The 72,089-nt window shown below is 45.6% G+C and overlaps 1 protein-coding gene across 1 annotated transcript; it reads left to right on the top strand.

Moving 5' to 3' along the window:
* Positions 1–32,082: 32,082 nt before the first annotated feature.
* On the top strand, positions 32,083–63,583 carry LOC144681146 (uncharacterized). Its single transcript, XM_078542872.1, has 4 exons — positions 32,083–32,205; positions 46,742–46,871; positions 54,264–54,438; positions 63,394–63,583. The coding sequence occupies exons 1-4, from the start codon at positions 32,083–32,085 to the stop codon at positions 63,581–63,583; spliced, it is 618 nt and encodes a 205-aa protein (XP_078398998.1).
* The last annotated feature ends 8,506 nt before the right edge of the window (positions 63,584–72,089 follow it).

Raw genomic sequence — 72,089 nt, 5'->3', positions numbered from 1 at the left:
GCAGCAGTGTGTACCATCTACAAGATGCATTGCAGGAACTTACCAAGGCTCCTTAGACAGCATCTTTAAAACACACAACTGATACCATCTAGAAGGACAAGGGCAGCAGACACATGGGAGCACCTTCACCTGGAAGTTCCCCTCCAAGCCACTCACCATCCTGACTTAGAAATGTATCACCATTCCTTCACTGTCGCTGGGTCAAAATCCTGGAACACACTCCAAACTGCATTGTAGGTGTATCTACACCACATGGACTACAATGGTTCAAGAAGGCAGCTCACCACCAATTTCTCAAGGGCATTTAGCAATGGGCAACAAATGCTGGCCTGACCAGTGACGCACACACTCCATGAATGAACGAAAAACAAAGTGAGGTGATACATTTTGCAGAAGGTATAGGGAGAGGCAACAGAGACATCATGACACAATTCTAAAGAGTGTCCAGGGACAGAGGGACTTTGGGGTGCATGGATCTTTGAAGGTGAGAGCACATATTGAGAAAATGGTCAGCAAAGTATATGGGAACTTGAGTTTCATAAGTAGAGGTATTGATTATAAAAGCAGTGAAGTGATGCTGAACCTTTATAAAGATCTTGAGAGGCCACAACTAGAGTATTGAGTTCAGTGATGGTCACCACACTTTAGGAGGGATGTGAGGATCTTGAGGGGGTGCAGAGGAGACTTACTCGAATGGTTCCCTAGGTTGGGGAATTTAGTGACAGGGTTGGGAGAAGCTGGGGTTGTTCTCCTTGGCATAAAGGAGGTTGAGGGGTGATTGGATAGAGCTGTACAGATTCTGACAGGGTTCGATAAGGTGGAAAAGGAAAAGCGATTCTCATTAGCTGATGGTACAAGAACTAGGGGAGACAGATAGAAGCCTTTGGGCAAGAGATTCAGGGGCACCTGAGGAAAAACCTTTTTATGCAGCGAGTGGTAATGATCTGGAACTCACTGTTTATTAAGGCGGTGGAAGCAGAGATGATGAATGATTTCAGAAGAAAATTGGATGGGCATTTGAGGGGAATAAACTTGCAGGGTCACTGTGTTAAAGGGAGGGTATGGGACTGAATGGATTGCTCTATATAGTCAGCATGGTCTCAATGGGCTGAATTACCTCCTTCTGTGCAGCCATTCTTCTACATGCCAAATTTATTGTGCTCCCTTGAGGCAAGTTTGCTGGTGGAGAGGGCATTTAATTGTTTGTGTTGGTGGCGGGTGGGCACCCTGCTGCCTTACTGCCTCCACCAAGATTAAATTCAGTGCGGGGAGGTTCGTGCATGGGCAGCTCAACCCTTCCCAACCCGCCATCAATGGAGGCACTTAAATGGACAATTCACATCCACTTAGAGCCTCTTCTTGTAGCTGATGGCCTTAACCCAGAGACAGGAGGGCCTGTCACTATGCTGGTTGCTTTTGAAATTTTGGGGGGGCCATTTTGTTGTCGAGGGATTGGCATCGGGAAGGCAGACTGAGCCGTGGAGAGCCACCCTTCTGCCCTTTATTACTACACACTTCACCCCCTCTGCTTTGACCCCCTTTGCTGCGATCCTCTTCCTCCCATCACTAACCTTTTATCCTGGGGTCCAGCACCGATCCTAGGCCTCTCAGGAACAGAGCCAACAGCAGCCACTACACCTCCTTGATGCTGACAAGCGCTGAGAGCTGCTGGCCTCTGATTGGCCAGCAGCTTTTTGGAGGGCGAGGTCTCTGCCCCCTGGGGCCTTTGATTCCGGGGAAGACCTGTCATTGGCCATCTGAGTTGCACTTAATGCAGCAGGCCCTCCCTAAAGGAGGTGATGCAGGGCCCTTGTTAGCTCTTCAGCCGAGATCCCCATCGCCTCGATTAAAATACAGCCCTATGAGTCTTTGATCAACACCTCTACTCAATTGACTTACTTTAGCTCTGCACTTTAGAGTGGATAGATTTGTAGTGGGTGTAGGGGACAGTATAGTCAGGCAGATAGGCACAGTTTCCTGCAGCTGAGGGCAAGAGTGCAGAAGGCTGGGTTGCCTGCCAGGTGCCAGGGTTTGGGGCATCTGATCAGGGCTGGAGAGGAACTTGCGGTGGAAGGTGGAGGATCCAGTTGTCATAGTCCACGTGGGGACTAATAAAATATATAGGATGAGGAAAGAGGTTCTGCTTAGGGAGTATGAGCAGCTGTGGGTTAAATTAAAAAACAGAACTTCTAAGGGAATATTCCCTGGATTATTACCTGAACCACGAGCAAATTTGCATAGGATAAATCAGATTAGAGATTTAAGTGGGTGGATCAAAGTGCGGTGTGGGAGAATTGGGTTTTGATTCATGGCCACTGGCACCAGTATTGGGGAAAGTGGGAGCTGTACTGCTGGGACAGTCTGAATCTGAACTGTGCTACGACCAGTGATCTGCTGAGTCAAGTAAAGAGGTTGGCAGCTAGGAGTTTAAAATAATTAGTGGGAGCAAGGGATCAAGTATTGGAGGATGTGATGAGAGAAGACAAGTCAGGGGAGCAAGGAAGCAATAGGGAAAATGATAGAGTGTGGCAGGAAAAGACAGAGCTTACAAACTTATAAGTGTGCCAGCAGATAAGACCAGGGGTTGTGAAAATAGTAAATGATTAGAACTAAAGGCTGTGTATTTAATTGCATGGAGCATTCACAATAAAACAAATGGATTGAGAGTCCAAACATAAATAAATGTGTATGATCTGCTAGCCATTGCAAAGACATGGCTGCACGATGACAATGGCTGGGACGTGAATATTTGAGGGCATGTGACATTTCAGGAGGACAGGAGCTCGGAAAACGTGGAAGGGTAGCTCTGTTGATTAAGTTTGGCATGAGTACTTTAGAGAGAGATGGCTTTAGTTCTAAAGATCAAAATGTAGAATCAGTTTGGGTAGAGATGGAAGTCACTTATGGGAGTGGTTTATAGGCCCCATAACACTGTAGGAGCGGGTATACAGAAAGGAATAATGGGGGCTTGTGACAAAAGTACAGTGATAATCATGGGTAATTTTAATCTACATATAAATTGGATGAATCAGATTGACACGATGTGCTCAGAGAGTGTTTTTGGGACAGTATCTTAGAGCAGCACATTCTACAGCCAACCAGAGAGCAGACGATGCTACACCTGGTCATGGGCAGCAAGACAGGATTATTTAATGATACATAACAGTGAAGGTTCATCTAGGCAGCAGTGACAATAATATGATTGAATTTTGCTTTCAGTTTGAGGCAGAGAACTGGGGCCAGAACTTCCGAGAATTGACAACGACTATTGGATTGCCACTCTGCTCCTTTTTCCGACCTTACTCAGGAGCTGCACCTTCCTCTCCCGACCTTTCACCTCGGGCCAGGTGAGAAATGTGCAGTGCAGCGTGTTCCCGAGGCCCTCAGTCGAGGGCAGCAGAATCATTCGAGAGGAGGCCAGACCCCTTTTTATGGCAGCAGCTGCTATAAAGCAGGTAAGTTAAAAGTTTAATGAGCTGGAGAGGCTGGGCCACAAAGTACATTCAAGGCCGAGATAGACAGATTTTTAATCAGTAAGGGAATCAAGGGTTATGAGGAAAAGGCAGGAAAGTGGATTTGAGGATTATCAGGTCAGCAATGATCTCATTGAATAGCAGAGCATATTTATTGGGACAAGTGGCCTACTTCTGCACCTACGTCTTATGATCTTATGGACCCAGCCATTTTAAGAAGCCAGTGAGAAGGTAAGTGGTTAGGATCTGGGGAGGTCTGGTGGTCAGTGGGGGCGGTCTGGTGGTAGGATGAGCCTGGGCCTGGCAGAGGAATGGGGGAGGGTATCTTGGGAGGATGGGGGTCGACCGTGGGGTCGGGAGGGTTCTAGGAGGTGCTGGTTAATAGTCAGGGGGGGATGGGGAATAGTTGAGAGATCAGAAGAATAGTGGGGGGGGGTGGTGGGGGGTTGTTAGGGGTGTCGGAAGGGTGGCCAGGTGTGCGAGTGGGTGTTGCTAGAGGTGTACTTGGTGGGTTGGGATTGTAGTCATTGTGCTGCCGTTTTGTCGGGAGCTAGAGAGTGTAATCAGGGGAATGGGCTGTGGTCGGACGGTCAGGAGTGCAGTCGGGGGCGATGGGAGGGAACTCGGCGGGTGGTGGGTAGTCGGGTAGTGGAGGAGTAGTCGGGAGGCTGGGGACAATTAGGAGATTCAGGGGGTAGTTGGGGGATGTGGGGTGTCAAGGGCAGCCCCTGGGTGTTTCTGGTCAGGGAGGGGGAGGTCAGAATGATAGTTAGCTAGGATTTAGATGTGGTTTTAATTATTCTAACTTTCCCTGAGTAACTACCCTGCTAAGAGAGTTGGAACCATCCAAAGTCTCTGAATTAAATTGGAGCATCGGATGGTTCCCAGTGCAGGGTAATTGCCAATGGGAAGTTTGAACTTGAATACAATCCTTGCATTGGGACTTCAGTGGGATGCCCCAGTGCATCTTCTGGGCTATCTCCTGGGTTTGACGCCCCGGAGAACAGAAGTTATGGGCCAGCGGGTCTAAGACTGATGCTTCAAACTTAAATAAGGGCAATTCTGAGGGTATGACGACAGAGCTGGTTAAAGTGAACTGGGGAAATAGGTTTAGAGATAGGTCAGTGGAGATGCAGTGGCAGATATTTAAGGAGATATTTTATAACACTCAGCAAAGATACATTCCAGTTTAAAAAAAGGATACTTAGGGAGTGACATACCATCCGTGGCTAACTAAGGAAGTTAAAGTTAGCATCAAATTGAAAGAAAGAGCAGAGAATTCCATGAAGATCAGAAAATTGGACTGGATATAAAAACAACAAAGAATGACTAAAACAACAATGAGAATAATAATAAGAAAAATAAAGAGAAATTAGAACATGAGAGAAAATTTGTTAGAAATATAAAAATGAATAATAAGTGTTTCCAAAAGTATTTAAAAAGGTATAGAATAACTAAGGTAAATGTTTGTCCCCTAGGGAGTGAGTGTGGAATTAATAATAGAAAATAAGGACGTGGCAGATGAATTTAACAGATATTTTGCATCTATCTTCACTGTAGAGGAAAAAATAGTATCCCAGGGATAATTGTGAATTAAGATGTGAATTGAAGGGAGGATCTTTAAACAATTATATTCACAGGGAAAGAATACTGAGGAAATTATTGGAATGAAAAGCTGACAAGTCCCCAGGCCCTGATAAACTTCATCCTAGAGTCTTAGAAGAAGCAGCTGCTGAGATAGTAGATGCATTGGTTTTGGTTTTCCAAAATTCCCCAGATCCTGGAAGGGTCCCATCAGATTGGAAAATAGTGGATGTAATTACTCTTGCCCATTTTGGTACTTGTCCACTTTGTCAGGAAGAATAGAAAAGCAGCAGATTGTTTAAATGGAGAGAGATTGCAGAACACTGAGGTACAGAGGGATCTGGGTGTCCTGGTAGATGAAACACCAGAAGTTAGTATACAGATACAGCAAGTGATGAGGAAAGGATATGCTGTTGTTATTGCAAGGTGACTGGAATATACAAGTAGGGATCATTTGCTACAGTTCTACAGGGCATTGGTGAGGCCACACAAATTGCCTGCAGCATTTCCTGCACTTCACAACTCTACCACATACTGCCAACCCATATAAAGGATGACCTACACCCAGCTGATATCTCAAATACTCCTTCCACCCCAACTTCTGCTCTTTGAAGGGAAAACTTCAAATTTCTTTGATTGTTTATAATATGAGAACAGAATTCCTGATCGGGAATTCCTGGAGTGAATTGTTGTTCACAGGGCTCACTGGTTGGGAATTCACAGGCCCCAAGTCCCTGAATTTCTGTCAATAATTTAAATGGAGTAAAAACTAGGCTGTAAATTTCCCAAACAGCAATCTCTGCGATCACAGCTGCTCACTGTAAAAGCTCAATGTGCAAACTATACTGGTGACAAAATAGCATCACAGCTCATTACACCAGGAGGACAATGTCCAGATTGGAGAGCGTCCTGTGTCATGACCCTTACTGATAGTGTGAGTTAGTGAATGTTCAGTGAAGGAACAACTGGGCCCAGCTTGATCCTCTCTGAGATCAGCAAATCACACCGACATTCATCGTCCAGACACATATGAGGAAAATGTCCCCTCCACAGGGTACGGGAGGGGGACCAGTAACATTGGAACTGTGTAATTTATGACCAAGCACATAAAGAGTAGATAAAGGGACATTTAAACTAATTAGAATAGAACATCAGACATCTCAATGAGATGATGAAATGAAATGGTTTTGTGTGAGGCACCGATTAAGCATAGAACCATAGAAAAGCTACGGTGAAGAAACAGGCCATTCAGCCCATCATGTGTGTGCCAGCCAAAAAAGAGAAAAAAGAAACTAACCGCTCATTTTAATCCCACTTTCCAGCAATAGGTCCGTAGCCTTGCAGGTTACAGCGTTTCAGATGCAGGTCCAGGTACCATTTAAAAGAGTTGAGCTTTTCAGCCTCAACCACCAACTTAAGCAGTGAATTCCAAAGTTTTTCCACATGTCCCATCTAATACTCCTACCAATCACCTTAAACCTATGTCCTCTGCTAATTGACCCCTCAGCCAGGGGAATCAATTCTTTCCTGTTTACCCATTCTAGCCCCACATAACTTTGTACACCTCAATTAGGTCACTCCTTAGCCTCCTCTGTTCTGAGGAAAACTACCTGAACCTATCCAATCTCTCCTCATTGCTGCAATTTTGAAGCCCTGGCAACATTCTTGTAAATCTCCTCTGCACTCTCTCCTGAGCAATTATGTCCTTCCTGTAATGTGGTGACTAGAACTGTGCACAGAATTCCAGCTGTGGCCTCATCAGCATTTTATAAAGTTCCATCATTACATCCCTGCTTTTATATTAAATAGCTCACCCAATAAAGTTAACCACCTTGTCTACCTGTCCTACCACCGTCAAGGACCTGTGGACATGCAATCCAAAGTCTCTCACTTCCTCAATCCCTCTCAATAACTTCCCGTTTATTGAATATTCCCTTGCTTCTTTTGCCCTCCCCAAATGCATAACCTCACACTTTTCTGGATTGAATTCCATTTGCAATTTCTCCGCCCACTCAACGAAACCATTGACATCATTCTGTAGTCAACAGCTATCATCTGCACTATCATCCACACAGTCAATATTAGTGTCATTTGCAAAATTCCTCATCATGCCTCCCACATTAAAGTCTAAATCATTGATAAAAAATACCACAAAGAGCAAGGTCCCAACACTGAGCCTTATGGAAAACCACTGGAAACCCTTTGGGCTGAATTATCCCCCCGTCGGGGGTGAAGTTGAAGGGCGGGAGCGCACATACACGCTTCCCATCAGCACCTGCAATCGGGGGCGTGGCGCCATTTTATGTGGTTGGGCGAATTAAGGCCCAGCCAGCGTCACGTCCACACAGAAGCGTTGTGTGCACTCTGTGCGGTGGGAGGGGAATCCCAAAGTTGAGAGTGCGCTCCTTCGCGCATGTACATGAAAAGGCACACTCATCTCCCTGAGGCTAAGTGCTGTCACATGAGTTGGGACATGTCCATAATTTTCAAAAAAACTTTATTAAAATTTTTTAACACCCACATGAAACCTCATCCCGCCCGTAGATGAGGTTTCATGCTTTTTCTAGTTCACGCTAAGGCTCCTGGCCTGCCCACCGACCTTAAGGTTGGACGGGCAGGTCCTTTAATTGACTCTCTCAATGACCTCATTTGGCCGTTGACAGGTTGGCAAGTGTGCAGCTGAGTTCGCTGCGCCCCCACCTACCTGAAAATTTAAATGGGGCGTGGTGACATCGGGAGTTCCCCACGACTTCACCACACGTCGGCATGCAGGGCCTGCCCCCGCTCGCCGACGCGTAAAATCCTGCCCTTTGTTTCCTGTCACTGAGCCAACTTTGTAACCAACCTGCCACCTTCCCCTGAATCCAATGGGATCTCACATTTCTGACCAGTCTGCCATGTGGGGCCTTGTCAAATGCCTAACTAAAATCCATGTAGACAACATCCACTACACTACCCTCATCAATCCTCCTTGTTACTTCCTCAAAAATTGCAATTCAGTTAGTAAGACACAATATTCCCTAACAAAACCATGCTGACTATCCATGATCGATCTGCCCCTTTCTAAGTGACAGTTTATCTTGTCTCTCAGAATTGTCTCCAATAATTTTCCCACCACCAAAGTCAGACTGACTGGCCTATAATTTTCTGGCATATTCCTCACACTCTTTTTAAAAAATGGTATGACATTCACAAGCCAATAATCTTCTGTGAGCTCACCTGCGTCTAGTGAGAATTGGAAAGTGATCCTCAGAGCATCTGCGGTTTCTTCTCTGGCTTCAACAGCCTGGATACAATCCATCCGGCCCTGGTGATTTATCCACCTTCAAGGATACTAGTCCATCCAATACTTCCTCTCCCACTATGCTCATTTATTGTATCTAAAGATAACAAGGATATGAATTTGTTCTTCCAAAAATAAACAACGTGGTGGATGTGAGAATATCGGAAAAACTGGAGCCAACTCCATATGAACCTGACTAATGTGAATGGGGAGGTCTCGCTGTGTTCTCAGAAGAAGGAACTGCAGATTGTGAGATATGAATCATTCCATTATACAATTAATATTGACCAATGTTCCCGTGCACCCAGATGATCCCATTAATCACAGCCCGACTCTCGGTTGAGTGATGTTGACACAAGAGCTGAGTTAAAGCAATATCAAACACAATACAAATCAGTAACTAAATTCACCTGACATAGTACCAATCAGCAGGCATACTTCCTAGTTGAACTGTTTGATCTGTTGGTTCTGGTGGACTGATGACTTCACAACAGATGTCAAGAATGCCTGTCCCATTGTGCCATTTTCCATGTATCCAGAAACTACCCAAGGTGCAGAGATGGGAACAATTGTACCTGTAGTCAAAGAAACACATTGTTACAGCATTGCTAATGGTGAGTCAGGGAGACTTTGCTGAGATGTGGAAAACACTGATGTGGCTACATTGAATCATAGACACACAGGATGATACAGCCTCCAGGCAAGCTGCTCCTGTGTTGTTTGGTTGACATATCCCACTAATCACCCTGACCTCCTCTTTTCCCACAGACAGACAAAAATGTTCCCCTTTATATCAAGAATTGCCTTTTGAATTTTACTATTGAACTTGGTTCACCACCAGTTCAGGCAGTGCTCTCCATATCACAGCGACTCATTGTTTAAATAAATGTTCCACCTGATCCTTTTGCCAAACATCTTAATTTTATGCACTCTGGGTATCGGCTGCTCTGCCTATGGAAACAGTTTCTCCTTATTTACTCTGTCAAAACCCTTCCTGGCTCTGCAAACCTCTCTCAAATCTCCTGGCAACTTTCTCTGCTCTAAGGAAATGACCTCCAACCTCTCCAGTCTCTCCATGTAACTGAGACCCATCCACACTCCTATCGTTCTAGTAAATCTCTTCTGCACCCTCTCCAAGGCCTTGATCTCCTTCCTATTGTAAAGAAACAAAGTTGTGCCTGGAGGAGGTGTGATTGACAGAATCTGAACAGCTACCGCCTGAAAACAAAAAGAGCAAAACAAGAGAGAGAAAAGGAAACCAACAAAGAGAAAGGAAAGGAAATGGAGGCAGAGGTTCTGATGAGAGTCATTGGAACACGGCAGGAGACTGTGGACAGCAAGATCAGCATGGAAGCAAGGTGGAGAATTAAAATGACAGGTGACCAGAGGCTTGAAGACTGAAGGTGCATGTTTAGCAAAGCAACTGCCTTATCTTACTTTTATAAAAACATACAAATTAGGAGCAGGAGTAAATCATTTGGCTGCTCGAGCCTGCTCCACCATTCAGTAAGATCATGATTGATCTGATTGTGGCCTCAGCTCCACATTCCTGCCTACCCCCTGTACCCTTCGGCTCCCTTGTTGGTCAAGGCTTTATCTATTTCCACCTTAGAATTATTCAATGACCTGCCTCTACCGGTCTCAGGGGAAGAGCGTTCCATAGACTCATGACCCTCTGAGAGAAAAAAATTCTCTTAATCTGTCCCTTAAATGGGAGACCCATTATTTTTAAACAGTGTCCTCTAGTCTGGTGTCTCCAACAATGAGAAATATCCTCTCAACAGCCACCCTCAGGGTCTTATATGTTTCAATAAAATCACCTCAGTCTAAACTTCAATGGACACAGACCCAACCTGCCCAACCTTTCCTCATAAGATAACCCCCTCATCCCAGTAAACAGTCGTCTGAACCTTCTCTGAATTGCTTCTCAGGCAATTATGTTTCTTAAATAAGGAGACCTAAACTGTACACAGTATTCTAGATGTTGTCTCAACAATGCCATGTACAACTACATGAAAACCATCACGACTTCTATATTCAACTCCATTACTCGAGGAGAGTCTGGGCAGGAGGATTGGGATGGGCACACTAGAGTTTGAAATAAAATGTGAGAGAAAAAATAAATCAAAATGTCACATCACTTGGGAGCTTGAGTTTTCAAAGAGATAATTAAAGACAATGGAGAACAAAGGTGAAAGGCGTAAAAAAGTATTTATGCAAATGGGTTTTCAGCTGTAGCAGTTGCTGTGGGGGATGTCCCACCGAAGGCCGAAGTGTTTTGGAGTGTGCAGAAAAGCTCAGAAAACCTTTTAATTGAAGAAAGCAGCTCAGTTTTGGGCCAAGAGAATATGTGTCCTGAGAAACAGTTTGTTCGAACTCTCCCTTTGGAAGAGTCACATAAGTGTGGATTTGTTCTGGGAAGTCATGGGTTGTACTTCTGTTTAAAGTGAAAGCAATTTCTCAGCTTGGGGAATATTTCCTGGATTTTATGGTTAAGAATCTGTACCTTTGATAAAGCAGTTTGGGTATTATTTTGTATGATTTATTTCCTAACTGTATCTTTTATCTTGTTTAAGATTCATCATTTCTTTATTCTTTTAATAAACATGTTAAGTTTTCAAATTTTAAAAGTAATAACTGGAGTCCTGTACTTTTGTGTTCTGTAGCTTTCCCTCCACGATTCAACAACACAGAAAAAAAATTATGATCAGCCGAGATGGGTTTCAGTCTGAGATCTGGCTTGCTGAGCATTAACATCAGCTAGAGCTGAAACAAGACCTAAAGAATGAAAAGCCCCCAGGACCGGATGGCCTGCACCCGAGGGTCTTAAAAGAAGTGGCGGCAAAGATAACAGACGCATTGATTACAATCTTGTAAATTCTTTAGATTCTGAAAAGGATCCAGCAGACTGGAAAATAACTAAAATAACACCCTCATTCAAGAAAGGAGGGAGGCAGGAAACTATAGGCCAGTTGGCTAAACATCAGTCAGAGGGAAAGTGTTAGAATCTATTATTAAGATGGTTACAGCAGTAAACTTGATCAGGCAGAGCCAACATGGTTTTGTGAAAGTGAAATAGTTTTTAACAAATCTGTTTGAATTTTTTGACAAAGTAACACTCAAGGTGGATGAAGGGGAACCTGTGAATGTGGTGCACTTGGTTAAGGAACACCATTAAAGGTTACTACACAAGATAAGAGCACATGATTTAGTGGGTAACATATTAGCATGGATAAAAGATTGGATGGCTAACAGGAAGCAGAGGGTAGGGACAAACGGGTTTTTTTTCAAATTGGCAAGCTGTAACGAGTGGAGTGCCAAAGGGTTCAGTGCTGGGGCCTCAGCTATTTACAATCTATATTAATGACTTGCATGAAGGGATGGAATGCGAATCCAGTTATTTCATTGTTGCTGGGTCAAAATCCTGGAACTCCCTCTCTAACAGCACTGTGGGTGTATCTACACCACAGGGACTGCAGCAGTTCAAGAAGGCAGCTCACCACCACCTTCTCAAGAGCAATTGGGGATGGGCAATAAATGGTAGCCTAGTCAGCGATACCCACATCCCTTGAATGAATTTTTAAAAATGTATGGTTGCTAAATTTGTCAAGGTCACCAAGGTATATAGGAAAGTCAATTGTGAAGAGGAGGTAGTAAGTCTGCAAATATAAACAAATTAAGTGAGTGAGAAAAATTTGGCAGATTGAGTGTAACATGGGTAAATGTGAGCTTGTTCACTTTGGCAGGAAGAATAGAAAAGCAGTACAGTGTTTAAATGGAGGGATATTGCAGAACCTAGTCATACAGAGGGACCTAAGAGTCCTCATACGTGAATCACATAAGGTTAGTGTGCAGGTACAGCAAGTGATTAGGAAGGCAAATGGAATGTTGGTGTTTATTGCAAGAGGAATGGAATATAAAAGTCATGAAATTTTACTACAGCTGTACTGGGCCTTGGTGAGACCATATCTGGGCAGTATTGATCGCCTTATTTAAAATAAGGTATAATTGTTTTAGAAGCAGTTCAGAGAAGGTTCACTGGATTCATTTCTGGAATGAGGGGGTTGTCTTATGAAGACAGGTTGAACAGGTTCGTCCTATATCCAGTGGAGTTGAGAAGAATGAGAGGTGATCTTATTGAAACATACAAGATCCTGAGGGGACATGATTGGGTGGATACGCAGAGAATGTTTCCTGTTGTGGGGTAACTAAAATTAGGGAACATAGTTTAAAAAAAAAGAGGAACCCCTTTGAAGACAGAGATGAAGAGAAACTTTTTCTCCCAAAGGATTGTTGGTGCATGGAATTCTCTTCCGCAGAAAGTAGTGGAGGCTACATCTTTGAATTTATTTAAGGCAGGGTTAGAAGATTTCTGTTAGTCAAAGGAGTCAAGGGTTATGGGGAGGCAGACAGGAGAGTGGAACTGAGACCACAACCAGATCAGCCATGATCTTATTGAATGGTGGAGCAGACTCAAAGTGCCAAATGGCCTGCTCCTGCTCCTATGCTCCTACGCTTATATTGGATGTTCTGTTAGAACCTCCTTATTTTTTACTGCATTTCCCAACATTAATATCATCTGCAAATGTTGGCATTTCCAGGTCATTAATTTGTATCCAAAGTGTAATAGCCCCTGACCCCTGGAGAACACCACTGTAAACTTCCTTCCAGTCTGAAAAACAACTGTCCACCACTACTCTCTGTGTTCTGTCACTCAGCCAATTCTGTATCTACGCTGCCAACCCCCTTAATCCCATGGGCGTTAATTTTAATAACAGTCTATTATATAGTAATTTGTCAAACATCTTTTGAAAGTGTATAGACATAATATCAACTGTACCCTCATGCACCTTTAACCATTAAATATCTCAATGAAGCTAGTCAAACACGGTTTATCTTTAACAAGACAGAATTCCCTGCCACTGAGCCTCAGTCCAGACCCAGCATTCCAGCAGCATCCAGTAACCTGAGAGAGATGCAATGTATCAGCTTCCACAAGGGTACATGTCGACTCCAGTAGTGGGATTCATGCCTGGCATACGGAGCCTTTATTATACTAGGAAAATTCAGCAGCCACTGCTGGAGTAGGAACATGAGTTTGGAATCCCATCCCACCATGGGCAGGATTTTCTTCCTCACATCCCCTCTAAACCTTCTGCCCCTTACCTTAAATCTATGCCCCCTGGTTATTGAACCCTCCAAGGGGACGAGTTCCTTCCTGTCTACCTTATTCTATGCTCCTCAAAATGTTACGCACCTCAATCATGTCCCCCCTCAATCTCCTCTGCTCCAAGGAAAATAACCTCAGCCTCTCCAAACTCTCCTCATAAGTAAAACTCTCCAGCCTAGGCAACATCCGGGTAAATCTCCTCTGCACTCTCTCTTGCACCAACCCCCCTCTTGACCCGCTGCTGGAGACGGAAACCCTGATATTCTCACTACACAAGCCGGCAGTGGAGACCAATCAGCCGACAGCAGCTCATGTATAAAATGTTAATAAGACCCAAAGACTAATTTCAGTCCAGTCTCATGTTTCAGGGTTGGGGTGTGCACTGTCGGTGCACCACAGGTTATTTACCCAAAAACGGGCATAGTATAATTTCCCCTGGTACAAACATGACAGAACGCAGTAAACTCTGAACAATACTTACCTTGTCCACAATGACTTCTGCGGGCTCATTGCAGTCATTTAAATCACAGGATTTGTCCACCCCATCCTGTGTAGCAAGCTGATGCCAGAAGAGGACAGACACAGTTAGGAAAAGACTCAGCATCCTGGTGTCCGCTCAGATCACTGGTGAACGCACTGAATGACTCTCAGCACCTTCAGGTGGATCTGCAGTTTGAGCAGAGAGCTCAGGTCTTTTTATACTGTTTTATGAGGATGATTTTGAATAAAGTTAAGCTACAGGTAGCAACACCATGTGTTGAAGAAACGCACTAGCTGATTCATTATGGAAATGTTACTTGAAGTTAGAAACCATTAACTCTCTGAGTGCCAGTTCCCGGGAAGTCTGAACACTCGGGAAGCTATTTCACAATTGATTCCAGTTCACACACTCAGGATTGTCAACCCTCCCTGTTTGGGAGTCGCCTGGAATGGAAGATTGATCTGCCGGTCGCTGGTGTTAGTGACCCGGGAGAAAACAATTTCACATTCGGGTTTCATGTCTGCACAGTTTCATTTCTTGGGTTTCCTCCACCGGCTGAAAGTGGGAACCCAGTGGCCATGCTGCACTCCAACCGCTGGACACACTACCATTTCCTCACTGAGTAGGTTAAGACTGTGTGGGTCTCACTGCCCAATAACTTGAGCATTTCACACTGTTCCTGTTGGTTTCTTCCCCTCCTCTCCTGAGGTAACTGAGACTGGCTGAGGTACATAACCCTTGGTAACAACTCCCACTGAAGTCCAGTTCCTGACACTGCCTTGGGTTCGCTGATGATTACACGATGTTCAGCAACATTCGCCGCTCCTCAGATACTGAACCAGTCCATGTCCAAATGCAGCAAGACCTGGATAATGTCCAGGCTTGGGCTGACAAGTGGCAAGTAATATTTGTGCCACACAAGTGACAGGCAATGACCATCTCCAGCAAGAGATAACCGAACCATCACCCCTTGACGTTCAATGGCATTAACATCACTCAATCCCCTACTATCAAAATCCTGACCAGAAACTGAACTGGACCAGCCAAATAAATACTATGGCTGCAAGAGCAGGTCAGAGATGTGGAATCCTGTGACAAGTTACTCACCTCCTGATACTCCGAAGCCTGTACACCATCTACAAGGCACAAGTCAGGAGTGGGATGGAATATTCCCCACTTGCCTGGATGAGTGCAGTTCCCACAAGACTCAAGAAGCTTGACATTGTCCAGGACAAAGCAGCCTGGTGATTGGCACCACATCCACAAACATTCACTCCCTCCACCATTGACGCACAGTAGCAGCAGTGTGTATCATCTACAAGATGCACTGCAGGAATTCACCAAGGCTCCTTACACAGCACCTTCCAAACCCACAACCACTACCATGTAGAAGGACAAGGGCAGCAGATAGATGGGAACACCACCACCTGGAAGTTCCCCTCCAAGTCACTCACCATTCTGACTTGGAAATATATTGCCATTCCTTCACTGTCGCTGGGTCAAAATCCTGGAACTCCTTTCCTAACAGCACTGTAGGTGTACCTACACCACATGGACTGCAGTGGTTCAAGTAGGCAGATCACCACCACCTACTCAAGGGCAACTAGGGATGGGTAATAAATGCTGGCCTAGCCAGCGAAGCCCACTTCCCTTAATGAATAATTAAAAAATGCTTTCCTGGCACAGCATCTCACCGGGTTACTTTATCACTGGCACTGCCTCTCACCGGGTTACTTTATCACTGGCACTGCCTCTCACCGGGTTACTTTATCACTGGCACTGCCTCTCACCGGGTTACTTTATCCCTGGCACTGCCTCTCACCGGGTTACTTTATCCCTGGCACTGCCTCTCACCGGGTTACTTTATCACTGGCACTGCCTCTCACCGGGTTACTTTATCACTGGCACTGCCTCTCACCGGGTTACTTTATCCCTGGCACTGCCTCTCACCGGGTTACTTTATCACTGGCACTGCCTCTCACCGGGTTACTTTATCCCTGGCACTGCCTCTCACCGGGTTACTTTATCCCTGGCACTGCCTCTCAGGGGGTTACTTTATCCCTGGCGCTGCCTCTCACTGGGTTACTTTATTTCTGGCACTGCCTCTCACCGGGTTACTTTATCCCTGGCACTGCCTCTCACCGGGTTACTTTATCCCTGGCACTGCCTCTCACCGGGTTACTTTATCCCTGGCACTGCATCTCACCGGGTTACTTTATCCCTGGCACTGCCTCTCACTGGGTTTTTGTTTCCTGGCACTGACATTCACTCGGGTGCTGATCCCCTGGCATTGATTCCACTCGGTTTCTCTTTCTCTTGCACTGCCTCTCACTGTGTTACTTTTTCACTGGCACTACCTCTCACTGGGGTGCAATCCCCCTGGCACTGACTGACTGGGGTAAAAGGGAACCTGCAATGGGGGGCACAGTGTAAAAATAAGGAGAAGCCTCGGCATGTGCATCTTTTTAATGTTTTGAAGGCTGGGGAAAGAGGACAGGGATAGATAGTACAATCCCTCGAGACTGACCATCCATTCAGGCGCAACAGTCTATCTGAGTGTCACTTCAGGATCCACTCAAAACCCTTTTCCACCTCCAGTTCAGGCATCCCTTCATCTTCCCCAATTCCAATCATTTCCAGACCTTTTCCCTGACCACTTTACTAATGCCAGGGATCATTCTCTCCAGTCTCTGCGCATAGCCTTTTTTATGGTTCTGTTATTTTTAGCTCCCGGTAAGGTCAGCCAATTCTCTTCAACTTATTGCAAGCTTAAAGTCCCAGCTAGAAGAGGTTCTAAGCTTTAAAGGAACATAATCTTAGATTCGTTCCTCAAATTCAAACCTTCTGCTCCAGGAGTCTCAAAGCCCACAAAATTATCTTAGGCTGGGACATAAATTGAGGCCTATCTTAGCAGACCATCTTCTTTGAAAGTCAGCCAATATCAGCTCTTAGAAATCTTAATAAGACTTCTGGAGAAGTGTATTTATGTGGATTGCCGAGATAATAAATATTTTAGATTACACATTACATATGCTTCAAAAACATAGACATTTTATTGAAGCCCATTACAGTTTATAGCTTAAAAATTAAGTTATAAATGATAATTAAAGCTAAACATAATATGTCAATAATAGTCTTAACTATATGAAATTTATAAATCCAACTTACCTGCAAATATTGTTGGATAACTCAAACAAACAGTAACAATTAATAAAGATATTTACTCACGAATTCAATATTTGTTTATATTGAATTTTGATATATCTCTGTCTCAACCCAGGGTAAATCTCAAAAGGGAACACTGACCCTTTATGTTCCAAAGGTGACTGACTGACCTAATCCTCATGGTGTGAACTTTTAAATGCAGTGGGTGGAATCGTCTGTACCCGCTGGCGTCGAGAGTGTTTGGTGCTGTGAACCGACAATCTGGCAAAAAGGCCAAAAATTGATTCCACAGAGTTGTGAAACCAGTTTGCAATCGTCCTCTCAGTCCATCGATGGCGGGCTGCATTTCCATCCATTGGACATGGGGAACCTCAATGTCGTACACCTGCATATTATTCTAAGGTTCACCTGTCAGACTCATTCCTCCCCCGGCCGGATCGTCCACCCACGCTGATGTGTTTCACAACAGCATATAAAAGGTTCAGGCACATTTTGCAGAGGGTTTGGGGCAAAGGCTGCCCTGCAGTTGAAGGTAGCGCACAAGCCCATGTGGGGTGGTGGGTCGGGGAGTGGGTAAGGGAAGCGGCCATGCATTAGGGACACCTTGTATAAAGTGACCCTTACTCTGCAGCTGAGACAGTTCAGGAGCAGCCACATTGATATGATTGGAGTTGGGCCTCGAGCTTATCTGCCCACTCAAGCAACACAGAGGCATTAAAGAGCCACCAAGTGCTCCAGAACTTATTACAGCATGGGTTAGGAGAATGTCTGCGCCTGAGCTGAGAGCACAGCATGCAGTCCAATGGGCAAAGCTGCCGCCAATCGGCCGGGTGGAGTGGGGAGGTGGAAGGTGGGGTTTCGGGCAGCCATGCAGCGCAATAATCTCTGGCCATCCAAGTGGTGACCAGCTCCCTCCGGGATGTGTTAAGGGGAATTCAAATTTAACCAAGAGAGGTTCTTTGTACACCCATACTGACCCACGCCTCTCTCTCTTTTATCCTGCAGGAGGAGTTCATCAGGATCATGGAGCCTGGTGAACTAGCTGTATGTCTCATGGCTTACAGAGAGTGAAGACAATGGAGAAGAGAGTGACTGAGGCACTGGCTGTGCAGAGGGAGGAGTAGCACCCTCAGGAAGAAGGGGCGACTGGGACTCCCGCTCACGCCACTGAAGGGCCACAGTGAGCCATCACTGGTCGGCACCTAGCTAGACCTAGGGACTATACGAGAGCCAGGATGCAAGAGTGATTAGATTTGTCCAGGTCTCAGGTTTCCCACAGGTGCAGGGTGCCATCGACTGCACTCATGCGGCGCTCAGATCTCCGTCGCTACACACGGTCCACTATGTGAACCATAAGGGATTCCATTCGCTGAAGGTGCAGCTGATGTGCAACCACCACAAACACATCCTGCAGGTCCGTGCACCGTTTCCAGGGAGTGTTCACAACTCCTAGATTCTCAATCAGTCACAGATCACTGATGTCTGCCAGGGTCCACAGAGGCTGCAGGGATGGCTCCTCAGGGACTAGGGCTACCCACAGAGGACGTGGCTGATGACACCCGTGCGGCGGCCTCAGACTGTAGCAGAGCAACGCTAGAGTGAGGCTCATGCTGCAACCTGGTGGAGCAAACCATCGGGATGCTGAAAAGGAGGTTCCGGTGCCTGGACCAGTCTGGAGCAGCCCTGCAACACAGTCCCCAGAGGGTGTCTCCCATCATCGTCGCCTGCTGCACCCTTTACAACCTGGTGCTGCAAACAGGAGAGGAGCTGGCTGAGGAGGAGTTGGAGGAGCTGAAGGTCTCCTCCTCCTCCATCACCTCTGAGATCATCGACTGTGATGAGGGTGAGGAGGGCCTTGAAGGCAACCATGACTAGGATGAGGCCCTCACCCTGGCCAGACGAGGCAGACGTGCTCGGGTGGCCCTCATAGCCTCTAGACTTGTGGAGGATGATGACAACATGCAGTGGAGAGACACCATAAGATCCTCACATTACATCTATGAATATTTGAATCCAGTCTGGCTCATGGCAGAACACATACCCTCTGTGATACTGCTCCTGTCATGGAGATGCAGTGGAGGCCCTAATAGTCACTTGATTGCAGGAGGATGATGATGACATGCGGTGAGGACTCGCCTAATATCTTTACATAGCCTCTGAGAATGTCTGACTCCTGTCTGGCCAAGGGCAGCTCGCTTCCGCTCTGTGATCAGGGTCAAATCAAAGAGACACAGCCCTGAAACTTAAGGAGCATCTGATCCTTTGTCCACCTTCAGCACCTGAGTCCTTCAGGAGCACAGCGTCACTGGTCACAGATGCTGAGGAGATGGAGGCCAGCCTCACCTTAAAGGTGCTGAGAACACACAGAGAGAATGACGGATCTCTGGGATGCCTGGCCACAACATTCCGGCAGCACTAACAAGCACAGCCGAGGTGCAGGCATCAGGAATGTGTCCAGGGAGCGTGAGGACACACCGTTACTTTGGTCTGAAGGCTGCACAGAGCATAAGGAAGAGGCCATGGACTGAGACTCCTGCCTTTATCTAGTGCAGAAATGTTTCATATCTGAGTGACATGAACAGTGTTCGTCAGAACAAGGAGGCAGAGGATTGGCTTCCTCTGGAGGCTGAGACCTGGCAAAGGGTGGCAGTCCTCTTGTGCAGGGCATTGGAACTGACCACTCTGCCACAGTCTGCCAAGCCGGATTTCTGATGTTGCTGCCCATCCTGCGGCCAGAGCGGGGTTAGAGGACATCACGGCGACTGTCCAGTGCGTCCAAAAGGTGCTCGAGAGACATGTCATTGAACTGGGAGGGCTACAGTCTTATTTCCATACAGGGCTATGTCTTCTGTGCAGCAGCCGTGGGCTGGAAGCACTGAAATGTTTTGCCGCAGCTACACTTTAAATATGGTACCCGGTGTGAAGCGGTGAGATGATGGTGTGGAGGGCAAATGAGAGGCCGCCTGGCATGGAAACGGTGTGTTTCCTGAGAATGCATAATTAACACGGTGGGTTTGGGACAATAAACTGTTTCCAGGCTGATGGGTAAAATGTAGTTTTACCCGCCCGCTACCGCACTTAAAGCAAATCTGGGACGAATTCCCCCAGTGCCTGCAAAGACAAAACAAGCTCCTATTGTCTATTTTATTAATAAATCTTATCATTGAAGAATTAGTGAAGGCTAAATTTTTTCTTTCCAACCTGTGTAATGGGGTGTTTGAAGTGATTGGCTGGTTGGCTACATTCCAAAAATAATTTAGCTTCAGGGTTTAGCTGTACTCTGTGTTTCTTTCAATGTTGTCTCCCGCAACAGTATCCAAAACAATATATATCTGTTAGAGAGGTGGATAAACATGGGGGTCTCCTCCACTACCTGCCTTCCTCTACTCTGCCTGGTGGTGACCCATCCCCTTTCTGCTTGTTCAGTCTTTACCTGCGGTGTGACTATCTCAATGAATGTGCTGTCCACACAATATCAGCATCGTGCATGCGCCACAATGAATCCACCTGCAGCTCCAGCTCCATAATGCAGTTAGCCAGTAGATGCAGCTGGACGCACTTCCTGCACACATGGTCACCAAGGACACTGGAAGCATTCATGTCTTCCCACGTAGCGCAGGAGGAGCATATCACGGGTGTGAGCTCTGCTGCCATGACTTCCATTTCAATTAAGCTCGTTAGTTACTCCCTTTAAAGAATACTAACTATGCTAGGGACCTTATTCTACCGAAACACTCCCACTACAGTCCAAAGTCCTCACCTTATTTTGTTTAAGCTAATGGACTGCAGCAGTTTAATTAGTAGAAAATATAGAAGTAGAAGTGCTCACCTGACCCTACTTACCAATCAGCTGCCTCCGCTGTGTCATGTCACTATTTCAATCGTGACGTCACTTTGAAATCCACCGCCTGAAGGTCCTGAGGGTACAGCTCTCCTCTCCGGTCTCGGCCTCTGTTTCTCATGCCCTTTTATACCGCTGTCGCTGGCCTCTCCTCTCCTGTCTAAAACTCACCTTCCTCTAATGTTAACAGTAACTTTTAGTTAATTGTTAAATTAAAGAAAGACCAGACTTCAGATAGAATTTTAACCTTAATTTAAACGCTTATACTCCCTCAGTCACCAATCTCCAACTGAAGCTCTCTACTGCAGCCAAACACAGCACTCCAGTGCAGACAAAAGACCACTCATCACATCCTGCCAACCAGAAAAAGACCCATTTATGCAAACTCTCTGCTTCCTGTTAGCCCGCCAATCTTCTATCCATGCCAATATGTTACCCCCTACACCATGAGCTTTTATATTCTGCATTATCCTTTGATGTGACACTTCATCAAATGCCTTCTGGAAATCTAAGTATAGAACATCCACCTGTTCCCCTTTTCCACAGCACATGTGACTCCTTCAAAGAACTCCAACAAATTGGTTAAACATGATTTCCCTTTTACAAAACCAAGACTCTGTGTGTTTGCCTTGAATTTTTCTAAGTGCTCTGCTATAGCATCTTTAATAATAGCTTCTAACATTTTCCCTATGACAGAGACTAGGCTAACTCGCCTTTAGGTTCCTGTTTTCTGTCTCCCTCCATTTTGGAATAAAGGAGTTATATTTTTTATTTTCCAATCGAATGCAACTTTCCCCAAATCTAGGGAATTTTGGAAAATTAAAGCCAGCGCATCAGTTATCTCACTAGTCACTTCTGTCAAGACTTCACAGTGAATTCCATCTGTACCTGGGGATTTGTCAGCCCGCAGCCCCAACAATTTGCTCAATACCACTTTTCTGGGAATTGTAATTTTCCTGAGTTCTTCCTCCCTTCCATTTCCTGATTTACAGCTAAGCCCATGATGTTACTTGTGTCCTCTATAGTGAAGATCGAAGCAAAATATCTGTTTAATTCATTCGCCACCTCCCGACTTTCAATTATCAATTCCCCCGACGCACTCTCTAAAGGACCAATACTCACTTTGTTAACTCTTCTTATTTAAATATCCATAGAAACACTTACTACCCATCTTTATATTACGAGCTAGCTTTCTCTCATTCTCTAATTTATCCTTCCTTATTAATCTTTTTTACATCCTGTGCTGTTCCTTATATTCTTTCCAATCTCCTGACCTTCCAGATGTCTGCGTGTAATTATATGTTTTTTCATTAAGTTTGAGCTGTCTTTAACTTTTTTAGTTAACCACAGATGGTGGGCCCTCCCTTGGAATTTTTCTTTCTCATTGGAATGTATATATTCTGTATATTTTGAAATATCCCTTTAAATATCTGCTACTGAACCTCTATTGGCCTATCCCTTAGTGGGTGGAGAGTTGCCAGAGAGAATCACGAAGGTACAGAAGGCCAATCGGATGACCCGTTTTGAGGTTTTGTCTTATATGCCAAAGGGGAAGGGGCCAGAGTCAGAAAAAGTGTATAAACGTCAGAGCCCAAGAAGACATCAGCACTGCAGGCGGAGGATAGGGGCCTGGTCACTCACTGGGAGACGTGGGGAGACATCGTCCAGTGGGCCGACCACCTGAAGGGTGACCCCGTGCACGGGGAGTCACCAAGCACCCGGTACAGTGAGTATGAGCTGTCACTAGTGAATGAATAAAGGTTTCCCACCTGAAGTAGAAAATGCATCCAAGACTGGCTTTGTGTTGTTGATACCCAGAGAACAGGTCCCGAACCTTGTAGACTCCCTATTTCTAGCATCTTACACCTCCAGGACAGCCGTTGCAGTTCAGAGCTACATACTGCAGACCTGGACAACACCCTGGCTTGTCTGATGAGGGGTAAAGAAATTTCATGCCACCCAAGTGCCAGGCAGTGACCATGAACGATGGCATCACCATTGCTGAGACCCAAGCATCAACCTCCTGGGTGTCACCATTGAGCAGAAACTGAAGTGACCAACCACACAAACACTGTTTCTATCCACCCAGATTAGAGACTTCATACTGGATCACCTCCTGCACACCCAATCCTCACTGCAAGGCAGACGTCTGGTTGTAATGTTATCCTCACCACTTTCCTGGATGGGTGAAGGTCCAGCAACACTCCAGGAGGTGACACAACCGTCCACAACAAATCAATCCCTTTAACCAGCACCACATCTATTAGTTTAAATAGCCTCACCCTCCACCATCGGTATGTTGTAGCTACAGGCTGTAATCTCTTCAAGATTCACTGCAGAGTGTTACTAAAATTTTTATTTTGGTGGGTGGGCGCGAGCCCCACCCGCTCGAGCGTGAAACAACACTCATTGATTTCAGCCCAACGTGCCGACGTCAACGCACAGTTACGCGATGGTTTGGTCAGCGGGTGCACAGCGGAGTCGGCAGCACGCCCGCCGACAATGAAAAAGCTGTTAAAGAATCAATTAACTTAAATTTTTCACCGACCATCCAACCTTATGGTTGGCGGGCAGGCAGAAAGGCCAAGCGGCCTTTGCACTTTTTTGAAAACCTCATCCACGTGCGGGATGAGGTTTCCAAAAGCAAATAAAAAATAAAAATTTTAAAATTTAATCAATAACATGTCCCTGCTCATGTGACCAAGTCACAAGAGGGGACTTTTTAATTACATTTTTCAAATCTTTATTTATTTTTTAAATAACTGTTCGGGGGGAATATAGGGGTAGAGTAAGAATTTATTGAAAGGGAATGAATTACTTAAAATCTCCAAGCAGCCAGTGCTACCAAGCACATTAACAGTTAAAGGTTACCAGATGAACCTTGCACAGCCTTAGGGCCTGCAAACAACACAAAGGCATTGGGAACCAGACTGGAGTCAGAGGATGGCAATAACATAGATTAAGTGTGCTCTTCAACAGATAGGGGAAGAACATATAGTCCTAGTTTAGGTAGGAGGGACATGTATCGGTGATGTCTGTTTAATGTAAACATATCTGCTGACGAGGTTGGAATCTGGAAATATGCTGAACACTTGTAATTTAGCAGAGTGCTATCTCAAGCTGCATTGAGATGGTTCTCCCCTTGCAATTACTCGAATAAACGATCGTGACCTGTACCTGAGACTCCTGTGGTCCATTTGTCAAAGTGACCACAAGAAAATGCTTCATGTTCCTGAGGCAGCTCTGTGCCTCAGGGAGATTTTGAATCACTCACTCGTGCACATGTGCAAAGTTAGCGCTCGCCCCGCTCACCCTCCTCCCCCGCCCACAGAGGCAGCGCTGCTGCTGCCGCTCCTGTTTCACGCTGGGCCGGCCTTCATTTGCACCTCCCAATCCCACAACCTTCACCAGCCAAAAGGACAAGAGCAGCAGGTCAATGGAACACCTTCACCTCCAAGTTCCCCTCCAAGATCTCAATCTCCATTTTCTCACTGTCGCTGGATTAATCCCTGGAACTCCCAGTTTAACAATGTTGGTTTACCTGCACCACATGGAATGCAGCCGTTCAAAAAGAGGCCTCACCACCATCTTAGGGCACCAAGGGAATGGTAATAAATACCAACCTTGTCGGCAACTCTCACATCCCAAGAAGCAATAATAAATACCATGTGACCACAATGTGCAATGACTCGAACAAATATGTCCCTGGTTAAAGTTTTTTACAGCTTCATTTTACTATGGGGAGAATTTTCTCCCCTTTGGCGAGCCGGGTGGGAGCGGGCACGGGCGGGCGCACAGCCGATCACCACCCGCAATCGGCCGGCTGTCACCATTTTGCGTGAGTGGGCCCAGCGTGACACACACCCGGAAGTGCTCAGGGCTACCTGTGCGGGTGGGGGGAGGAGGGAGAGTCGGGGCCTGCACTCTTTCACACACATGGAGCTGCCTCAGGGACATTAACACATGAAATTAACAGGGAAATTGTCACATGAGGTGCAATATGTTTATAAATTCATATGAAACAATTTATTAAATTAATAAAGCCTTCATGAAATCTCATCCCGCCCGTGGATGAGCTTCCATGTAAAATGCGAAGGCCGCCTGGGCTCTTCGCCTGCCCGATAACCTTAAGGTTGGCCGGGCAGCCCTGTTAATTACTTCAATTCGTTTTTAAATGGCCTTAATAGGTCTTTGACAGCTCGACGGGCGCGCAGCTGATTCCGCTGGGCACCTGCCAAACTCAAGATCAGAATGACGTGCGGTGACATCAGGATGCACGCCCGACATCACCGCGTGTCATTTTACCCATGGGTGAGCGGTGCCCACCCCCACACACTGACCAGAAGTTTCAGGCCTTTGTGATTGAAGAGCACTTGAATAATTTAAAATATAAAAATCAGCTCCAGTTATTGCTCTGAAATGTAGGCCCTGTAAACGTCCGGAAGGACAATTGGGATTTGATTTCAGATCTGTCTTTGGAGGCAGCTTTACTTCAGTGATCATTGGGTGGTCCAGATCTTACCCACATTTACAATGACCCTGTTTTTGAGTGAGGTACTCAGCTGATTTGATTACTTTGCATTGAGAGAGCAACAAGTCATTTCTTGGCCTCTCTTCTCAGTAACATTTACAATGTGCTTTGCATGAGGCTGTAAATTAAGTTACAGATCAGGTGGCAAATCTAAGAATTGAAGCTGTTAATCCCAGGATTAGCAGCACCAGATTAGCCGCATCAGGTTAGCAACATAAAAAGGTAGAAATGACTTTAACTACTTAAGATGGTTGATAAATTGAATTCTTGCCAATGTAACTGAAGAAATAGGAACAGGAGTAGATCATTCGCCCCCTCGAGCCTGCTCCGTCATTCAATAAGGTCATGGTTGATTTTCTTGTGTTTCGAATTCCACATTCGCATCTATCCCCGAAAATCTTTGTTTCCCTTGCCTAACAAGAATCTATCTACATCTGCCTTAAAAATATTCAATGACCCCGCCTCCACCATCTTCTGAGGCAGAGAATTCCAAAGTTGCACTACTCTCTGAGAGAAAAAAATTTCTCCTCATCGTGTCCTAAAACGGCACCCCCTAATTTTAAAACAGTGCCTCCTAGTTCTTGGCTCACCCACAAGAGGAAACATCCTTTCCACACCCACCTTGTCAAGGCCATTCAGGATCTTGTCCACTTCAATCATATTAGCCCTCAATCTACTAAACTCAAGTGGAAATAAGCCCAGTCTGTCCAACCTTTCCTCATCAGACAAAGGAAGCTTCAGATGGTGAGAAATTAGGATGTAGCCAAAGTAGACATCTACGCTCAGAGTCAGTCTGAACATGAAATCACTTCAGAAAACCAAACATTTTTTAAAAGTACAGCTAAACCTTGAAGTGAAATTACTTTTGGAATTTAGCCAACCAACCAGCCATTTCAAAACACCCCATTACACAGTTTGGAAAAAAAAACATTTAGCCTTCACTAACTCTTAAATTGATAAGATTTATTAATGAAATAGACAATAGGAGCTTGTTTCGTCTCTGCAGACTGTCTATAAAAAGTACACACCATTAGCTTTCGGTCAGTCAGCCATCTTTGGAACATAAAGGGTCAGAGGGCAGTCTTTTGAGAATTCCCCTGGGTTGAGACAGAGATATATCAAAAGTCGATATGACCATAGTGAATTTCTGAGTATATATCTTTCTTAATTGTTACTGTATGCTTGAGTTATCCAACAACATTTGCTGATAAGGTAGATTTATAAATTCCATGTATTTAGGAGTACATTATTTATATGTTAGGCTCAGCTTTAGTTATCATTTATAACTTAATGTATAAGGTATAATCTACAATGGGCTTCAATAAAATGTATGTTTTTGAAGCATATAGAATGTGCAGTCTGAAATATTTATTATCTCGCCAATCCACATAAATACATTATTCTAGAAGTCTTAGTAATTTTCGAAGAGCTGATATTGGTTAACTTTCAAATAAATTGTTGAACTAAGAAATTCCTCAATAGGTATCCCGTCCTGAGATAATTTTGTGGGCTTTGAGACTCCTGGAGGAGAGGGCTTGTATTTGAGGACCCAGTCTAAGACTATCTTCCCTTAATGCTTAGAATCTCTTTTAGTTGAGTCTTTAAGCTGGCAATAAGTTGAAGGGATTGGCTTACCTTGCCAGGAGTTATAAATAGCAGAACCATTAACAGCTGGCCCCCAACGTGGGGCTGGAGATAATTTTAATGAAAACCATCTGAAACTAGAGTTATCCTCTGAAAGATAAGGGCCAGGATTTTCCAGCTTTCGAGCGGGCACGACGGGAGCGGGCGTGGGCGGGTCGGGAACACGATCACCGACTGCGTTTGGCTCTGCACCGCCATTTTACACGGGTGGGCCAATTACAGCCCGCCCAGTATAATACACGACAATGACATCAGCAAGAAGGGGCAGGCGGGGGCGGGAGCTCATTGATTAATGACATGTCCTTGTTCTTCCTTTCAGGTTCACCAGAAGCCCCTCAGGGTCAGGGGCCTGAAGGCCCACCGCTCACCCCAGAGGACACAGGCGATAGAAACGCACCAGTGTCACACCCTCTCAGCCAGGCAGGCACTAGCGCAGATAACAGCACCTTGGTGGGCATTAGATCGGCGGGTACTATCTCGGTGCACAGCGGTGAGGGCACTTCACACTCACTTGAGTTGCAGGCGGAGGCAGAGTGTGCCCAGGGTGCCTGCAGTCAGAGTACTGCTGGGGAACTGGAACATGCTCAGTCGGTAGCTGGTGATGAGCCTCTGGAGTCGTCCCTGAGGCAGCAGATGCTGTGAGTCCAGCAGGGTGTGCGGGAGGATCTGGCAGAGATACATGAGGGGATGCGTGCCATGGTCTCCATTGTGGAGGAGTCCATGCGGAACATGAGTAATGCAATGACCCTCATGGCCAAGCGCACTGCATCCTCCATGGAGAGAGTGGTGACTCTCATGAAGAGGCTGCTCCAGGGGCTCAATCAGGGCTTCCTGGGGATGCGCTCGGGCCTGCAAGCCCTCACCCGGGCAATGACCTCAATGGCCACTGTCAGTGTGGCAGATGGATTGGGCACCCAGTATCTCAGCCCATCCAGCAATGGTGATCAGGGAGGTCCGAAGTGACCTGACGCTGGTGCACGAGCTGCTTGTCATCTCTGCAGGATCCTCTCAGGGCGCTCCGGATGATGGCAGCAGCTCCTCCGCCCCTCTGCCAGTGACCGTGGCATCCGATGAGTCTGTGGGCACTGAGGAGACGCCAGCCATGGCACTGGCTGCTCCCTCCCAGGCGAGGCCAGCACAGGCTCCACAGGCCAGAGGATGCCCACCAAGGTCTTCAAGGCCAACAGGACAGCAGAGTGAGTGGGCGGTCTCCAATGCCAGTGCCAGCGAAGGGGGAGAACCTGGACATCACACCCGCAAATTAAAACTTAAAGCACAACACGGGCTTATCACTGGTGATATTTATTATTAGTAGGTGTGATGGAGAACATCTTTCCATTTAATTTGTTTTTTGTATGCCAGGCACCGCACCATTAAATGTGTTTGTGTTCAACAAGCCTCTGGGAGCTTCATTAATTCTGCAGGTGCAGGGTAACCCATGATGTTATGAGTGACTTGTTTGTCATTGAACCCTATGAAATGGCACATAGCGCATGTTGTTCACCAGGCAAATGTTCCTGTTAGGTATCGAGTATGGATTCTGCAGACCTGGCATGTGCTGGTGGTTCTTCTTTGGTAGTCTAGCTGATGGACTGTTGGATCAGAGCTTCCCGGGTGTCCCTGCCTCCCTGGAGATTACCCAGGTCAGTGTTTATCCCCACAGCGTTCTCCTGACCGTGCTCGTCCTCGGACTTACGATTTGACTCATCGTCTGCAGCCAGAGCAGCTGCGTCAACATCTTCTTCTTTCACTGCGTCCCCCCTTTCCAGCGCCAGATTGTGGAGAGCGCAGCATGCAGCCACTATCAGTTACACACAATCCAGGGGGTATTGCAGTGAGGCCCCTGAACGGTCCAGGTATCGGAATCGCATCTTGAGAAGACCGATGGTTCTATCTACCACCGCCCTTGTGGAGGCATGGCTCCTATTGTACGGCTGCTCGGCCTCTGTTCTTGGGTGACGAAGGGGCATCATGTGCCACCTTTTGAGGGGAGAGCTCTTGCCGCCCAGGTGCCATTCATCCAGCTGGGCTGGAGGACTGAAGAGCCTCGGCACCTGGGAGTGTCTCAGGAGTGAAATCCTTTCCTGCTGACGAAGGCACCCGGATGACCGGTAGAGAGAACTGTTTCTAAAGCAGACAGTATTCTAGGCTTCATTAACAAGTGCATAGAGCACAAGAGCAGGGGGCTAACGATGAACTTATATAAGGTACTGGTTAGACTCAGCTGGAGTACTGTGTACAGCTCAGGGCACCACACTATAGGAAGGATACGAACGCATTGGAAAGACTGTAGAAGAGGTTTATAAGAATGATTCCAGAGATGAGACACTTCAGTTATGAGGAAATATCGGAGAAGTTGGGACTGTTTTCCTTTGAAAGGAGAAGTCTAAGAGGAGACTTGATGAAAGTTTTCAAAATTATGAGTGGCCTGGACAGAGCAGATGGAGAGAAATTGTTCCTGCTGGTAAATAGGCTGAGAACCAGAGGGACAGTTTTAAAGTGTTTTGCAAAAGAAGCAAATGCGAGGTGAGATAAAACTTTTTCACACAGCGAGTGGTTGGGGTTTGGAATGCACTGCCTGGAAGTGTGGTGGAGGCAGATTCGATTGAGGCATTCATGAAGGTATTGGTTGATTATTTAAATAGAAACAATGTGCAGGGTTATCAGGAAAAGGCAGGAGACTGGCCCTAAGTTAAAATGCTCAGAGAGCCAGTGCAGACACAATGGGCTGAATAGTCTCCTTTTACACTGTAACAATAAATAAATTCATGCTTGAAGACTAAGAGGCATCCCTCACGAGTGCTCTGCAATGTTTCTGTGTACTCACCTCCGAGTTCCACTCAAAGTGCAGCCCGCCAAGTGCACGCCTTTTATCTGCTGTTGTGAAACACATCGGCGTGGACGGCCGGTCCAGCAGCGGGGGGAATGAGTCCGGCGGGCGAGCCTTATGATGATGTGCAGATGGACCACAATGAGGTTCCCAACGTCCGATGGAAGGAAATGCAGCCGCCATCGACGGGCTGAGCAGACAATCGCAAACTGGTTTCACAACGCCAGAGGGTACGGACGATTCCACCCACTGTCTTTTAAAGTACACGCCAATAGCATTAGGTCAGTCAGACATCATTGGAATATAAAGGGTCAGAGTTCCCTTTGGAGAATTTCCCTGGGTTGAGACAGAGATATGTCAAAATTCAATGTAACCATGTTGAATTTGTGCGTAACTAACTTTATTAATTGTTACTGTTTGTTTGAGTTATCCAGCAATATTTGCTGATAAGGTATATTTATAAATTCCATGTATTTCAGACCACATTATTTACATGTTATGTTAGCTTTAGTTATCATTTATTACTTCATGTATAAGCTACAACTTATAATGAGCTTCAGTAAAATGTATTTGCTTTTGAAGCATATAGAATGTGTCGTCTGAAATATTTATTATCTCAGCAATCCACATAAATACACCACTCCTGAAGTCTAAAGTCTATTTCCAAGATCTGACGTTGGTAAATTTTCAAATAAGTTGGTCTGCTAAGACATGCCTCAATGTATGTCCCCTCCTCTGATAATTATGTGGGCTTTGAGAGTTCTGGAGGAGAGGGCTTGTATTTGTGGACCCAATCCAAGACTTTATTCCTTTAATGCTTAGAATCTCTTTTAGTTGAGACTTTAAGCTAGCAATAAGTTGAAGGGAATTGGCTTACTTTGCCGGGAGCTAAATATGATAGAACCATAAAAAAGGCCACCACTTGAGACTGGAAAGAATTGCCTGGCATTGGGAAAGTGGTCAGGGAAAAGGTCCAGAAGTGATTAGAATTCGGGAAGGTGAAGGGATACCTTTACCAGAGGGTGGACAAAGGTTTTGAGTGGATCCTGGGGTGACACTCATATAGACCGGAGGGCCTGAATGGAGGGACAATCTTGAGGGGTTGCGCTATCTTTTCCTGCCCTATTTGCCCACTAGGGAGTCTTCAAAACATTAAAAAGATGCACATGTCAGGGCTGCTGCTTATTTTTACACTGTGCCCCCTCGTTCCAGGTTCCCTTTCACCCCTGTCAGTCCGTGTCAGGGAAATTGCACCCCAGCGAGAGTCAGTATCCAGGAAACAGAAACCCAGTGAGAATCAGTGTCCAGGAAACAGAAACCCAGTGAGATTCAGTGTCCAGGAAACAGAAACCCAGTGAGAGTCAGTATCCAGGAAACAGAAACCCAGTGAGAGTCAGTGTTCACGAAACAGACACCCAGTGAGAGTCAGTGCCAGGAAAACTGAACCCAAGTCAGAAACTGGACTTCAGTGGGAGTTGTTACCAAGGGTTATGTACCTCAACCAGTCTCAGTTACCTCAGGAGAGGAGGGGAAGAAACAAACAGGAACAGTGTGAAATGCTCAAGTCATTGGGCAGTGAGACCCACACCAGCTTCACCTACTCAGTGAGGAAATGGTTGTCTGTCCCGCGGTTGGATTGCAGCATGGCCACTGGGTTCCCACTTTCCGCCTGTGCAGGAAACCCAAGAAATGAAACTGTGCAGACATGAAATCCGAATGTGAAATTGTTTTCTCCCGGGTCACTAACACCAGCGACCGGCAGATCAATCTTCTATTCCAGGCGACTCCCAAACAGGGAGGGTTGACAATCCTGAGTGTGTGAACTGGAATCAATTGTAAAATAGCTTCCCGAGTGTTCAGACTTCCCGGGAACCGGCACTCAGAGAGTTAGTGGTTTCTAATGGAATCAGCAAGTGCATTTCTTCAACACATCATGTTCCTGCCTGCAGCTAAACATTATTCAAAATCATCTTCATAAAACAATATAAAAAGACCTGAGCTCTCTGCTCAATCTGCAGATCCACCTGAAGGTGCTGAGAGTCATTCAGGGCGTTCACCAGTGATCTGAGCAGACACCAGGATGCTGAGGCTCTTCCTAACTGTGTCTGTCCTCTTCTGGCATCAACTTGCTGCACAGGATGAGGTGGACATCTTCTGTCATGAAAATCACTGCGCTGAGGCCACAGAAGTCATTCAGCACAAGGTTAGTATTGTTCAGAACAAAAACAGAATTCTGTTGAAGGGTCATGAGGACTCGAAACGTCAACTCTTTTCTTCTCCGCCGATGCTGCCAGACCTGCTGAGTTTTTCCAGGTAATTCTGTTTTTGTTTTGGATCCCAGCATCTGCAGTAGTTTTTTGTTTTTACCATAGTATTGTTCAGAGTTTACTGCGTTCTGTAATGTTTGTACCAGGGGAAATTATACAATGCCTGTTTTGGGGGTAAAGAACCTGTGGTGGACCGACAGCGCACACCCCAACCCTGAAACATGAGACTGGGCTGAAATTGGTCCTTGGGTCTCATTAACATTTTATACATGAGCTGCTGTCGGCTGATTGGTCTCCACTGCCAGCTTGTGTAGCGAGAATATCAGGGTTTCCGTCTCCAGCAGCGGGTCTAAAGTGGGGTTGGTGTGGAAACAAAGAGGTTAGAGGGATGATGCGAAGGACTGTAGAATCGGGAACATTACTGTTACTCCTGTATTCACTGAATTTAACCCAATTCTGGAAATTTATATCAGACTTAAGATCACTATGTTACATCTGTAAGAAGCCAAGTCTTGCTTTAGGCGATACCCCCACACCACAGATACCTGGAAAGTCACATCAATACAGCAGTGTCCTTAAAGCAGGTTTGGCTGTGAGAATTACACAACATCCTTGTTAGGGTAATATAAATTGGCCCAGAACTTCTGATCGCTGGGTAGTTTTACCCAGGAGGTTCCCCTGAAGATGTGCTGGGGACACCCCCGAAGTTCCCATGCAAGGACTGCATGGGTTTTGTCCGGGAATGCTCAAACTTCTGATGGGCAATTATCCTGTACTGGGAAGTATCCGATACTCCGAGTTACATCAGTGACTTTGGATGGTTCCGACTCTCTCAGCAGAATAGTTACCCAGGAAAAGTTAGACAGATTAAAACCATTTCTAACTCCGAGCTACCCACTGTGGTACTGACCCTCCAACTCCCCACTGAAACCACTGCCACCCCCCACCCCACCCCCGCCAATACCCCCACCCCCGCCCCCTGCAACCCGACTACCAGGGAATTGGTGAGAAGACTTTGAGCCGTTTTGGTCTCCTTATTTAAGGAAAGATGTAAATGTGTTGGAGGTGGTTCAGAGCCAATTTACTAGATTGAGGCATGGAATAAATGTTTATTTTCTTCTTGGTCAACTACTTTAAATTCCACACTCTCTTTTGCCCTTTGTCTCCCCATTAGTTTATGTGGTAAGCCGTGGGTGGACTAGTATTCCTGCAGAATTTATTGTTTCTCGATGGAATGTGGTTTCACTGAGAAGTTGGAATTATTTCTCTAAATGTTTACTACTGTTTATCAACCTCCCATAGCTCTTTCTGTCCATTATCCAATCCCCTATTCATGTTCATGGCTCACAACATCTGGGGAGTGACAATCACCTTCGGATTTCCACTCTGCTCCTTTTCACTCACCCAGGTGTGGGGGAGGGTCAGGATGTCAGGAAGGGTAGGGAATAATGAGGGGAGGTGGGGGTTTTTGGCGGGGGTGGGGTGGGGTGTCATGTGGTAGTCAGGGGTACAGCTGGGGTAGATGGGCCGGTGTGGGGGTATTCTTGGGCCATGGTTGGGGGATAGTCGGGGGGTGGGGTGTACTCGGAATATTTTGGGTTAGTCAGGGTTTGAAGGAGTGCTGGGAGTGTCCAGTGGTGGAGGTTAGGCAGGGTGTGGGGGTTAGTCGGGGGAGTTGTGGGGTAATCAGGGAGTGGCAGGGTCAGGGGGGGTGGAGAGTAGCATGGGTGGGGTCAGATGGCCATGGTGACGGGAGAGGATCTTGGGTTTGGGTGGTGGGGTCGGGGTGCAGTCAGGGGTTGGGAGTGGTCGAGGTGGTGGGGTAGTTTGGGGTACAGGATAGTGAGGTGTGGGGGGTTTGGATGGTAATTGGGGTGTAGGGGGTAGATAGGGGTGGGGGGTAGATTGTGGCAGTCATTGGAGAGGTGGAGGTAGTTTGGGGTGGGGGGGTGTTTTGGGGTAGTGAGGTTAGTCAGTGGTGATAATTGGTGGGGTGGGGATAAACAGGGGAAGGGAGGGTTAGTCAGGTGGTTGGCTAGATAGGGGTTGGGGATGGGGGTAGCTGGGTGGGTGGGGGTGTTCAGGTGATAGTCGGGGTGACTGGGGTGCTGTCAGAGGGGAGTCCTCGGGGAAGGCAGATGGGAGACATGTCAGAAGCGCTGATTTGGAAGGTGGAATCAACAGAACAGATGCGACAGAGGCGAAGGAACTGAGAGAATGGGATGGAGCCCTCACAGGAAGCAGGGTGTGAGGAGCTGTAGTCGAAGTAGCTGTGGGAGTGGGTGGGCTTGTACTGAATATTGGTGGACAGTCTATCACCAGGAGCGGAGACAGAGGTCAAGGAAGGGAAGGGAAGTGTCAGAGATGCATCATGTGAAGGTGATAGAGGGGTGGAAATTGAAAGCAAAATTGATAAGTTTTTCCAGGTCTGGACGAGAGCATGAAACAGCCCCAATACAGCCATCGGTGTACCGAGAAAAGAATTGTGGGAGGGGTCCTCATGATGCCACCTTCCAAAGTGGCACTTCTGACATGCCTTCATTCCTCCTTAACCAAGGGTTACCCCACCCCCATTGTGATTGATAGGACGTCAACTGCGTCCGACATGTTTCTTGTGCCTCTGCCCTCACCCCTTTCCCTCCCTCCTAGCACCATGATAGGGACCCCTTGTCCTCACCTTTCACCCCACCAGCCTCCACATTCAAAGGATCATCCTCTGCCATTTCTATCAACTCCAGCATGATGCCACCACCAAACACATCTTCTCCTCACCCCTCGCCATCAGCATTCTGTTGGGTCCATTCCCTCAGTGACACCCTGGCCCACTTCTCCATCACCCACAACACCTCATCGCCTACCCATAGCATCTTCTCGTGCAATCGCAGAAGGTGCAACACCTGCCCCTTTCCCTTCTCCCTCCTCACCGTCCAAATGTCCAAACACTCTTTTCTGGTGAAGCAGCACTTCACTTGCACCTCCTTCAATTTGGTCCACTCCATTCGCTGCTCCCAATGCAATCTCTTCTCCACTGGGGAGACCAAAGGCCGACTGGGTGACTGCTTTGCGGAACACCTTCAGTCTGTCTGCAAGCATGACCCAGATCTTCCTGTTGTTTGCCATTTCAACACCCCACCCTGCTCTCAGGCCCACATGTCTGTCCTTGGCCTTCTGCAATGTTCCAGTGAAGCCCAACGCAAATTGGAGGAACAGCAGCTCATCTTCCGATTAGGCACTTTACAGCCTTCCGGACTTAACATTAAGTTCAACAACTTCAAACCAAGACATATCTCCTCTGTTTTCACCCCCTTTTAATCCATTTTTAAAAATATATTTTTGGTCCCTCACTCCACACCCCCATCCCCCACCTTGTTTAGTTTAAAAGAATCTCTACTTACCTAATTATGTGGCTCACGAGGAAACAGGTCCCAGCACGGTTCAGGTATAGGCCGTCCCAGGGGTGTAGCCCCCACTTTCCCCAGTACTGACGTCAGAGCCCCACAAACTGGAACCCACTTCTCCCACACCAGCCTTTGAGCTACACGTTCATTCCTCCAATCTTATTTGCCCTACGTCAATTTGCACGTAGCTCAGGTAGTAAACCTGGGGTCATTACTTCTGAGGTTCTGCTTCTTAATTTGGTGCTTAGCTCCTCATACTGATTATGCAGAAACTCCCTCCTTGTCCTGATTATGTTGTTGGTACCTACATAGACCATGATAACTGGAGCCCCACCCTCCCAATGAAAAGTTCCTCTTCAGCCCTGAGCAAATAGCCCAATCCCTGACACCGGGCAGGTAACACAGCTGTCTGCACTCTCACTCTTTACTGGAGAGAACAGTGTCAATCACCCTCACTATACTGTCCCCTGCTATCACTACATTCATTTTTGCTCCCCCCACTTGAATGGCTTCCCAACCGAAGCACCTCGAGCCACAGACACTTGTTGCAGATTTGTTTACCCTGATCACACTGGTATCCAGGAGGTCCCACATGTTGCAGCCATGACACATCACCTATCCTGCCTTCATCATATGTTTTAATTAACTGCTTAGTTATTTTATTCAATTATGTATTTTATTTTATGTATTCTATTAATCTTACCACGTTCCTATACTAGTTGAAAACTTAGGAATAGAAAAGACCTGAACCACTGACCAGATCCTCACCAAACAGCTAGCTTATTCACCTGCAGTCGAGCAAGAGCCAGTTCCTACAGCTGAAAATGTTAGAAAAAGCAGAGGAGCACCTCCCTCACCTCCTCACCAAACTCCCTGCACTCCATTGAGGTCACACTCCAGTGCTAGGTCACACTGAAATGTTTGAATCTATGGGCTCTGAAAAGAAAGGTACTAGCTGAGCCCAGGAACTGAAAAACAATTTCAAGTTAATTTCCTTAATTAACTATCTACAGCTGCACCCCAGTGGATAGCTGCTCTCTCACTGTTCGGGTCCCTGGATGAGATTTATAATGTTAAATGTTAAAAACAAACAATATCAGACATTTAGAAAGAGATTTAATGTTCCCTCAACTCACCAAACTCTCAGCGCTCTGTTGAAGTCGCACTCCAGTGCAAGGTCGCACTTATAATTGTTGTCAGTTTTTTTTCCTTTTGGAGTTTCTTATTTATTAATTACATTTTTCCACTTAATTTGCCTGGTTCTGTCACAGCTCAAAAGCGAGTTAAAAAAATTCTATTTGCACATTCATTTAGTAGAAATAAAATTCAACCTCACATTGAACCTGTGGATAGGCTGTAAATTCAGTGCTCAACACAACTTGTACGACAGCTTCTGGGGGCAGGGAAATCAATCCAGTTCTTGAGTGTTTGAATGTTTGTACCATGTATCATTCTACTCTGAAACATTCAGAACAACGATTCTCTCTACATTATTTCTGAGCTGCTGGACAAACAGGTGCAATCGACTAACTGAGTGAAGACTTGGGCCTCAATTTTGCCCTCGTTGGGCGGGCACGGCGGGCAGGCCTGGGAGTGTCCATGAAACCGACCGCCACCCGCGATCAGGCCCCGACTGTGATTTCACTCTGGTGGCCCAATTAAGGCCCGTCCTGCATGAAACGCGGCTCCGCACTGGTCAGGAAGGGCCGAGCGGGGGCAGGGTCCTGTCGGCTGCTGGGTCCAATGGTGACCCGGAAACCTGTTTAAAAACAGCCTAGGCAGCCCCTGGAAGGCTGGCTATGGAAAGACGTCTGTTCTGTGGTGTCAGTATGGAAGTTATGAAGTTGAGTGTGGCTGGACACGGCAGGCGGAAGGACAAGTCGGGTGAGAACTCGGCCGGCAGCTTTTCCGATGAGTGCCTCACCCTCCTGCTGGAGGAGGTGACTCCCAGGAGGGACACTCTTGTCCCCAGAGATGAGAGGAGGAGTCCACCGCACCGCATGAAGAGTGCATGGGAGGAGGTGGTGTGGTGGCCGAGGCAACTACAGGGACGCATTTAGTGCTAAAAGGGTTAATGGAGAGGTTGAATTATATGCCTAGGCCTAAGAGAAAAATACCGCAGCCTTGAGAACAATACCATCTTGTCTGACCACAGTTGTAGGATGAGCCCTGAGACATTCCATTTTGTTTTTTCCCAGGCCAATGTAATCAGGTTTGTAATAAGCATTTGTGTAAGAACAACATCTGTTGTGCTGGGAATGAACATTTACTGAAATATGGATTGGTCAGTTAACTTATGCAAATAAGCAGATAGGTTTGTGCAAAATTTACTGATTGGCTGTAAGAATGCTTTTAACAGGTCTGCGTGTATCCTGCTACGAGACTGTACAGTAGCTCTTGTGTGTGTCTCCCTTTTGCACAAGTAACAAGTGGGGTTTCTATGTACGAAATGATGTCTCGTTGTGATTAATCTCCGACAGTGGCAGCCCGCGTGAGCAGCCATGATGTGGTGCAGCACACACGGGTGCAGTGCCAGAAGCAATTCAATGATCTGAAGTGCTCAGGAAGGGTGAGTACCATGTTGGCATGGGTCAGTGTGCAGATGTTTTAAGGGCTGGCCGTACCCCTGTGGACCACAGCGGTGCTAGAGTCTGAGTGCCAACTGTCAATGATGCCAGAACTGGCCAAGGGGGTGAGCCCTAGCTGCTTAGACTGAGTGCCTTGCGGCTGGAGGGCCATGACTCGGATGTGCCCTGTGAGGGGTTCCTCAGCTGGGGTTGGCCAGGCTGCATTAGAGCTGCAGGTAGAGAGTGGACTGATCAATGCTCCTCTGTCCGTTCAAGAGAAGACAATCCATCACCAAGCAGAGAGGTCATGTACAGGAGGAGGCCCGTCCAACCTGCTGCTGCCCTCCCGGTTCGAGCAGAACACCCTTGAGCTGGAGAGCCAGCACGCACCCGTGCAACCGGGCATGGAGAGGCGAGGGTGCCAGATGAAGGTAAGAGCTCAGTGCAAAGAAGTGACCCTCTTGGATTGTGCAGCCATTCTAGTGCAGTCTCCTCATTGATGGGAGTCTCGAACCTGGCTTCCCCATTGATCATTGGAAGACAATGGCACCATGATACAGATATCTGGTGTCTCACCAGGGTGCCTGGCATGCACAGTGACAGAGTGATGACTTTAACTAATGAAATGTCCTTCTTTTCCTTTTTAGGTTCGCCAGCTGACGTCCGATCTGTAGACCCCGAAGGGCCACCCCCTAACGGCAGAAAACCTCCGGGCATCACTGTCACCTGCATCACACCCACTCACTGAAGCAGGCACCAGCGCAGAAACCAGCACGTTGGTGGGCATTAGTTCAGTGGCTAGTAATTCGGTGCACTTTGGTGAGGGCACTTCACACTCGCTTGAAGTGTGTGCGGAGGCAGAGAGTGCCCAGGGTGCCGGCAGTGGGAGGATTGCCGGGGGCCAGGACAATGCTCAGTCAAAGGCTGTAAATGAGCCTCTGCAATCATCCATTAGGCAGCAGATGCTGGATGTTCAGTGAGATGTACGAGAGCATCGAGCGGAGATCAATGAGGATATGCGCGCCATGCTCTCCATGTTGGAGGAATCCATGCGGAGCGTGAGCACTGCATTGACTGTCATGGGCGAGTGCACTGCCCACTCCATTGAGACAGTGGTGTCTCTCATCGAGAGGCAGCTCCAGGGACAAATGAGGGTTTCCTGTGGTTGCGCTTGGACCTGCAAGCCCTCACACAGAAACTGACCTCAGGTGGTCAGTGTCAGTGTGGGAGAAGGATGAGGCACCCAGTGTCCCATCTAGACACATGTCCATTAATGTTGTGCAAGGAGGTCCACAGAGACCTTACATTGGAGCACGAGCTGCCAGCCATCTCTGTGAACTCCTCTCAGGGCAGTCCAGGTGATAGCAGCAGCTTCTCCGCCCCTCCACCAGTGACAATGGCACCAGATGAGGCTGTGGTGATTAGAGAGGTGCCAGCTGTGGCACTGGCCGCTCCATCCCAGGCGGGGTCAGCATGGGCGCCACTGGCTTGAGGACAACCGACAAGGTCATCAAGGGAACAGGACGGCAGGGTCAGCAGGCTGTCTCCGATACCTGTGCCAGCGAGGAGGGAGCACCGAGAGGGAGCACTCACAAGCGTAAGTTAAAGGCAGCACGAGTACAAGAGGGACAGGTCATGGGTGATTTTATGTTCATTTATGTTGAGTTAATGTATACTGGTCTGGGACTTAAGACCAGAGGGTTTGATGTAAGTAGCCTGTACTTGTCAAAATGATATAAATCTGGTTTTGTCATCATGGCCTGAGTATCTTCACCTTTCTAATTCATTGGTGTGGGGAACGCCAGGATGTAATTCTGGACGTAGGTGGCTGAGAACTTTGTTGCTGAGTGTTCTTCGTGTTCAAATGAAAGGGTCTTTTCAGACATCCGGGTTGGAGGAGGCAGCCCTGGCATGAATTTGAAGCTGATCTTTGGTAGCCTCACTGAAGGAGCGTTGGATCAAGGAATCCCTGCTGTCTCTGCCTTCCTGGAGGTTACCGAGGTCAGGCTCCACACCCACAGCATTCTCCTCTCTGTGCTCATCTTCCAACTCACCACTGGACACATCATCTGTGGCTTATGCAGCTGCATCAAGATCCCTTTCCTTCAGTGTGTCCCCCCCTTGCTAGTGCCAAACCACAGTCCCCATTAGCAGAGTAAAGGAAGGCTGTCTGATACCTGGAAAGGTCCACATGGTTTGAACCCTCCTGGCAGACAGCAATGAGTCCTGAAATGAGGCCGGGAAATGCTAAGATTGAGGCCCTGAACAGAGATGAAGCTGCCAAATACCAATAAACAACCAGCTGCAAACTATCTCCAAAACTCCTCACTGCTCACACTGGCAATGCTGCTGACCCTTTTTATCCCGCCCTTAGATGAGGTTTGAGGAAATGTCAGCTGGCCACCTGCCTGTTTTGCCCGTGCAATGAGCAGAAAATCACTCGGGCAATGAAAAACCTCAGACAATTGCATTGTTCAGGGCCTTGAGTAGCTTGTTAATTAATGGTGGGCACCGCTCTGGCACCCGCACGCACCCACCGGGTGAATGATCGCGAGAGTGCGCGGTGACATAGGGAGGCTCGCCCAGGAGGGAAACATTCTGCCCTTGGAGTTTGGTGAGAGGGGAGTTTTGAGTATTAATTTTGTTCTTAAATTTTGCTCTGAGAATCAAATCTAGTCGGTAATTAGCAGTAACTGGAAAGTGCTGTGTAAGCAGGCTAAGTTCTTTCTTGCAGTTTAGACAGGGTAAACTCACTCTCGGCTGTAGGAGCTGAGTAGTTAATTAGCTAACTGGTTCAATCTGGTTACTGTTGCCCCTGTTCAGTTCACTATAAATTCAGGGTTCTTTCATGCAGCTGAAAAATTGAGTGAAGACTTGGAGTTTGGTTGGAGGAAGGAGTTGTTCATTTCCTCTTTCTACCATTCTCAGCCCATAGAAATTGGTACTTGCCCTACTACAGGGAGAGGAGCGAGCTGTTTGGTGAGTATCTGGTAAGTGGGTAAGTTCTATTCTATGGCTAATGTTTAAAATAGTAAATAATTTGTTGGTAAATTTTATCAAATAAGTAAGAAAGCCACATTAAACAAGTGATTAATGTAATTGTTTAAAACATATTCAGGATGCAGTATGTGGGAGCTCCTGGATAACATTGTGATCCACGACACACACGTCTGAGGTGAGTGTTTGCGCCTTGAGGAAATTCCACTCAGTGTCATTGATCTGGAGGCTGAGCTGCAGACTTTGCGACACATCAGGGAGGGGGAAATTTACCTGGATGCTTTATACCAGGAGGCAGTCACACCACTTAGGATAGGGTCTTGTGATTTGGTCAGTGGCCAGGGACAGGAGGGTATGACTATGAGTGAGGCAGGCAAGCCGACCCAGAGGGCAGGAGTGTGAGCCTCTGCAATCGTCCAATAGCTTTGCAGTTCTCTCAATTTGTTTGGATGAGAATGGAGGCTTCGGGTGGATGAGCAAACTGACCATGGCACTCTGGTACAGGGAGCCATTCAAGTGGGGGAGCAAAAAGGAATGTAGTGGTAGTAGGGACAGGATAGTGAGGGGGATTGACACTTTCGTCTGTAGCAAAGAGTGAGAGTCCAGACAGCTTTGTTGCCTGCCTGGTACCAGGGTTCGGGACATCTGCTCAGGGCTAGAGATAAACTTGCAATGGGAGGGGGATGATCCAGTGCTCATGGTCCATGTAGGTACCAACAACTTAGGCATTCAAAGCAAAGCAGATCAAATGATAGCGCAAATCCAAATAAATAAGTACAATCAGATAGCCATTATAGAGACATGGCTACGGGATGTCAAAGATTGGCAACTGAATGTTGAAGGGTATGTGACATTTAGAAAGGACAGGAAGGTGGGAAAAGGTGGATGGCTGGCTCTGTTAATTAATGATGGTGTTAACACTTTAGAAAGGGATGACCTAAGTTCAGGAAACCAGGATCTAGTAGTGGATTGTTTAAGATGAGGAATGTTAAAGGCAAGAAGTCACTTGTGGAAGTGGTGTACAGGCCTCCTAATTGTAACTACACACTAGGACAGAGCATAAAAGAAGAGTGAATGGGGGCTTGTCAGAAAGGTACAGCAATAATCATGGGGGATTTTAATCTGCATAAAGACATGGAAAATCAGATGCGAATTGATAGAATGTTTTCAGGGTAGTTTGTTAGAACTGTGCATTTTGGAGCCAACCAGAGACCAGGCGATACTAGACCTGATATTGAGAAACAAGATTGGATTAATTGATAACCTCCTAGTGAAGGCACGCCTGGATAGCAGCAATCAAAATATGTTTGACTTTTACCTTCATTGTAAGGGAGGAACGAGTGTGTAGAAGACGAGTATTTCAAACTAAAATAACGGCAATTATGGGGGCATGAAAGCAAAGGTAGCTAAAGTGAACTGGCAAATGAGGTTAAGGGAAAGGTCAATTGAAGTTCAGTGGCAGACATTTAAAGGGATATTTCAGATACACAGAATATATACATTCGAATGAGAGAAAAATTCCAAGGGGAGGGCCCACCATCTGTCGTAAACTAAAACAGTATCAAACTTAAAGAAAAAGCATGTAATTACACAAAGATGGGTGGCAGGTCAGAAGATTGGAAAGAATATAAAGAACTTCAAAGTATGACAAAAAGTTTAAGGAGGGAAAATTAGAGTATGAGAGAAAGCTTGCACATAATATAAAGACAGATAGTAAGAGCTTCTTTTGTTATTTAAATAAGAAAAGGGTTAACAAAGTGAGCATTGGTCCGATCGAGAGTGTGTCTGGGGAACTGATAATGGCAAGTTGGGGGATGTCGGATGAATTAAACAGATATTTTGCTTTGGTCTTCACTATAGAGGACTATAAAGTGACATTCCGGAAATAGCTGTAAATCAGGAAATGGAAGGGAGAGAGGAACCCGGGAAAATTACAATCACCAGGGAAGTGGGATTGAGCAAATTGTTGGGGCTGTGGGCTGACCAATCCTCAGGTCTGGATGGACCTCACCCTAAGCCCTTGAAGGAAGTGGCTTATGAGATAGTTTTTGTGTTAGTTTTAATTTTCCAAAATTCCCCAGATTCGGGAAGGTTCCATTGGATTGGAAAATAACAAATATAACTCCTTTATTCAAAGAGGGAGGGATACAGAAAGCAGGAAACTTTTGGCCGGTTAGCCTAACATCTGTCAGAGGGACGTGAGAAGTTATTAGGAAAGATACAATAGCAGGGCACTTAGAAAAATTCAAGGCAATCAGTCAGAGTCAACATGGTTTTGTAAAAGGGAAATCAAATTTAACCAATTTATTGGAGTTGTTTGAAGGAGTCACATGTGCTGTTGATAAAGGGGTAAATGTACTGTACTTATATTTTCAGATGCATTTGATAAAGTGCCACAACAAAAATTATTGCAGAAAATTAAAAGCTCATGATGTAGGGGGTAACATATTGGCATGGATAGAAGAAACTGACAGGAAGCAGAGAGTTGGCATAAGTGAATCTTTTTCTGGTTAGCAGAATGTGACAAGTGGTGTGCCACAGGGATCAGTGCTGGGGCTCAACTTTTTACAAATTATGTAAATGACTTGGATGAAGGGGCCGAAGGAATGATTGATAAATTTGCTGGTGGCACAAAGATAGGCAGGAAACTCAATTGTGAAGAGGATGTAAGGAGGCTACGCAGTGACATGGATAGGTTAAGTGGGTGGGCAAAGATCTGGCAAATGGAGTATAGTGTAGGCAAAAGTGAAATCGTTCATTTTGGTAGGAAGACTAAAAAAGAAACTTTTACCTAAATGGTGAGAGATTGCAGAGTTCTGAGATTCAGAGGGATTTGGGTGTTCTAGCACATGAATCAATAAAGTTTAGTTTGCAGGTAGAGCAGGTAATTTGGAAACGTAACCGAATGTTATCATTTGTTGTGAAGGCAGTTGATAACAAAAGTAGGGAGGTTATGATTCAGTTGTACAGGGCATTGGTGAGACCACATCTTGAGTACTGTGTACAATATTATTTCTAGGTCTCCTTGAATAAAAATAAAAGATGTAAATGCATTACAAGCAGTTCAGAGAACATTTACTATACTAATGCCAGGAATGGGCAGCTTGTCTTATGAGGAAGGGCTGGATAGGCTAGGCTTGTATCCACTGGGATTTACATGAGGAAGGAGCCAATTTATTGAAACCTTTAAGATCCTGAATGGCACAGACAGGGTTGATGTGGGGAGGATGTTTCCTCTTGTGTAGAATCTGGAACTAGGTGTCAGTGTTTAAAAATAAGGGGTCACTCATTTAAGACAGAGATGAGGAGAATTATTTTTCTCTGAGGGTTGTGTCTTTGGAACTTTCTTCCTCAGAAGGCAGTGGAAGCAAAGTCTTTGAATATTTTTAAGGCAGAGCTAGATAGACCGACCAAGGGGTGAAAGGTTATTAGGGGTAGGCAAGAATGTGGAGCTGAAGTTACATTCAGATCAGCCGTGAACTTATTGAATGATGGGACAGTTTTGAGGGGCTGAGTGGCCTACTGCTGTGCCTAAATCATAAGCTCTTATGTTCATTTGTCTGACTGACGAATCCTTGGATAGTTTCATTAGCATCAAAGTGGTAGATGTCATTTAAGGTGTGCTGCAATTTGATGCCAGCAAAGTCAGAATGGTAAGGTTGTATTAGTTACAGAGTTGAATTGCTTTGTAAATGTAGTAATTTTTTTGGTAGCCACTTTCCTGACACCAATTGATTGCTCTGTGATTAATTATCCTGAGAGAATCAACATTGGACCTCCAATATCACTACTGCTCCAGTTCTCTTCCTACTGCATGCAGGTGTAATGAAAGGAAGACAAAAGCTGCATTTACACAGCACCTTGCACAATGTCTCAAATCTCCTTATTGCCAATTAAATGTGTTTTCATTGTAATCACTGTTATATTTTAGGGCATGTCATTAAATGGCAGAGCAGGCTCAATGGGCCAAATGGCTCACTTCTGCACCTAACAGTATGTTTGTGTCATTCTGGACAGTTCAGATGAGCTAGTCTCGATGACGTTTGTCATTGATAATTATCTTCGGTTCAGAGTGTTGAATAATTGCTGGAGATCTGTTTATTTTGTTGCTAATGGTTCTTCACTGTGAGCAGGTTTTGTGGGGTGAAATTACGAGGACACAAGTGGACAATGAGCTCATTGTGAATCATTAACTTGTTTTACATCTACATGATTCTCAAGGTTCTTTTCCACTCTGTCTACTGACCTATTAGCTCACTCTTTCCTATGTTTTTTTGACTTCCAGGAGGCATTGAAATATTGTGATAAAGTTGTGTCGCATACCAGATATTAAAAATAAAGAGGAATAAGAAGCAGCAATCGGAAGAGTCTTCAGACTTGATGATCAAGAAACCCAATACAAATGTGAACCATTCAGTCTTTGTCCCCTGGCCTCTTAAAAGTTGTGTTACAAAGAGACACGTTAGGGCACCAATGCTTATCACTGATGGTGAAGACTGATGTTGTTCAATCATTCCACTTTGTTGCTCAGGAGTTATTTGACATTTCGAGCCTGTGAGATCACTGGTAAAGTAGAATCCAGTTACACCTCTTGTGTGAAATAATTATATAATTATATTGAATAACCCAAGGCAGGTTAAAGGAAAGATCTTGTGGACTTTATCTGGGTTACAAGTTTTGAATCTTTCCTCTAAATATTAATTTACTGTCACTGCTTCCATAGGACCCAAAGTGCAGAATATGTTAATGAGGTCTGAAGCACTGAACAAAATCAGTGTTATCGTCCGCAGTGTTATAAATAAATAATGGGATATATTGCATGATGCTGTTACATGAAAATTTGTACTCTCTGGTCTGTTTAATGGTCGTGGTGGGATCACCTTTCGGGTGCGCACAAACTTACACTGCATTGTATCATTGTAGCTCTTAATATTAATGACCCATTCTGCATAAGTATCAGTCGATGTTGGCATCTGGCTGCAAATAATGGGAGTTATCATTTTACTGGGAACTTTCTGTGATTGTTTGATGAATGAATTGGTGAATGTTGAATGGGGATAAATGACCTGCATGATTGACTGGGGAGAGTGTTGTTTGGGGGGAAGCTCGTGGGGTGTAGGTGGGATTGGGATTAAGGGGCCCGGAGACAGGAGGAGCACTTGTGCTCATGGCTTCTCTCTCTGACCCTGAGAACACTCAGAGGGAAGTGACTCAGTGTAGAAGGCTGTCAATAACACTCTGATTTTTATTGAAAACCCAAGGGGAGGAGCAAGGCCAATAGTGCAGGACAACGCCAAAATTAAAAGACTGAACGAGAAAGGAAAATGAACCAGGAAGTGTTAATGCCAAGAATTCCATCAAACCTCCTAACTCTCTTTCAATCCCAGCCCATCCAGGACATGAATGCTACTAATGCACCTGGGAAACCTGGATGTCCAGTCAACACTGGTGCTTTACAGGGGTAGTTCAGTTGTGTCATAAGATAATACATTCTGCTCTTTTTGTCTTAGAATTATGAAGAGAAAAAATTCCTACATCCCCAATGGGTTGAAACAACGGTTCATGGAATGGATATAAATCGTGCAATAGATACCGGCCTGGAGAGACTTTTCAATTATTCACATTTCTCTAATGCTGCAGGTACATCAAATGTTCCATCAAGGTAACAATAGACTGGAAAATAACCCTTCAATCTTTGATGTGTCTTGTTTGAAACTTTGGCTGGGATTTTCCATGCCCGCTGGTATCGGGCGTGTTCGGTGGCGAGACCGGACAATATGGCGTGACCGGCTTCACAACCACGTGAAACCCGTTTGCGATTGTCCGCTCAGCCCGCCCATGGCGGGCCATGTTCCCTGCCATTGGACATCGGGAACCTCATTGAGATAGATAAGCAGATGTTTATAAGCCCAGCCGGCCGGCATCATCCTCCACCGCTGGATCGTCAGCCCATGTTGGCTGGAAAACACGCTGAAGTGTTTCACAACAGCACATAAGCAATGTGCACCTGGCAGGCTCCACGATGTCTGGACTTAAAGGTTTGTTTGCCTTCCTTGCTTCGGGCAGCACTTGAAGGGTTCTCAAAATTCCTACATTTTTCATATCATCAACAAGGATATGGCTTTTGGACTTTTAACTGAAACCAGACAACGAGAGGAGACAGATTATGCATTCTTCCCTTTGTAGGGGGTGGTGGTGTGAGTCAGTATCACCTCTGAATTCTGAGCGGTTCGAATCTCTCCCACTCCCTGGGTTCTAGACCTTGGACTTACTTGGGGGGTGTGACAAAGTGCAGCAGACAACTGGTTTTGGTGCAAGAAAAAAAAAACTGGGTTTATTTAAGTCACAAATGAACTTATAACATTTGGATTAAGCTGAGATTATACAGACTTACAAAGTATACTTAGTTAAGAATGGTTAACACATGGCATAACAAGGGAAAATCATGCTACTAATCCCCTTACCCTTGCCCCACCCCCAAAACCTAACTAAATTGAACCAGGAGAGGTCAGGGATCATGCTCACCAACCCAGAGTTCCTTGACAGTTCAAAATCCAGCCAGGTAAGCCAGTTGCAGTTTTGGGGTACGCTCTTTGTGTCCTCTGGGGTCTGCCGTCCCCACGTGGTCCTGGTCTGTGGAATCTGCGAAGGTTCTTCAGTTGGGTGGAGGGTGCGGTTGTGGGTGGTCGGTCTTCGTGGAGGGCTGCGGTTGCGGCCTTGTTGTCTTCAGTTGAGCCTGCCACCCCATGGCCCTCGCTGTGATGTTGCCTGCGGGCTGGTTTCTAAGGCAGGAAGGCACAATCAATTCAATTATGCGAACCCATCAATACTCCACCCATACAATGGCTTTCAGTTCAAAACTAGTTACAAGGCAGGAAGACAATGATAAGCATCATGCGAGCCCATTAAAAACAAAGATACAACAGTCACCAGGGAAAGCCCACCAAAGTCAAACAAAGAACTAACCTTGATTTGGATGAGATAAGAAATTCGAAAGACAGTATAACTGGGCAGTCAGTTATGAAGGGGAGGGGGAGAAATCAGCTAGCAGAAGGGTTGCAGTTTTGAAAGCTGATAGAGAAACCAGCTAGCAGAAGGGAGAGAGCGGGAACCCAGCTAGCAGGCAGTGAGCAATTGGGCACAGTTGAAACAGAGTTTAAGCAAGAAGATTTGGAGGTTTGCAGGCCCGCAGGCAACATCACGGTGAGGGGCACGGTGCGGCAGGCTCAACCGAAGACAACAAGGCCGCAACCGCAGCCCTTTTAGTGGGGCTCATGGGTAGGTCTCGATCTACAAGATCAGCCAAATATTGGTGGCTTTTCAATGGCTGCAGGGCTAGGGCTTGCTTGAGGAAGGGGGAGAAGTGGCCTCAGGCAAGGGAAGAGGCTGCAGGATGAGAGCTGCACTGGAGAAGGAAGGTATTGCAGGGTGTGTGAGAGGGCACACGTTGATCTGTGCAAGTGGCCTCAAGATGGTGAGGGCTGAGGAGGCAGTTTCCAGAAGAGATGAGCCCAGATGGACATATGAGGGTCTGTGTGTGAGAATGGGTGATGTTCCTTGAGCTGTCAGTGAGTGAGGTGCCAGTGAATGTGTGATGGGCCTGAGGGTATGAGTTTAGAGAGATGGGCTGGTTGCCATACCCTGGCTGCATTGATGAGTTCATTCATCCTCCATCTGCATTCGATGGCCAACTCTTACGTGCAGCAAGGGCACTGATCGCCACTGCCATTGCCCACCAGGCCGGAGTGCTAATGTAGCTGCCCCTCCTGCGTCCAGAGCAGGGGTAGAGGACATCACTGTGGGCCTCCACAGTGTCCAAAAGGCACTCGGTACTGCAGTCTTTTTGCCTTTAGGTGTCCTGTCTTCTTTGCTGCAGTCCTGAGCTGGAAGCACTGAGTGCGGCTGTACTTTAAATGTGGTGCCTGGTGTGATGAAGCAGCAAGGTGATGGCGTTGCAGGTGAATGAGAGCCTGCCCGCCATGGAAACGGTGTGTTTCCCAGAAATGCATTAGTAATGCGTTGGGCGTGGGACGATACGGGGTGAAAACCTGCCATCGCGGCCGGCAGGTAAACCCTCATTTTATTCGTCCGCTACTGAACTGAGGGCAAATCTGGAATGATTCCGCCCTTGGTGTATAGACAGACACACTGACCAAAGAGCTCCACCATTGTCAATCTCTGAGGGATACTCGTTCACATGTTACTAGTGGGCAGAAATCCCACTTGGGCTGCTTCTTTTATACTCCCAGAATCTGACAGTTTCCCACATGTGGTGGGAGTGGGATTCCAAACTCATGTTCCTACTCCAGCAGTGGCTGCTGAATTTTCCTAGTATAATAAAGGCTCCATATGCCAGGCATGAATCCCACTACTGGAGTCGACATGTACCCTTGTGGAAGCTGATACATTGCATCTCTCTCAGGTTACTGGATGCTGCTGGAATGCTGGGTCCAGACTGAGGCTCAGTGGCAGGAAATTCTGTCTTGTTACAGATAAATCGTGTTTGACTAGCTTCATTGTGATATTTAATGGTTAAAGGTGGATGAGGTTACAGTTGATATGATGTATACACACTTTCAAAAGATGTTTGACAAATTACTATATAATAGACTGTTAGCAAATTAAAGCCCATGGGATTAAAGGGATTGGCAGCCTAGATACAGAATTGGCTAAGTGACAGAACACACAGAGTAGTGGTGGACAGTTGTTTTTCAGACTGGAAGGAAGTTTTCAGTGGTGTTCTTCAGGGGTCAGGGGCTATTACACTTTTGGAGTCCAGGAATATTACACTTTAATAAATATTAATGATTTGGAATTGGGTACACAACGCAGAATACCAACATTTGCAAATCGATATAAATTTTGGGAAATGCAGAAAAAAATAAAGAGGATTCCAACAGGACATCCAATAGGAACATAGGAGCAGGAATAGGGGAGGAGTTTGGCACTTTGAGCCTGCTCCACCATTCAATAAGATCATGGCCGATCTGGTTGTGGTCTCAGTTCCACTTTCCTGTCTCCCCTCCATAACCCTTGACTAACAGAAATCTTCTGATCCTGCCTTAAATCAATTCAAAGACCCACCCTCCACTACTTTCTGGGGAAGAGGATTCCACACACCAACGATCCTTTGGGAGAAACAGTTTCTCCTCATCTCTACCTTCAAAGGGAGACCCCTTATTTTTAAACTGTCCCTCAGTTTTAGTCTCCCCAAAACAGGAAACATTCTCTGGGGATCCACCTATCATGTCCGCTCAGGATCTTGTATGTTTCAATAAGATCAACTCTCATTCTTCTAAATTCCACTGGATATAGGACTAACCTGTTCAGCCTGTCTTCATAAGGCAACTCCTTCATTCCAGAATGAGATCAGTGAACCTTCTCTGAACCTTCTCTGAACTGCTTGCAAAAAAATTATACATTTTTTAAAAATAAGGAGATCAAAACTGCCCAGTGCGCTAGACATGGTCTCACCAAGGCCCAGTACAGCTGTAGTAAACTTTCTGACTTTTATATTCCATTCCTCTTGCAATAAACACCAACATTCCATTTGCCTTTCTAATCACTTGCTGTACCTGCACACTAACCTTATGTGATTCAGCTTTGAGGTTGCCTAGATCCCTCTGTACGACTAGATTCTGCAATCTCTCTCCATTTAAATACTATACTGCGTTTCTATTCTTCCTGCCAAAGTGAACAAGCTCACATTTACCCTTGTTACCCTCAATCTGCCAAACTTTTCCTGCTCACTTAATCTGTCTATATCTCTTTGCAGACTTACAACCTCCTCTTGACAACTTACTTTCTTACATAGCTTGGTGTCATCAGTAAATTTAGTTACTATACATTTGTTTTCTTTTTAATTTACAGGATGTGGGCATTGCCAGCAATGTCCGCATTTATTGTACATCCCTAATTGTCTTTGAGAAGGTAGTGGTGAGCTGCCTTTTTAAACTGCTACAGTCCCTGTGGTGTAGGTACACCCACAGTACTGTTAGGGAGGGAGTTCCCGGATTTTGACCCATAGACAATGAAGGAACTGGGTTCGCATTCATTTATTTCAAGCAAGTCATTGATGTAGATTGTAAACAGTTGAGGCCCCAGCACTGAAACCTCTGGTACTCCACTAGTTACAGCTTGCCAACCTGATAAAGAACCATTTATCCTACCCTCTGCTTCCTGTTAGCCATCCAATCTTTTATCCACACTAATAACTTACACCCTACAGCATGTGCTCTTATATTGTGTAGTTACATTTGATGTGGTATCCTATCAAATGCTTTTTGGAAATCCAAGTACATCACATCCACAGGTTCCCCTTTATCCACCTTGAATGTTACTTCATCAAAAAATTGAAACAGATTCATTAAAAACAATTTTGCTTGCACAAAGCCATGTTGGCACTGCGTGATCAACATCCTTAATAATAGATTTGAGCACTTTCCCTATGACAGATGTTAGGCTAACTGGCCTGTAGTTTCCTGCTTTCTGTCTCCCTCCTTGCTTGAATAAATGTGTTACTTGAGTTGTTTTCCAATCTGCTGGATTATTTCAGAATCTAAGGCCAGGATTTGGCTCTCGTCGGGCGGGCTCAGCCTGGGCGAGCGGGAGTGGCCACGAAAGCGACAGCTGCCCTGCCTGGATGGGGGAGAAGGTTAACACTCACTACAAGGTCTCATTACGAAATACAAGAAGTTAACACCCTTAGCCTTTTGTGCCTTACACTCTACAGAGAATCTGACTCCACTAACCTCACTTTGATTAACCCTGGACACAGACAGACACAAATTACCCTTGCCCACACAGAATATACACATTAACACAGAAATATAAAAATGTACTCCTATCATCATAGTCTAATAGTTTAAAAGTAAAATATTGTGGATGCTGGAAATCTGAACTAAAAACAGAGAATGCTGGAAAAATGCATCAGGTCTGGCAGTATCTGTGGAGAGAGAAACAGAGTTAATGTTTCAAGTCCGTATGATTCAGCTCTGAGAGAATCATTCAGACTCAAAACATTAACTCTGTTTCCCTCTCCACAGATACTGCCAGACCTGCTGAGTATTTACAGCATTCTCTGTTTTGATTTCAGGTCAGATAGTTTTCCTAGCACCTTTTCCAGGTGATGGTGATTGTATTATGTTCTCCCCTCCCGATCATCTCTTGATTTTCAAGACTCTTTGGGAAGTTATCCAAGTCCTCCACTGTGAAAATAGAGACAAAATACCTGTTCAACGCCTCCACCATTTCTTTGTTTTCTGTTACCAATTCCCCAGAATCACTCGTTAGCTTTGGTTATTCTTTTGCTATTCAAATATGTGTAGAAACTTTTACTATCTATTTATCGATAATTAGCTAACTTTCTTTCATACTCTGCTTTCTGCCACTTCATTCACTTTAAATTCATTGTTTGCTGGCTCTTAAAATCTGTCCAATCCTCTGACCGACAGCTAATCATTGCAGATTTGTACAGTTTTTCTTTGAATGTAAGGCTATCCTTTAAATATCTTGTTAAGAATTTGTCACTGCAACTTTACTGTACTACGTTTTAACCTAGTTTCCCAGTTCACCTTGGCTAACTCTGACTTCATAATCTTATAGTTACCTTTATTTAGGTTTAAAACACTAGATGCAGGTGATTAGATTATTCTAAGGTAGAAATAGACAAATTCTTTACTAACAAGGGAGTCAAAGTGTGCAGGGAGTAGGAAGGAATGTGCAGTTGAGGCCAAAATCAGGTCAGCCATGATCTTACTGAATGTTGGAGCAGGCTCGAGCAGCCAAATGATTTACTCCTGCTCCTAATTTGTATGTATGAATGTGAGTAAGATAAGGCGATTGCTTTCCAAAACACATCCCTTCAGTCTTCAAGCCTCTGGTAACCTGTCATTTTAATTCTCCATCTTGCTTCCATGCTGATCTTGCTGTCCACAGTTTCCTGCCGTGTTCCAATGACTCTCATCAGAACCTCTGCCTCCATTTCCTTTCCTTTCTCTTTGCTGGTTTCCTTTTTTCTCTCTTGTTTTGCTCTTTTTGTTTTCAGGTGGGAGCTGTTCAGATTCTGTCAATCACACCTCCTCCAGGCACATCTTTGTTTCTTTACAATAGGAAGGAGATCAAGGCCTTGGAGAGGGTGCAGAAGAGATTTACTAGAATGATAGGAGTGTGGATGGGTCTCAGTTACATGGAGAGACTGGAGAGGTCGGAGGTCATTTCCTCAGAGCAGAGAAATTTGCCAGGAGATTTGAGAGATCCAAGGTGTGCAGAACCAGGAATGGATTTGACAGAGTAAATAAGGATAAACTGTTTCCATTGGCAGTGCAGTCGATAACCGGAGGACATAGAATTAAGATAATTGGCAACAGAACCAGATGCAACATTTATTTAAACAATGAGTCGCTGTGATCTGGAGAGCACTGCCTGAACTTGTAGTTAAGCAAATTTAATAGTAAAATTGAAAAGACAATTGTTGAGATAATGGGAAATATTTTTGTGTGTCTATGGGAAGAGAGGAGGTCAGGGTAGTTAGTGTGATAAGTCCACCAAACAAGACAGGAGCAGCCTGCATCATTCTGTGTGTCCATAATTCAATGCCCAGATCAGTGTTTTCCATATCTCAGTTAAATCATCTCAGCTTTCACCTTCCAAACCCATGACCGCTACCATCTAGAAGGACAAGAGCAGCAGATAGATGGCAATGCCACCAACTGGAAGTTCCCCTCCAAGTCACTCACCATCCTGACTTGGAAATATATCATCATTCCTTCACTGTCACTGGTCAAAATCCTGGAACTACCTTCCTAACAGCGCTGTGGGTCTACCGACACCACACGGACTGCAGCGGTTAAAGAATGCAGCTCGCCAATATCTTCTCAAGGGCAATTAGGGATGGGTAGTAAATGCTGGCCCAGCCAGTGAAGGCCACATCCTGTGAATGAATAAAAGAAAAGCAAAGTCACCCTGTCCACTCACCTGTAATTTCTGATTCACCATGAGCAATGCTGAAACAATGTGTTTCTTTGTCTACAGGTACAGTTGTTCCCGTGTCTGCACCTTGGGGAGTTATTGGACACTTGGCAAGTGGCAAAGTAGAACAGACATTCAGGGTATATGTTACAATAATTCCTGAAGTCATCAGTCCACCGAAACCAACGGATCAAACGGTCAAAACAGGAAGACAGCCTACTAGTTCGTACTATCTCAGGTGAATTTAGTTGCTGATATATTGTGTTTGACATTTCTTTACGTCAGCCCTTGTCTCAACATCACTCAACCGGGAGTCGGACTGTGATTATTGGGATCATCCGGGTACATGGGAACATTGGTCAATATTTATTGTATAATGGAGTGATTCATATCTCACAATCTGCAGTTCCTTCTTCTGAGAACACAGCGAGACATCCCCATTCACATTAGTCAGGTTCATATGGAGTTGGCTCCTGTTTTTCTGACATTCTCACATCCACCATGTTGTGTATTTTTGATAGACCCCTTTCACATCTTTTCATCAGTGCCTCAGCCAAAATAAAATATCAGTTTTTTTTTTCTTGCACCAAAACCAGTTGTCTGCTGCAATTTGTCACAACCCCCAATTAAGTCCAAGGTCTAAAATCCAGTGAGTGGGAGCGATTCGGACCACTCAGAAGTCAGAGGGGAAGCTGACACACACACCATCCCCTACAGGCTCCAACCATAGATTGCCCCATTGGTCCCTTCTGGGCCCTACTCTTTCCCTGGTTATCCTCTTCCCATTGATATACTTATAGAATATCTTGGGATTTTCCCTACTTTTACTAGCCAGAACTTTCTCATATCCCCTCTTTGCTCTCCCAATTGCTTTCTTAAGCTCCAACCTGCACTGTCTGTATTCCACTATTGCCTCTGCTGATTTGCTTCCCTTGTACCTGCTAAAAGCCTCTCTTTTCCTTCTCATCGTAACCTAAATATCTCTGGTCATCCATGAGAAAAAAAAACTACTGCGGATGCTGGAAATCCAAAACAAAAACAGAATTACCTGGAAAAACTCAGCAGGTCTGGCAGCATCGGTGGAGAAGAAAAGAGTTGACGTTTCGAGTCCAATGACCGTTCAACAGAACTGTTCTGTTCAACAGTTCTGTTGAAGGGTCATTGGACTCGAAACATCAACTCTTTTCTTCTCCACTGATGCTGCCAGACCTGCTGAGTTTTTCCAGGTAATTCTGTTTTTGTTCTGGTCATCCATGGTTCTCTGGGCTTGTTACTCCTTCCTATCACCCTAGAGGGAACATGTTGAGCTTGTACCCTCCCCATTTCCTTTTTGAACACCCCCCACTGCTCCTCTGTAGATTTCCCCATAAGTAACTTTTTCCAGTCTACCTTGGCCAGATCCTGCCTTATTTTACTAAAATACACTCTCCCCCAATCCAAAACATTTTTTTGCAACTTGTCTATTTCTTTGTCCATAACAAATTTAAACTGTACCAGGTTGTGATCGCTATCACTAAAATGCTCCCCCACCACCACCTCAGCCACCTGTCCGGCTTCATTCCCCAGAATTAGGTCCAGCAATGCACCGTCCCTTGTTGGACCCTCTACATATTGATCTAAAAAGTTCTCCTGTACGCGTTTCAAGAAATCCACTCCATCCAAGCCCTTAACACTCTGTTTATCCCAATTAATGTTGGGAAAGTTGAAATCGCCTAATATAATTACCCTATTGTTATTGTTTTTACACACCTCCACAAATTGTGCACATATTTGCTCCTCAATTTCCCGCTGACTATCTGTGGGTCTATAATAAACACCTAATAATGTGGCTGCCCCTGTTTTATTCCTAAGCTCTACCCACAAAGCTTCATTTGATACCCCCTCCAAGGTATCATCTCTCCATACTGCAGTAACTGACTCCTTTACTAATAATACAACGCCTCCTCCTCTTTTACCCCCTCCCCTGTCTCGCCTGAAGATTCTATATCCTGGAATGTTGAGTTGCCAATCCTGCCCTTCCCTCAACCATGTCTCAGTGATGGCTACTATATCACAATTCCCCGTGTCAATCCTCACCCTTAACTCATCCGTTTTACCTGTAATACTCCTGGCATTAAAGTAGAGGCCATCCAGCCTTGCCTTACTCCCTTGAAGCTTATTGCAGCTGTACTCCCTCTGACTTGATTGTTTTACTGCATTTTGATGTGTCCCTATTCTGCTAACATTCTGTGTCCACTCCCCCTGCTGAATTAGTTTAAACTCCTCCCAACAGCACTAGCAAACACACCTGCAAGGATGTTAGTCCCGCTCTGGTTCAGATGTAGACTGTCCCACTTGTACAGGTCCCATCTTCCCCAGAAACGGTCCCAGTGATCCAGGAATTTAAAACCCTCCCTCCTGCACCAACTCTTAAGCCACGTATTCATCGGCACTATTCTCCTATTTCTGAGGTCACTAACATGTGGCACTGGGAGTAATCCAGACATTACAACCCGAGAAGTCTTCCTTTTTAGTCTACTGCCTAACTCCCTGAATTCCTGAAGCAAGAACTCATCCCTCTTTCTACCGCTGTCATTGGTACTAACATGTAGCATGACCTCTGCCTTATCACCCCCTCCCTTCAGGATGCCCTGCAGCCATTCAGTTACTTCCCAGACCCTGGCACCAGGGAGGCAACATAACATCCTGGAGTCACATTGACGGCCACAGTAGAGCCTATCTGTTCCCCTGACCATAGAATCCCCTATTGCTATAGCTCTTCCTCCCTTCCTCCCCTCCTGTACAGACAGGCTGCTTATGGTGCCAGAAGCTTGGCTCTGTCCGCACTCCCTGGAGGAACCAGCGCCCTCGTCAGCCTCAAAAGGAATACCGATTTGCGAGCGGGACCCCAGGGGACCCTTGAACTACCTGCCTGTTTCTCTTGGACTGCCTGGTGGTCACCCATTCCCTTCCTTCCCCAAGTCCCTTCATCTGTGACCACCTCTCTAAACATGCTATCCACGATGCTCTCAGATTTGCGGATGCTCCACAGTGTCCTCAGCTGCCGTTCCAACTTTGAAACCCAATATTCCAGGAGCTGCAGCTGGACACACTTCCTGCACACATGCTGGTCCCGGGCACTGGAAATGTCCCCGGCTTCCCACATGGAGCAGGAGGAGCACACCACGGCTTTGAGTGCTCCTGCCATGACTTATCCATTGAAATTAAACCTCTTATTTCAGTTCCTCTAGGGCCCTTCTTTCCTGATCCTCGTTACTGCAGAGTATACAAACTGTAAACCACAAAAAGACCTTGAACTATAAGTGATTAAAGTAGTAAATACCTTACCCTCTACTTACCAGTGATTCCTTTCCCTTGTAGCCTCTCCTGCTGCAGCATGCTCTGAAGGTTTAAGAAGTTGGATAGCAGGGAATAAACGCAAACAGCACCTCCTCCCCTATGCACCGAATTCCTGCTTTGGAAGAAATTCCGAATACCCACTCTGGCTGTGCCCACTCAGGATGTGCTCTCTCTCCTGTTCGTGTGCAAGTACACTGGAGCATGCTTAGAGATAGTCCCTCACTTAAATAGAGCTTATTTGACTCACCACTAGTTAAGATTCAAATAGTAATTAACCCCTATTAAGGCCCTAATCGGGTTTCAGGTGATTGACAGATTACTGTCGCACATTCAGCTGAGTCAGCTACCTTACCAACCTTTTAACTAGATGACTGAACTTACAAAAATTAAAGAGAAATTAAAGAGAAAGACTTACCAGTTCAGGTCTCTTCATCAAGGGGAAACATCCTCTCAGCATCCATTCTGTCATGTCTCTCCAGCATCTTCTATGTTTCAATAAGATCACCTCATTCTTCTAAATTCCAACTGGCCCAACATGCCCAACCTTTCTCATAAGTGATCTTGTCCCAGGAATCAGTAGAGTGAACCTTCTCTGAACTGCTTCTAAGGCAATTATTTCCCTTCCTAAATAAGGAGACCAAAACTATCCACAGTACTCCAGATGTGGTCTCACCAATGCCCTGTAGAACTGTAGCAAAGATCCCTACTTTTATATTCCAGTCACCTTGCAATAATGATAACATTTCCCATCCTAATCACTTGCTGTATCTGCATACTAACTTCTTGTGTTTCATCTACCAGGACACCCAGATCCCTCTGTACCTCAGAGTTCTGCAATCTCTATCCAGTTAAACAACCTGCTGCTTTTCTATTCTTCCTGACAAAGTGGACAAGAGGAATTACATTCACTATTTTCCAATCTGATGAGACCCATCCAGAATCTAGGGAATTTTAGAAAACTAAAACCAATGCATCTCCTATTTCAGCAGCTACTTCTTCTAAGACTCTAGGATGAAGTCCATCAGGGCCTGGGGGCTTGTCAGCCTTTAATTCCAATAGTTTTCTCAGTACTCTTTCCCTGGTGATTGTAATTGTTTGAAGTTCCTCCCTCCCTTTCACCTCTTGCTTCACAATTATTCCTGGGATGTTACTTTTTCGTCTATAGTGAAGACAGATGCAAAATATCATCTGCTAAACTCACCTGCCAGGTCGTCATTTTCCATTATTAATTCCACACTCACTCTCTAGAGGACAAACACTCACTTTAGTTATTCTATTCCTTTTTGAATACTTGTCGTAACCGTTAATGTATATTTTTATATTCCCAGCAAACTTACTCTCATATTTTAATTTTCCCTCCTTATTATTCTTTTGGTCATTCTTTGTTTTTTTTATATACTAAGTCCAATTTTCTGATCTTCATGGAATTCTATGTTCTTTCTTTCAATTTGATGCTACCTTTAACTTCCTTAGTTAGCCACGGATGGTGTGTTCCTCCCAGAGAATTTCTCTTTCTCACTGGAATGTAACTTTGCTGAGGGTTATGGAATATCTCCTGAAATATCTGCCACTGCATCTCTACAGAACTATCTCTAAACCTATTTCACCAGTTCACTTTAGCCAGCTCTGTCGTCATGCCCTCATATTTGCCCTTATTTAAGTTTAAAACATTAGTCTTAGACCCACTGGCCCATAACTTCCGATCTCCGGGGTGTCGTATCCATAAGGTGCCCTTGGATCTCCCCATGCAAGGACTGTATGGGAATTCCCCGGGAAGCTCAAACTTCTCTTTGGCAATTACCCTGCACTGGGAACCATTCCTTACTCCACTTTAAATCGGAGACTTCGGAAGGTTCCAAACTAGTTACCCAGGAAAAATTAGAAGAATTAAAATCACATCTAAAACCTGGATAACTATCGTACTGTCCACCTCTGCCTGACCACCCAGGGGCCTCTTCCAACACCCTCACCCATCCCCCAACTAGCCCCTCAAAGTCCTGACTACCTTCCAACAACTCACAAAGTACTCCCCAACTCTCTAACCGCCCACCACCTTCCCATTGCCCGAATGCCCTCCTGACCTTAAGACCACACCCCATTCCCAAAACCATGACAACCCCCTCCAGCACCCTGACGACAATCCCAACCCACCAACTAAACCCTGGACTCCACAATTACCCTTCCGAGCTGCCAACAACCTCCCACCACCCACACAACTACATCCCTGACCTCCCGAATATCCCCCTCCTCACCAACTACCCACTCAACACCCCCTACTGCCCTCCTCATCCCATGACCAATCCCAACCCCCTCAACTCTCCTCCCATTCCCCCGCCAACCCCAGACCCATTCTACCACCACACTGCCTCCCCACTGACCAACAACTCCCTATCCTACCCACTTGCATTGAATATTTACCTTCCACCTGGCTTATCAAAGTGGCTGGGTATTTTAAACTTAGCTGCTTTATGGCAGCTAGTGCTGTAAAAATGGGTGTGGCCTCCTCTCATCTGACTCTGCTGCCCTTGACTGAAGGCCTCGGGAACTCGCTGCAATGCATATTTCTCACCCGGCCCGAGGTGGAAACTCAGGTGAGGAAGGTACCCACATGGACCATAACCACTGGATCCTCCACCTCCCACTGCAAGTTCCCCTCCAGCCCTGATCAGGTGTCCCGAACCCTAGCACGAGATAGCAATCCAGCCTTCTGGGTTTCACTCTCAGCTGCAGGAAACTGTGCCTATCCCTCTGACTATATTGTCCCCTACACCCACTACATTCCTATTCACTCCCCATATTTGACTGGCTTCCTGTACGATGGTGCCATGGTCAGTTCGCTCAGCCATGCTGCAGACCCCACTTTCATCCCTACAAACTGCAGGAACTCAAGTCTGTTGGACAACTGCAAGGGCTGAGGCTCCTCCACTTCTACCTTCTCGATCCCTAATCTGCCTCACTCATAGCGACACCCTCCTGTACCTGACCACTGACCAAATCAGCTGATCCTATTCTAAGTAGTGTGAACGTCTCCTGGAATGAAGATTCCAAGTAACTTTCCCCCTCCCTGATGCCTCGTAGTGTCTGCAGCTCGGCCTCCAGCTCAAAGACTCTGAGCCGAAGCTCCTCGAGTCTCTGGCACTTACTGCAGACATGTTTGCTCTGGATCACACACGTGTCCACGAGCTACCGCATTCTGCAGTCGCAACACGTAGATCCCACGAGAATTCACACAAGGGGCATTCTCTCAATATCTTGAAAGTACAAAACTCCCTCTATAGACTGGGAATAAACTTGTGATTCCTTCAGGAAACATTTTTTTAAAAATTGCTGTCCCAAGATTCATGTTTGCAAATCAGACGTTGTAGAAGGAAAGATGTGACTGGGTTTTTTTTTCCAAAGGTGGTGCTAAAGTAAGTAAATAGAGTAGGGGTGTGGATTATAGACTTATAAGGCGCTATTTCAATGGAGGCGATGGGGATCTCAGCTAAATAGAAGTTGAGGGCCCAGCATCACCTCCTTTAGAGAGTGCCTGCTACATTAAATGCCTTCCAGGCGGCCAATGACAGGCCTTCCCTGGGACCAAGGACCCCAGGGGACAGAGGCCTCTTCTCCAAAAACTGCTGGCCAATCAGAGGCCAGCAGATCTCAGTGCTTGTCAGGGTCAAGAAGGTGCAGTGGCTGCTGTTGGCTCTGTTCCTGAGCGGCCTAGGTTCAGTGCTGGATCCCAGGATAACAGGTGACCGATGGCAGCAAGAGGATCGCAGCAAAGGGACTCACGGGGGAGAGGTTGAGTGTGTAGGAAAAAGTTGCAAAGGGGCTTCTTCCTGTGGCTCTGCTCACCTTCCTGATGCCAATCCCTCGACAACAAGGTGCTCCCTCCCACAGAGAGCAACCCGAGTAGTGATAGGGCCTCCTGCCTCTGGGTTAATGCCTTTGGCTGCGATAAGAGTCTCTTAGGTTGACATGAATTGTCCACTTAAGTGCCTCCATTGATGGTGGGTTGGGATGGCCGCCCACGAGCTACCCCGCACTGGATTTAGCTTTGGTGGAGGCAGCAAGGCAGCAGGGTGCCCGCCTGCCACCCTCACATACAATTAAATGCCCTGTCCATGACCAAACTTGTCTGAAGGGAGCATGTTAAATTTGGCCTATAAATTCCTGACTGCACATAAGGAGGCAATTCAGCCCATTGAGACCATGGTGGCTATATAGAGCAATCCAATCAGTGCCAAACCCTCCCTTTAACTCAGTGACCCTGCACATTTATTCCCCTCAAATGCCCATCCAATTTCCTTCTGAAATCATTCATCATCTCTGTTTCCTCTGCTCTAATAAACAGTGAGTTCCAGATCATTACCATTCGCTGCATAAAAAGGTTTTTCCTCAGATACCCCCTGAATCTCTTGCCCAAAGTCTTCTATCTGTCTCCCCTAGTTCTTGTACCATCAGCTCATGAGAACAGCTTTTCCTTTTCTACGATATTGAACCCTGTCAGAATCTTGTACAGCTGTATCCAAACACCCCTCAAACTCCTTTACCCCAAGGAGAACAACACCAGCTTCTCCAACCCAACCCTGTCACTAAAATCCCGAACCCAGGGAACCATTTGAGTAAGTCTCCTCTGCACCCCCTCAAAGAGCCTCACATCCCTGCTAATGTGTGGTGACCATCACTGGATGCAATAATCTATTTGTGGCCTCTCCAGAGCGTAATAAAGGTTCAGCATCACTTCCCTGCTTTTGTATTCAACACCTCTATCCATGAAACCCAAGTTCCTATGTAGTTTGTGAAACATTTTCTCACTATGTGCTCTCATCTTCAAAGATCCATGCACCCCAAGGTCCCTCTGTCCCTGTGCGCTCTTTAGAATTGTTCCATGCCGTCTCTATTGCCTCTCCCTATACCTTATGCAAAATGCATCAGTTCACTTTGTTTTTGTTTCATTCATGGAGTGTGGGTGCTGCTGGCTGGGCCTGCATTTATTGCCCATTCCTAATTACCCTTGAGGAAGTGATGGTGAGATGCCTTCTTGAACCACTGCACTCTATGTGGTGTAGGTACAACAACAGTGCTGTTTGGGAGGGATCTCCAGGATTTTGACTCAGCTATAGTGAAGAAATGGCCATATATTTCCAAGGCAGGATGGTGAGTGGCTTGGAGGGGAACTTCCAGGCGTTGGTGTTCCCAGGTATCTGCTGTCCTTGTCCTTCTAGATGGTGGTGGTTGTGGGTTTGGAAGATGCTGTCCGCGGAGCCTTGGTGAGTTCCTGCAGTGCATCTTGTAGATGGTACATACTGCTGCCAGTGTGTGTCAGTGATGGAGGGAGTGAAAGTTTGTGAATGTGGTGTCAATTAAGCGGGCTGCTTTGTCCAGGATGATGTCAAACCTCTTGAGTGTTGTTGAAGCTGCACTCATCCAGCAAGTGGAGTGTTCCATCACACTCCTGACTTGGGCCTTGTCGATGGGTGACAGGCCTTGAGGATTCAGGAGGTGAGTTACTCATCACAGGATTTCTAACCTCTGACCTGTCCTTGTAGCCACCATATTTATATGGCTAGTCCAGTTCTGTTTCATGTCAAAAGTGACACCGAGGATGCTGATAGGGGGGGATTCAGTGATGGTGATGCCATTGAATGTCATTCCTCTGTATTAAATCCAATCTGGCAATTGTCTGCCCATTCAGCTAGCTTATCTATTATGTTACTACAGCTGTGGATGAACTGAATGGTGGAGGGTCCTCAGTGGGCTGAGTGATCAACTCCTGTTCCTATTGTCCTGACAATTGACTTGGATTCCAGAAAGGATTTGTCCAGTGGAATAAAATGAAAATTATATATTCTTTATTCTGTTGCAGGGCTTTTGACAGGAAAGTTGATGAGCAACAATATGAAGAACTCGTGAATAAATTCCAGCAGGACTTGCAACAAGACAAACGAAACATTTATCCGAGTTTTTTCATTGCTTTATATAATACACATGGGCTCATGCAAATAGGCTTCTTAAAGAAATACAATCCTCTTGAGAAGGTTTTGTCACCTCTGTAGACATCAACAGTGAGATGTGCTTAACTCTATTCTTAAACTGATTGAACCTTCCACGATTTACACTTTGGGTTTATGCTGGAGTACTGTGCAAAGTTCTGGTCTCCTTTCCTGAGGAAGGATATATTTACCTTAGAGGGAACGCAATGACTGTTCATTAGACAGATTACATATATGTGCCGGTATTGTGGTTTTGAACAATTCCACCAATGACACATTCAGCACTGAGACTCTGTTTAGAAATATTGCCCTCTAGTGACAGTTAATTCTGACTCCCACACACACTGATGCATTTAATCTTTATTCAAAATTAAATCAACACATGAGCATCAAAAGTGAGCAGTTCTTCCCTATTTTCATACACTGGTTCCTTTAGTTGTTTAGTTCCATCATTACAAACAATGGATCTTTCGAGGTGTCCAGTTCAATGTCTCTCCACATTGTCCTGTGACAGACAGATCTTGTTTCTCACCAAATTCGACTAAAAACAGGGGGTCTTTAATCTTGTTCCACCATCCATAAAGATCATGGCTGATTATCTACCTTAACTCCACCTTCCCACACTATCCCTCGAGTGTATAATCTGTCTAATAAACAGGTATTGCAGTCCCTTTAAGGAAGTTCATCCCTTAGGTAAGGAGAGCAAAACAACGGTTTTACCCACCTAAATAACTGAAGTAAGATTTATTTGCTCTTTACTCCCTTTGTAATAAAGGCTAAGATACCATTTGTTTTCCTGATTGCTTGTTGTAACTGCATATTACCTTTCTATGCTGCATGTGTAAAGACACCCAAGCCCCTCTGAATACCAACATTTTCCAGTCAATCACCCGTGCAAAATATTCCACTTTTATATTTTTCCCATGTTTGACTGACTTCACATGTCCCCAAATTATATTCTGTCTGCCACATTCTTACTCATTCACTTAACCAACCAAATATGGAGAAACCACATGGTCTTCTACCCACATGTTAACCAGACATGAGGATCCAGCCCTGGCAGATCTGACTGTCCCTGACAGAGGAGCCCTGACTGCTGCTGTTGCTTTTCTTTTTGTTTATAATTAGGTTCCTCCTTCAATTCCAAATTATTTGCTAATCATTCAGGTTCATTTCTGACCATCCACCTCTGTGGGCAGCAATGGTGAAATGAATCTTACATCTCCGCACTGCACATTCACAGGCCTAATCCCAGTTGGACATGGGTAGTGGGCCCTCCATTGGGGAACAGGGATTAATCACTGCAGTAATTTGCCTTTTCTATAATCTTGCTTTAATTGAATCATGAACAGACTGAGATTGAGATGGTCCTAGTGACTGACATAGTTCCAGGATGTTCTATCTTGACACAGCGATGGATTATATTTAATCAATGACAGAAAGATCCAAGGAGGACAGAGGGTGGAGTTGGGGGCAGGGAGGGGTGAAATAGGAGGGGCCTGGCATCCTGGTTCTGGTAGGGGTGGGGGTAGGGGTGGTGGGGAAAGGGAGTTTTTAATCAGAAAATGAGGGACATAAAGGACAATGTCAGGACATGTGGATCCATTTCTAATTGTTGATTGGCTGAGTCCTTGAGTTCACCTACAACATTCCAATTATCCCTGCGGAGAGTGATCTCCGACAATCTCCTTTACAATGCATAGAAGGGAGAGCCAGCTGAGCCGGCGACTTCAGCCATGTTCCACAGAGCGGTGAGTGCAACACTGGACACTAACATAAACATTCAGTAAAGAGTGAACCAAAAAACACCTTTATTGTGGAAGAGATAATATTGTATCTCTCTAATTCTTCTGTAACCATCAAGGTGTGCCAATTATGAGCTGTGCCAGGACATTGAGCTTTCTGATTAAATTAGTTTCAATAAATAACGATGGTGCCGACATGAATAAAGAGAAATCAATGTAATGTGAAATACTTACAAGTGAAGTTTAAATTTGAAAAACACGCATGCCACCTTTGTGCTCTCAATAATTCTCCTGTTAGTAGCAATGGAGCTGGGCAGGGAAGTTGTTGTCATGATGAAGATCCTCCCTGTTTGTCCAGGAGACTCCTTTATAACCCGCCTGTACCTGCTGCATTGTCAGCTGACAACAGCATTCACCACTGAAAAGTTTCCCGCAGCATGGTCACACACGTCTCCCATGCACACCACCAGCACTTTAAATTTTCATTAGAATCGTGAGGAACCTGCAGTGGGAACTTAACTGCTTAAAACTGAGAAAGAATCCCAATCTAAAATTAGAATCCAGAGACTGAACATGGAATAAAGTTCAGATTCCCATCTCCTCACGCCCACACTGGGAGCTCACAGTCGGAACATCGACAGACAGAACCTGTGATTGAGAACATGATCTATTCAGATATTTCCCCTGTTAACAGGTGACCCATTCACAGGCTTCTCTCATGGAGTAAATTAGCCATTGTCTTCTTGCCTTTGTTTGTCTTTTATTTTTCAAACTGCTGGGAATGTATTCTCACTGTGAAATAAAGAGGGTGATGCATTTCAACTTTTGGTGTCACGTTAGATTCTTACTCAGAAATCAATCTGGGTCACTCATTGGCTATTTCTGAGGAGATAGTGGCGTCGTGATAATATCACTGAACTAGTAATACAGAGACCCAGGTTAATGCTGTAGGAGCACGTGTTCAAATCCCACCATTGCAGCTGGTGAACATTAAATTCAGTTAATAAAATCTGGAATTGAATATTAATTTCAGTAATAGTGACTCTGAAAAAATCATTGATTGTTGTAAAAATACATCTGCTTCAATAATGCCCTTACCTGTATGGCCTACAACTGACTCCACATCCACAGCAATGTGGCTGACTCTTTACTGCCCTCAGAATTGGCCGAGCAAGAGTCTTAGATCAAGGGCAATTAGTGATGGGCAACAATTTCTGAGCCTTGCCAGCAACACCCACATCCCATGAAAGAATAAATAAAAATATTAGATAAACTCTCCGCATTTCAGTGAAATGATTCTGTCAAAATATTGAGGTTCAAAAGGAAAGAATGAAGAGACAGAGAGTAATTTCTTGAGAGATGTGACACTTGGCAGTGAGCTCCATATTCTCCAGGTGACACCTCACACCCCGTGCAGCCTGACACTTCTACCTGTCAAAATCCACTCTGAACAGGGTTTAAAACTCTCTCAATGGGATTTCACTGATAAACTCCCAGGATAGACAGAGTCCAACACACAATTCATGGATCAATCATCGGCCGGGTGTCGTGAAATTCTTCTTTCTTGGAAAATTTCCCAATCTGGGCAGGTAAGGGAGGATTCTGGGGAGGGACCTGGTTAATCCGGGACTCATTCCCTTTCCTCACTTGTTCAAATTTCCATCCAAGAAGGGTTAGGAAATCCTTCCCTCCACACTTTCCATTGCAGAGGTGACAGGAAGATTTTGAACAGATGGTAGAATCTCATCAATTGGGATTTCTGTCAGTTCCACCTCTATTGTGTTAAAGCTGCTTCTCCCTGTAGGAACCTAGGAGACAAGCATTCCAGAGCCTGATCCTGGCTGGAGTTGGTCATGCTTTCCATCTAAAGGACACTTTTCCTGCTGCAAAAACAGAACATCCAAAATCAGGCGTGTTTTTTATTAAAGGGTATGTGTTCCAGGGAAGAGGCCCCACTTACATAACAACAAGATCACACAGTGATATCCCTCCAAACCCCACTCAGACAGACACACCAGTTAGTGAGGAAATCACAGCCACAGCCCCAGTATATTCCAATCGTCCTGATCCTGGAATTCCAGCTGCATATGCATGGGGCAGCTGGATATCCTACTCCATGATGATCCTTCCCAGGAAGCAATCACTGAATTGAAGGATGAATCCCCGAGGTTGGGAGCTAGGGTTCTCACAATTGTGTTTATAGTGTCGCCTCCGACAGGGTCCAAACTGGTTCAGGATAAAGTGGATTATGATCCTAGCCCCTCTTTAGGGCTATTCTGGGACAGATGCACTGCTCGGATGAGCACTCTCACTTAAGATAGAAAAAAAAAGCCCTCACAGATATTTAACTGTGCCTGTAGAACTGATCTATCTCTCCCCAAAGGAAAGGAATTAACAGAGATTATTACCATGCTCCAGATTTTTAACAAGTTTAAAGCAAGATTATAACAACCTGGATGTTACTGGAGTCCGGGCATCTCTCCTCAACAATATACCTCTCCACTGAAGATTGCATGGAGATGGGTTTTCAAGTTTGATACAGAAGACAATATGAAACTATACAGTTTCAAAATTATATTAAAGTTGCTTTTGGAACTGAAAATGCAATTCACTTTTTGTGGTAAATCAATCACAAAATTGACAGTTCTAGGAGAAGCAAGTATATTCTTGACTATAATAGAGAATCCAGATCTTATTCATGTTACAAAAAAAATTGACATCTATTAATATTTGTAGTTGTTTTGTTGTAGAGAACATGATTATTGTTAAAATAGAAACATGTCAAAGTTTTTCGTATTGCACTCATCAGGACACTCCTCAAGAATACCAATATAAGGGGAAAACAACTGTTTATACTGTATGACAAGAGAGTGCTGATTGGTTGGCAAGTGGACTCTGTTTGGTAGAGGCATTGATATTATGTGAATCAGTATTCATTGAACTTAAGAACTTGGCAACTTATGCAGTTGACTTCAGTTTTAACCACGCCATGCATACCCAAATAGATGGTGTAGCCATACGATCCCCTCTAGGCCCAACTTTCATGAACATCTTTGTTGGGTTCTATGAGAAACATGTCTTTGATGTAATGACACCTAATCAACTACCCCTCCCACATTTCTGATATGTGGATGATACGTTTGCCATATTTAAATTTACAGCTGCATATAATAATTTCCTTACACATGTTAATGGAATCCACCCCGTGCTCTGATTACCCTGGAAGGGCACGTTTTCCCAATAATTTATGCAGCAGCAATAAGAGTGGTATTCGCGAGTAGCAGGATGCTGCCATCAAGCCAAAAAGTCATTCTGCCGATCACACAAATGAGTGATGTGATATATGATTTCTCGTGCCAGTGCGATGCTAGGTATGTAGGCCGGACATGCCAAAGACAGGGGATCACATCAAACAACATGTCCCAGCCGCTGTTTACAACGGGCAGGGTACAGGCCGTATCCAACCAGACCTTTCTTGCAAAAATCAAAACACAGTGTCCAACATTAGATGTGATTCGGCGAATGGACAACATTTGCTAATTAATCCTCAGTGTGCTAAGAATGACACTGACAACCAATTGAAGATTGTCAGCTGGGCTCGCAGTGTGGCACTTTTACATGAACTGGAAGCTACACATATTATTACACAGGGCCCTTCTCATTGCAGACAGAAAGAAGATGTACACATGGGGAGGTGAAGGTCTTGTGGTATTTTCACTGGACTAGTAATCCAGAGACCCACGGTAATGCTCTGGGGACCCAGGTTTGAACCTGCCAGAGCAGATGGTGGAAATTGAATTCAAAAACAACCTGGAATTAAAAGTCTAAAGATGATCACAAATCCATTGTCGATTCTTGTAAAAAATCAACATGTTCATTAATGTCCTTTCGGGAAGGAAATCTGCAATCCTTACCTGATCTGGCCTACATGTAACTCCAAACCCACAGCAATGTGGTTGACTCCTAAATGCCCTCTGAAATGGAGCCACACAGTTGTATCGAACTGCTACAAAGTCTCAAAAAGGAATGAAAACTGACTGACCGGTCGGCATCAGCCTGACATAGTCATACTCAAGGAATCATACCTTACAGATAATGTCCCAGACACCAGCAGCAGAGGTGGTGGCACAGTGGTACACAGGTGGGAGGGAGTTGCCCTGGGAGTCCTCAACTTCAAGTCGGGATCCCATGAAGTCTCATGGCATCAGGTCAAACATGGGCAAGGAAACATCCTGCTGATTACCACACACTGCCCTCCCTCCTCTATGCTGAAAACGACTTGGAAGATGTTCTGAGAGTGGCAAGGGCACAGGCTATTCTTTGAGTGGAAGACTTTAATGTCCATCATCAAGAGTGGCTCAGTTGCACCACTAATGACTGAACTAGGCGAGTCCGAAAGGGCATAGCTGCTAGACTGGGTCTGCAGCAGGTGGTGAGGGAACCAACAAAAGGGAAAAACACACGATGCTCACCAACACAGCTGCATCCGTCCATGACAGTATCAATAGTAGTGACCAATGCACAGACCTATTGGAGACTAAGCCTCATCTTCACATTGACGATACCCTCCATCATGTTGTGTGGCTCTACCACAATGCCAAGTGGGATAGATTTCGAACAGATCTCGCAACTCAAGCATGGGCATCCATGAGGAATCCAAGAGCAGATGCAGAAAAATGCTAGAAAACAACTTGTAAACTCCATGGCCCGGCATATCACCCACACTACCATTACCATCAAGACAGGGGATCAACCCTGGTTCAATGAAGAGTGCAGGTGGGCTTGCCAGGAGCAGCACCAAGCATGCCAAAAAATGAGGTGTCAGGCTGGTGAAGCTATAACACAGGACTACTTGCATGCCAAACATCATAAGCAACAATTGATAGACAGAGCTAAGCGATCCCACAACCAATGGATCAAATCTAAGCTCTGCAGTCCAGCCACATCCAGTGATGAATGGTGGTGGGCAATTCAACAACTTATTGGAGGAGGACGTTCCACAAATATTCCCATCCTCAATGATGGGGGAGCCCACCATATCAGTGCAAAAGATAAGGTTGAAGCGTTTGCAAAAATCTTCAGCCAGACGTGCCCTGTGAATGATCATTCTTGGACCTTCCGGAGGCCCCCAGCTTTACAGATGCCAGTCTTCAGCCAATTTGATTGACTCCACATCTGAAGTCACTATATAGAGCAAAGGCTGTGGGCCATATTCTGGCCATCGTACTAAAGACTTGTGCCCAAGAACAGGCCATGCCCCGAGCCAAGATGTTCCAGTGCACCTCCAATGCTGGCATCTACCCGGCAATGTGGAAAATTGCCCAGGAATGCAAGACAAATCCAACCCAGCCAATTAATGCCCCGTCAGTCTACTCTTGATCATCAGTAAAGTAATGGAAGGGATCTTCAACTGTGCTATCAAGCAGCACTTACCTCGCAATAACCTGCTCATTGATGCCCAGTTTGTGTTCCTCCAGGGCCACTCAGATTCTTACCTCATTGAAGCCTTAATTCAAACATCGACTAAAGAGCTGAACTGCTGAGTTGAGGTGGAAGTAACTGCCCTAGACATCAAGGCCACACTTGACCGAGTGTGGCATCAAGGAGCCCTAGCAAAACTGGAGTCAATGGGAATCAGGGGGGATATTCTCCACTGTTTGGAGTCATACCTCACACAAAGGGAGATGGTTGTGGTTGGTGGAGGTCAGTCATCTCAGCTCCAGGACATCACTGCAGCAGTTCCTCATGGTACTGTCCTCAGCCTAACCATCTTCAGCTGCTTCATCAATGAGCTTCCTTCCATCATAATGTCAGAACTGGGGATGTTCACTGAAGATTGCACAACCTTCATCAACATTCACGACTCCTCAGATACTGAAGCAGTTCCATGTCCAAATGTAGTAAAACCTGCACAATTTCCAGGCTTGGGCTGACAAGTGGCCATAAGACCATACGGTGTAGGAGCAGAATTTGGGCATTTGGCACATCGATTCTGCTCTACCATTTAATGAGATCATGGCTGGTCTGATAATCCTCAACTCCACCTTCCTGCCTCTTCCCCATAGCCCTTGATTCCCTAACTTATTAAATATCTGTGTATCTAAGTCTTGAATAAACTTAACAACTTAGTCCCTACAGCCGTCTGCGGTAAAGAATTCCACAGATTCACTAGCCTCTGAGAGAAGAAATTCCTCCTCATCTCTGTCTTAAATGGGCGGCCCCTTACTCTGAGATTTTGCCCTCTGGCCCAAGACTCTAGTACAAGGGGAAACAATCTCTCAGCATCTACCCTGTCAAGCCGCCTAAGAATGTTATCTGTTTCAATAAGTTGGCCTCTCATTCTTCTAAACTCCAATGAGCACAGGCCCAACCTACTCAACGTCTCCTCAGTAGAAAATCCCTCCATACACGGGATCAACCTAATGAACCTTTTCTGGGCTGCCTCCAATGCCAGTATATCTTTCCTTAGATAAGGGGACCAAAACAGTTCATAGCATTCTAGGTGTGGTCGAACTAGGGCCTTGTATAGTTTTAGCAAGGCTTCCTTATTTTCATACTCCATTCCCTTTGAAATGAAGGCCAGCAGTCCATTTACCTTCCCTATTACCTGCTGAACCTGTATGCTAGCTTTCTGTGATTCATGCACGAGGACCCCAAAACCCTCTGTGCTGAAGCTTTCTGTAGTCTTCCTTCATTTAAATAATATTCAGCTCCTCTCTTCTTCCTGCCAAAGTGCATAACCTCACATTTTCAAACATTATATTCCATTTGCCAAGTTTTTGCTCACTCGCTTAACCTGTCTATATCCCTCTGTCGACTCTTTG

This window comes from Cetorhinus maximus, chromosome 5 (assembly GCF_964194155.1).
Source record: "Cetorhinus maximus chromosome 5, sCetMax3.hap1.1, whole genome shotgun sequence".
NCBI classification, from domain to species: domain Eukaryota; kingdom Metazoa; phylum Chordata; class Chondrichthyes; order Lamniformes; family Cetorhinidae; genus Cetorhinus; species Cetorhinus maximus.
This window is presented reverse-complemented; position numbering and strand designations above follow the sequence as displayed.

Coding starts and splice junctions, on each gene's coding strand:
- LOC144681146 (XM_078542872.1), top strand. CDS start 32,083: ATGCTGAGGCTCTTCCTAACTGTGTCTGTCCTCTTCTGGCATCAACTT. Junction 46,872..54,263: donor ACATTTCTCTAATGCTGCAG/GTACATCAAATG, acceptor CTTTGTCTACAG/GTACAGTTGTTCCCGTGTCT. Junction 54,439..63,393: donor ACTAGTTCGTACTATCTCAG/GTGAATTTAGTT, acceptor ATTCTGTTGCAG/GGCTTTTGACAGGAAAGTTG.